Source organism: Phyllostomus hastatus, unplaced genomic scaffold (genome assembly GCF_019186645.2).
Source record: "Phyllostomus hastatus isolate PE091 unplaced genomic scaffold, TTU_PhHast_1.1 phas_scaffold_501, whole genome shotgun sequence".
Classification (NCBI taxonomy): Eukaryota; Metazoa; Chordata; class Mammalia; order Chiroptera; family Phyllostomidae; genus Phyllostomus; species Phyllostomus hastatus.
In genome coordinates this window covers 13,289,550-13,361,638 of record NW_025334033.1, presented here as the reverse complement: position 1 = coordinate 13,361,638, position 72,089 = coordinate 13,289,550, and positions in this window count along the sequence as shown.

Sequence of the window (72,089 nt, the reverse complement as noted above, 5' to 3'; positions counted from 1 at the left end):
CAAAATTTTTATTTTCTTGAAGTGTGTGTGAGATTTGTTAAAATCTGCTGCTCTACTCTTTAATTCATATGCCTTTTATTGTTTAAACAACCCAAATAGACAAGTTTCCATTGATATTCAGAAAAACGTCCTTCCATGTAAATTACATAGATGAATGTACTAAGGTTCATTTTATTCTTAGATTTGATGAGAAACCTATAATAGTTTTCTTCAGGCTAATTTTCATCTAAGCCTTTTATATTTTTTAATAAAATAGAAAGCAAGAATTGGAAATTAATGTGAAAAAAGATACTATAGCTATTGTTCCCCTTCTGTCTATGTCCCTTTATCTAAGCCAAACTAAAATGTAGAAATAAAAATAAATATAACATTAAGAAATAAGCTTAATAATAGATAAAATTACAAGAATATAAAGAGTTTATCTTTATAATTTAATTCAGCATTTGTTCAAGGAGGCAGGAATTTGTCAATAAGCAAGTTGTCACAAACAGTAAGTTTCTAGAGAAGGATAAAGAGCTGTCTGAAACAAATAAAGCAATAATAATACAACTGGGAAAAGGTAAATAGGATGCTGGAGCAAACAGTAGTAGGAAGGAATAAGATAGGGAAGAATAAATAATAGAAACACAAAGAAAGCAATGTTTGGGGATTGAATGTAACAACGAGGAAATTAAATTCAGAAAGAGAAAGGATGTGAGAAAGAATAAGCACAGTTTTTCTCTCTCCTGCTTCTCCATCCAAGAGTAATAACTGTCAACTATAGGTCATAAAGCTTTATAGACTGCTGACCTTTGACCTCTGACCCTGTGATTTATTTGCTCTGAGCAGAGGTATGCCCCTCCTCCTTCTGAGGAAAATGAGACAACATGACTGGGTAACTTCTCCCATCCATCAGATCAAATGTGTCAGGGTCTCAATTTTCCATCAGTGCTCTTGCTCCAGGCCAACTCAGGACTGTTGTACAGACCAATATAGAGTCCACAGACACATTTTACTTTTAAAACTTATGTGTGCATATATATATTTATATATATAGAACTATATATATGAGTATAATCAACTTTTAAATCTTTTCTCCTGAACCACAGAAAGCAAGCAGTTCCCAAATTAATTAACAAATTGCTGACAGTCAGCAGAACCAGTTCATAACTGCCAGAGCTGATCTCCCCAATTGCAAAAAAAAAAAAAAAAATTCACTCACTGCAAAGGAAGAAGAGCTCTCTCATTTGCATTGGCCTCTTCTACTTGGCAAATAGAAGTGTCCGTTTGTGAATGGGCACATTTCCATATACAGGCCATTAAATAGGTATTTCCAGAAGAGCACTGATAATTAGAGTACACACATACCCTCTCTGAAGTCATTCGAAGTAGCAAAGAGACTGATTGGAGTCAGTGAGGGGACCTGGGGTAAATTGTTCTTTTGTGAAGCCAAGACTTTGGTAGCCAGTGTTGGCTCTGGCTATCGGGAACAAAGGAGAGTGAGTCATCTCCCTTCAGACAGCTGATTTGTTGAAAGGGTACAAGAAGTTCCCAGGGATTTCATGCTGCTTTAAAGCAACCTGCATTTCAAATGGATGGGAAAGGGAATGGAGGAAGTGAGTTTTGTTGCTAGGTCTCCCAAAGACCTGCCAAAATTTCCCCTGTTTCTTTGTGAACCTGGTAACTGCCCCAGCTGGGCTTCCCATTACTCTAAACAGGAAAAGGATGAATATGCCCAGTCTTTTTCAGTTTGAAAATGTGCCTTGGTGAGGGCAAACATGACCATGTTTGTTCTCCCTGGGGAACAAGTCAGGCATGAAGCCTCTTTTGTTCAAGCCAAGAAAAACCTCCCCTCGTTCCCAAGTCCCAGAGGAAAGCCGACTTAATCTGGAACTGTGAACATGAATCCTACCTGGGAAAGGCTATGCCTTCTGAAATTGCCCAGAAGTTGGGATCTGTCTGAAGCCTTGGGAGACATAGAGATGCAGATGATTCCCAGGACAGGCCTTCGTTATTGTGTGTACAACTCATTACAGGGAACCTGATATGCAGGAGAGCACAGGGCTGACCCAGCAGTGTCTCTAGTCTTAATTAGTTTACACAAGGGCTTTGAGCTGAAGGAGTGAGACATGTCTTACATGCCATGGGAATGTAAAAGTCTAGCCATGATTAGTGTATCATTGTATGTTTCCTGATGAATATTTGTAAAGAAGAAAGCAGAGTGATGGATACCTTGTGCATTCTGGAGAGAGAGAGAGAGAGAGAGATGATAGACAAATAGGTAAATGATAGATTTGTAGCTATGTATGATGGGAGCTACAGTTGGTGTTGAAGTGGGTTTATAACAAAAATAAGTAAGCCATTATCCCTATCTCCAATCATTTTACAGGAAGAAAAAAAAAGAGTGTTAAAGTTGTATGATTATAATAAAGGGCAAGTAATGATAGGGTACTGAATCACATCATATGAGAGAAATAAAGAACATTGGTGGTTTAAAAATGGGAGAGATCATATTTCACCATATGAAATCAGGGAAAGCTTTATGGTGGAGGCAACCTTTATGATTAAATTTGATGCATAGTGAGGCTTCCAACATGGAAAAAAAGAAAAAGTGATAGAAAGAAGGGCATTCTACTCATGAAGAAGGTGGTGAACAGAGGTGCCCAGGTAGAAGAGTACAGGATTTGCTGGTGGAATAGTATGGTTTGACTAAAGCATCACATTCCTAGAAGAAAATATTGAGAAATAGGGATAAATAGCCAAATTGGGGTCATGTTAGCAAAGGCCTTAAATGTTAGGCTAAATATTTGTATTTTAATTAAGTAGAGAATAAGGATCTGAAGGTTTTGAACAAGAAAGTGATATAATTGGATGTATACAGAAATTAATCTAATAATCGGATATATTGGAAAGGAGATGGAAGACAGAAACCCATGAGACTATCTATTTTACTCATGTAGTCAAAATGTAATAAATCCTTTACATTAGGATGGTGGAAGTAGAAACAGTAAGAGGGAGGTATTGGAGAAACTTTGAAGAAGTAGAATCTACAGGCTCGACAACTCACTGATGTGGCCAGCAAGGGAGAGAGAAGAGTCAGAGACGATGCCAGGGTTTGGAGCCCTAGGGATTGGAATAATAGTGTTGCTATGGAGAGGAAAGGAAGTCTGCAGTTTGGGAAGAAGAGGAACTCAGTTTGGGGTGTATTGAAGTGAAGGAATTAGCTAAAAATGGGTTTTAAAAATGCTCAGTAGGCAGCAAAATTATAGGAAATAGGCCAGGGCTAACACATAGAATTAGGAATCATTGATTTAGCAAATTGTTATGGAAACATCTACTATATTCCAGGCACCATGTGAGGTACTGGGGCTACAGAGATAAACAAGGTCAATGCTTCTGATATCACAGAGAGTTTAGGATCCCTTGAGGAATGCAGACAAGTAAACTCACGAGACCCCTGCCAGGTAACAATTGCTGTGAAGAAAAGGAGGCAGGCACAGGGTTTTATGCCTAGACTTTGGGGCTTAGGGCAAGATCCTAGCAGAAAGTGATTTCTAAGTGACGGGAGACCATAGGGGCAGGTAATCAAGACAACCATTTCCAGGCAGTGTGAAGTCCAGCTTTGAGTCAGAGCAAGGTACACTGGAGCAGAAAACACACAATGGAGAATAATAAGAAAGGAGACTGGAAAGAAGGTTAATCATTCTGAGCTTTGATGGTCACATTAAAGAGTTTGGACTCTATTCAAGAATCATAGGAAGCAGCTGATGGTTTTTAAACTGAGGAACTATCAGACTTTAATTTTACAGAAATCACTCAAGAGGGCAGCAGAGTGGAAATAGAGAAGAGAGGGAAAACAGGGCAGTGAGATTCAGAGGACCTGTTCCTCAGTAACATGCATGTGGACTGAGAAATGCAAATGCCCTCAAAGGTGTAGGCAGAAGATCCAGTGATCACTTTGATGGGGTGGAGGAGTGGGAGAGCAGAGTCAAGAGAAATATCTAGTTTCTTCTTGGCCACCAGGTAGTTGATGTTACTGTTTATTTTTTCGCTAAGAACAAATAAATAAATAAAGGAAGAGATCTAGTCTTGTGATGTTAAATTTGAGATTATATCTAAAGGATAATGCCTAGTAGGCAGTTAAATATGTTTAATGTGTACAAGACAGTGTCAGTCTAGAGATATAAATTTGAAAGCCATTACCATATAAATGATAACTAGAAACTCAGAAGAGCACAAGCTCACTACACACACTCCCAGAAAAGAAAAGAACAGGAAAAAGACCTAAAATAAATCCCTGAATAATAACAATATTTAAGGGGTAGGTGAAGGAAAACAAGATAATAATGAATACTGGGAAACTGTTACCAGAGAACCAGAAGTATTCTGTGTTTTGAAATACAAGGGTGGAGGGGGTTGACTATATTAAAGACTAAACCAAACGCTTCCAAGATATCAACTGAGATGTCATGATTATGGATGGATATCATGGAAAGGGATCACTGGTGTCTCATGCAAGAGCAGTTCCACTGGAAAGGGGGAACAGAGGTCAAAATTCAGTGGGTAGTTGACAACAATTATAAAAGGTCAGAGAGCAGACTAAACAAGGCAGTGTGATTGGTCTGTTGGCTGTGTTGGAGAGTTGTGTGGTGGGAACAGAAGTCAGACATCAAGGGCTGAGGAAGGAGCAAGTTGGTGGGGTGAGGAAGAGATGGAGGAAAGAGGTGAGAACACTCATTCTAAAATATGTTAAGGATAACAAAGACAAAAATAGCCAAAGCATCAACTGGACATGGTTGCAGGCAAAGAAGGGGTTGATAGAGGTGATAAAATTGGAAGAACATTTACTTTTCACATAAATAACAACAGCCTTAGTGAAAGAAATTCTCTTGGTGTCTTAGTCTGTTTGGGCTGCTATAACAGAATGCCATGGCCTGGATGAATTATGAAAAACAGGAATGTGTTTCTCACAGTTCAGAAGTCTGGAAAGTTGAGATCAAGGTGCCAGTGTGGTCAGGTTCTAGTGAGGGCCCTCTTCCAGTTTGCCAAGGCCATCTTCTCTCTGTACCCTCATGTGGTGGAGAGCAGAGAGCGGAAGCCAAGCTCATGAGTGACTCCTTGTAAAGGTATTCATCCCATTCACGAAGGCTTCCCACTCTCATGACCTCATTTAATCTTAATCATCTTCCAAAGGCACCATCACTGTGGAACAGAGGGTTACAAATTAAAAATTTGGGGAGGACACAAACATTCAGTGCATAATACTTGCTCATGGTTATGAGAAGAGGAGCCATGGGAGAGGGAAGCAGGGTTTAAGAGAAGCTGGGGAAGAGTGAGAAGGGAAGGAGTAAGATAAGGCAGTTCACATCAGCCTCTCACCCAGGTAAACAGCCCTTGCCTTCTCTGCCTTAAGCTCCTCCTTCATTCTGGTTTCGGTTTCCATTGTTCACTGACAAGCACTAAGTCAATAGAAATAATAACTGTTTACAAGATGTTTTAAACAGCCTAATAGCAGAAGTAGCTCAGCAGCCAGGACCATAAACAGGATCTGTGTCCTGAGATTCAGACCATCTCCCCAGAGTAGACAGGACAATACACATAGTTTACGCACATCATGGCAGACAACCAGGAAGACACAAAGCCCCAACCTGGGCTCACAGGGTTAGTGGGGAACTTCAGTGTGGATATTTTAGTGGATAAGGAGGTGAAATACTTTGATTTATTTTTTTTTCTGAAAAGAGGGCACACAGTTTTTCTTCCTTTAAATATAAATAAATATCTAATTAGTTCTAATGGTTTCTTTTCCTCTCATGATTAGCTCCAGAGAAAAGAAGCAAGGCAACTTAGTTTTCAGAACGTTTCACATTTTGAATGCTCAGTAAATACTAGAAAGCAATCCAATATGTGAAAATAAAAAGCCAGAATAAATCTGCCTCTTTTCCTAAATGCTGAACCTTTAAGCACTCAGCAGGGAAGAACTGTTTTTGCCTGATACAGAGATAGAGAGTTGTTTGTTACAAAAAGGGGAGAAGTCCAATTAGGAAGTGCAGTTTGTGAGGCCCCTGCCTTGGCACGAACCACTTAGCAGTTGATACATCAGCTCTAATGCCAAAGGTATGGATGCCTAATATTGGAGATTATAAACCAGTTTCTAGTCTGTTGGCTTTCTCATCACAGAAGATAGTTTAATATTCTGATTTCAGTGATAAATGGTACTGAATAACATTCAGTAGTAAGGACCAAACTTCTTGTGCCTTAAATGTTTATGCAATAATATCTAAACCTTGCCAAAGTGTTCAACTAAAAATTAAAACATTATATCATACTGGTTGTTTCATAGCATGCAGAACATAAAGCTCATTTGACTGAATGATCTACCTACATCTAAAACACAATTACTAGGTCCAGTAAGACCATTTCCAGTGATATTTATGTCACTCGTTAAGGAAGATGAAATAATGTAATGAGTGCTTCTAGAGCAGGCACCATCACTGCTCTGCCCACTGTCCTCTGAAGCCTTTGCTACTCTAATGTACGTCTGCCACCAGAGTGCTCACACTCCCAACAGCCAGCACCTGCCTTTCCTTTATGAGAGCTGCCTTAAGGCTGCCTGATCCAGCTCTGCCTGTAGGCATTGAGAGCCATAGGTATCCTACTAATAATACAAAATGTTTCTCGAGTGCTTACTATACACTGGGCCCTGTATTAAGTACTTTAACTGAATTATCCCATTAAATTCACACAAAAACTCTGCATGGTATAAATGAAACTATTGACTTGATAATCATTTCCCTTCTATGAAGTTGTCATACCAGCATTAATATAAATATGTACTATGATGCTATCCTGTATTTGCAAAGATATTTACTGTAAATACATTTTTAAAAAAAAAACACTGAAAAACTATATTTGTATCAGTGAGAGTTGGGTCAAATAAACACTGGTACATCCCTACAGTGGAGTCCTTTGCAGCCAGGTGGAAGAATGAGGCAGCTCTATGCACCCTTTAACGGGACAGTTGCTAAGATATTTTGTTATGTAAAAAACAAGGTGCTACCCTGGCCAGTGGGGCTCAGCTGGTTGGAGTGTGGTCCTGCACACCAAAAGGTTGAGGGTTTGACCTCCAGTTGGGGCACATACAGGAGGCAACCAATGATGCCTCTCTCTCTGCCCCCTACTTCCTTTCTCTCTAAGAGCAATGAAAAAATGTCCTTGGGTGAGGAAAAAACAAAACAAAACAAGGTGCTGAACAGTCATATATACGCAGGTGTGTGTGACTGTGCATTGATTGTTTCTGTAAAGAGAATAAGAAGTTAGATGAATTTAGTGGGAAGATGTAACTCTGGGAGGGGAATGGGGGCTTGGGGTGGAAGGAGGCTTATTTTTGTTTTATACTCTTGTTTAGCTGTCTGCTTATAATAGTCCTTTCAATATGAAAATAAATAAATGCAAAACTAAGTGCAGAATGAATAACAAAATGAATTAATCTGCAAAGACAGCACTCTGTAAGGTATAGTGTGTGACTATGATATCTGCAAGGGATGTGGAGATTTCTAATGGTTTCTTAGGGTCATGTAAAGGTTTGGGAACTCAAAAATACTTTTAGAAGACCAAAAACTTGCTAGAAATATCAGTAAGTCTTAAGTACATCTCAGGTTTCAGCATTATTTTTTAGTTAGAGGAAAATTAATCTTGGTCAATGATTTCTTCCCCATAGAATCAGCTTGCAATTCCTTGCTAATAAGTCATTTGTTTTAAGAGGCAAATGTTACATGTACTTATGTATATTTTGGACCATAGTGGCCTTTCACACTACGTTCCTTTCACGGACAGGAGGTTTCCAGTTAAGGTATTTGATTAGTCTCTAAGGACAATAATATGTACAGAGAGGCATAATTAGAGGAGACAGCATTAAGCTGACAGTACTGAAGGATAACTCCCTAGTCACACAGTCATGTTTCTAGAAGTTGTTCTGCTAACTAGGGCTCACTGATCTCCTTACTAATGGAATTCTAACTTCTGTATTTATAAAATACCTAAAGGGAACAGAGCTGAAGACTCTTAATTGGAAAAAGCACTTGTTCATGATTACTGGGCATGCCAGTTTAAACACAATTAAATTTGCACTATGTTTGCCAAACCTCCCCCAACAATCTAAGAAGCCTAGGGAGCCCCCCATATCCTGTGATTGCAAAGAACCCACAAGACTCCCCTGGCTTTAAAAAATTGTTACATACTTCAGCCTGTTGTTCTTAAAATCTCTACTATTTAAATTACTGCATTGGATGAATCACTGTCCCCCAAGAAAAGTATTGGGAATGAAAGCAGAGTTTTAAATGCCTATTTAAAGACAGAAAATAAATAAAGGAAGACTGGGGGAAAATATGAGTTAAAAATTCATGTTTTGAATCTAGAGAAAAAGGACAAAAGCGTAAACACCAAGAAAACAGATAACAAAAAATTACTGATAGAAAAGCAAAAAATAATGGGAAATAAAGGTTGGCAAGACATCATCACCAAAATGTAAAGGAAAATGATAAGCTGAAAATATATTTGAAATTTATATCACAATGAGCCTATTGGCAATCAGCAAAGTGCAAATTAAAAGGAAAACAAATTACCACTTTATATTTTTCATACTGACAAAATTAAACATCCTGGTAATAACAAGTTTTGGTGAGGATGTGGGATGATACGAAATTTCACCACAAGTTAAATTGTAGAAACAAAGTAGAAAGCAATTTGGTGATCTAATGAAGTCAAAGATGACCTTTCTAGAAACTCAACCATTCTGCCTCCAGTTAAGTTTCATAGCATACTCCTTGGATATGTGCTCAAGTGGACATGCACTTAACTGGCTAAAAGAACAACAGATTTAAAAATAAAAATATCAATTTGAGAATGGACAAAAATAATGGACATTATTTTTACAGTGATTCCTATGTAGCAGTTAATGAATTTATTAGTCATTCATATAAATATGTATTATATAAGTAAATCTCAAAAACATAATTTTAAGCAAAGAAAAATAAATATGGAATGACAGTAAGATATTATTTCTGTAATGCATAAAACATGCATGTAATGTGTTATATGTTAAACATGATACAATACTTAAAGTATAAAATCATAAATGGGAAGAATACAAGACTTCAGGACAGTGATACAAAAGCTTCAACTAAAAATGTAGCATTATTTTTTTTAAGTTAATATGGCCAAATGGTAGATTAAACTAAATCTGGCAGTAGTTATAGGGCATTGGTTTTATTTTTCTCTAGACATTTTGTGAGTTTTAAATAGATTATAATAAAATTAACAAAAAGTAAATAAAATAAAGTGCATTCTTTACAGTTTCTTCTTAAGTAATTTTCATTGGAAATCTTTCCTTATGACTTTGAAAAAACTTGAGAGAATTTTACCTCATGCTGTCATGAATTTCTATGTATTGTTAAATCACTATTTTTAAAACAAAGTGTTTGATGTTACAACCAACCGAATTTTTTGTTATTCATTGCTTTATTTTTATTTACTTATTTATTTTATTGTTGTTCAAGTACAGTTGTCTCCATTTTCTACCCCACCACTCCCCCCACCCAAGGCACCCCCACCTCCCATCCTCGGTCCTACCTCCCTTTGGCTTTGTCCATGAGTCCTTCACTCACGTTCCTTGATGACCCCTCCCCCTTCCCCTCTGGTCATACAAATGCTCATACACATATTTATTCACATGCACATACATACTTCTAATTTCCCATAGTAATATGGATTACTATATAAGATTTTAATAAGATTGAATAACTAAAATGCTTTTGTTTTTTAATTGATATACACTCATCTGAGTTTCCTTGTATTTATGCTGTAGAATCATGGTGTAAGACAGAGGCGCCATAAGATATGTCTCTGGTGTTGCTGGATCATGCACTCACAGGTAAGCACCACTGACTTATTTTACAATTCTATATTTGCTTGTATAATTTATATTGACTCTGAAACCTGTTGGATCTGAGTTTTAGAGGTCATTTAAACAGTCACTGTTCCAATAAGTGTTTTGTTCTCTAACAGTTGAATTTCTTCTTTTTAGTCAGTTGTATAATCTACACTAACTACTCATTTGAGCATTAATGTACAGTTTCTTTTAAGAGTGGAGGTAAATAAACTACCCCAATCATTTATGACTTAGAAATTTGCATATACTGCATGAGAATCAGTTTTAATAACAATCTTCATGACACTATTCCATTTATAGTTCCTATAAAATATGGCAACAGTTCTATTTCTGCATGTAAGCACAATCTGAAATTTAGCAGAAAATTAAAGTTTTGGGAAATGAGCTTTATTCTATTTTGTAAATGGCCATCTAATAAAATCCATTTGTTGCACTGATATTGTCTCTAGTGATTAAGTTAAGTTTCAGTGTTGCCTGGAGTGTTTCTCTTCTGGCACATGATTGAAAAAATAATTACAATGGGGCTCTGCCTTTGACAGAGTCCATAAGCACTGGAATGGCAGCACCTGATTAAATTTATGTTTAGATTGTGGAAATCATTGCTGCTTAAGAAGAGAACAAGCTTATTGATCTTCAAGAGTGAAGTAAGGCAAAATGAAAGGAATAATTAAATCTGGCGGTATTGGTGTTTTCATCCACAGAACCACAATTATACAAATTACATGTTTCCTCACCTTGCCCCTCCTTCTCCTCTTTAGGTTTAAATCCAAGCCCTCCTGAGAAAATGTTGTGGAAAGAGTTCTGTTTTCCTTTGCCTTGCCAAATCAGCCTGATTCAATAGAGAAAAGCTCTGGACTGGCTTCAGAACAAGGGAGGGCAAAACAATGGGGGCTATGACACCTGGAGATGAAAAAGGAAATCCTTATGGGCTCAAACCAAGCCTTGTTTGACATGAAAAACTCAGCATTCCTTTTCTAGCAGCTCTCATCTATTGGATTTTCCCTAAAATGTCTAGAAGTAACTGAGAATGTATAAGGAGTTCTGAGCTAACTACTTAATTTCCTAAAATTCCTTTTGATTGGAAAAATGTCTAAATTGGGAGGGAAACATTGCTTCCTAGAGAATATGAGTCCATGTCTGAACACCAGCATCTCCCCTGTAAGACTCTACTTGGTATGCTCTTCAGGCCTTTTCTCTGGCATTGTTCACTCCCTTCTATTTGCTGATGTGCTGCAATTTCATTTTTTTCTGCCTGTGCCTCACGGTGATCCATGGAATAATAATCCAAAGACTATTTGTCTGCTTCTGCATATATAGGCCAATACACTAAGGTGTGATGTTTGCATGATTCTAATATTCACAACAGCCACACAGGTTTCATGTCTGCTCAAATCTCGTATTATGATGGCATTTTTCCTCACACTTCTCTTTCATCTGGTGATATCTCCATTAGCCTCCTCCATAAATAAGTGTTTCCCAAAATGTATTTCATGTATTGTAATCCTTTACCATGCCCCATGAAAAGTCAGCCATGGAAAAGCAAGTTTGAAAAATACTGCCTGGGCTAGCCCTGCTTTGCCAGATGTCGTGGCCACTCATTGCACATGGCTGTTGAGCTCTCGAGATGTGGGTGATCCAAGCTGAGATGTGCCTCAAGTTGGCAATACACACTGGATTTCAAACACCATGAGGGGAAGTGTTATGGGGGGAAATGTAAAATACCTCGTTAATAGTTTCTTATTGATTACAAGTTAAAATTATAACATTTTGATTACACTGGATTAAGAAAATACAGGATTAAAATTAACCTGAGCACTTTAATTTATAATGCGCCTTCTGGAAAATTTTTAAAAACACGTGGCTCACATTTTATTTCTACCAGAGCATACTGCTCTAATCCCTCTTAGAAATCTATGATTGTTAGTACATAGTAACATTTCTGAGAAGTCTTACAATAAGGAATACTGCTTACCATTGTTAAAACTAGCTAATGGGTACATGAAAAGTTGCTCAATGTCACTAATCATCAGGGAAATTCTAATTAAAACCACAAGGAGATATTAGCTCAAACCCGTTAGAATAACTATTATCAAAAAAAATAGATAAATATTGGAAGGATGTGGAGAAAAGGAAACCCTTGTACACTGTTGGTAGGAATATAAATTGGCATAGCCATTATGGAAAGCAATATGAAGATTCCTCAAAAAATTAAAAAGAAAACCACCATTTGAGTCAGCAACCCTACATCAGGGTACCTCTCTGAAGAAAATGAAATCACTGTCACAAAGAGATAGCTGCACCATCACCCCCAATGCAGCATTATTCACAATAGCCAAGACATGGAAACAACCTAAGTGTCCCTAGACAAATAAATGGAAAAAGAATATGTGATATATACACACACACAATGGAATATTATTTAGTCATTAGAAAAGCAAATTTTGCTGTTTGCAACAACATGAATGGGACTTGAGTGATAAAGTGAAATAAGTCAGACAAAGAAAAGCAAATACTATATTATCTCTCTTATATGTGGAACCTAAAAAAGACAGAAACAGAGAGTACATGGGTGTTGCCAAAGACTGAATTGTGGAGGGGGGAAAATGGGCAGGTATTAATGAAAGGGTACAAAATTACAGTTATAAGATGCATAAGTTCTAGGGATTGAATTTACAGCTTGGTCACTAGAACTAGTAATACTATGTTGTATACTTGAAAGTTGCTAAGAGTAGATCCTAAATGTTGTCAACACACAAACATACACACACACACAAAGGTCATGTGGGGTGCTGGCTATGTTAACTAACTGTATTGTGGTAACAGTCATTTCACAATATATACGTGTATCAAGTTATCACATCATACACCATGAACTTACACAACATTATATGTTAATTATGTCTTAATAAGGCTGGAATAAAATCTCTTTGACTTGGAAACACATTTTCACATAAAAATTATTCAGAATATCCAACTAGTAATTTTCAAAACCCACTTGGGAAAATAGTCTATGAAGTGCCATGTACACTGCATGAGAAATTTTGATCCTCTTTTTCTACATGGCATTCTTTCTGATTTTCAGTAAGAAACAGAAGGTATGGATTAAATGGAACAAATGTCTGTCTGTTTAGACCAGATTTCACAAACTTATCTGGTATCCCTGACATTAATATAAATGAATTACTTGCATTTACAGTGATTATTTTTGTCAATAAAGCTAAGTGGAATTCAAGTTCATAAATTTGCAAATGGTTGTTTTCTGTCATGGACATTAACCTTCATTCAGAATTTGGCAGTTTTAAATATATACATAAATATAATGATTTGATGGCATTCGAGAATGAATTTTCTATTATCTCCATAATCATAAACATGAATGTAAAACTTCGTCTGACAAGTGCTGGTGAGGCTGTGAAGAAAAAAGAACCCTGATGCACTGTTGGTGGGAATGCAGACTGGTGCAGCCTCTGTGAAAAACAGTATGGAATGCCCTCAGAAAACTGAAAATGGAACTGCCTTTTGACCCAACAATTCCACTGCTGGGATTATACCTTAAGAATCCTGAAACAACAATTCAAAAGAACTTATGCACCCCTATATTCATAGAAGTACTGTTTATAATAGCCAAGTGCTGGAAACAGCCTAAATGCCCATCAGTAAATGAGTGGATCGAAAAACTGGTACATTTACACAATGGAATACTATGCAGCAGAAAGAAAGAAGGAGCTCCTACACTTCTCGACAGCCTGGATGTAACTGGAGAGCATTATGTTAAGTGAAATAAGCCAGGCAGTGAAAGACAAATACCATATGATCTCACCTAAAACTGGAACCTGGTCAACAAAACAAACAAGCAAGCAAATTATAACCAGAGACATTGACAGTAACCAGAAGGGAAGGAGGTGGGGGATAACGGGAGAAAAAAGGGTAAGGTTCATTGAGGAACATGTATAAAAGACACATGGACAAAGCCAAAGGGGGGTAAGATTGAAGGTGGGAGGTGGGGATGGATGGTACAGGGGGGAGTGGTGGGGGAAAAATGAAGACAACTGTACTTGAACAACAACAAAAAAGGTGAAAAGAAAAACTTGGTCTGAGCCATCCTGAATCATGGGAAAGCAGTGAGATAATCAAGATCATGGTAAAGAGGACTGAAAAGAGAACCAAACTGAGCTCACCATCTTATTATGCTTATCTAAACTCTGATATTTGGAGGGTATCATATAAGTATGTCAAGCAGTAATAATGAAATGATAGCTAATTTTGGAGAATTTTATTTTTTATACCCCTGGACCTTGCTGAACACTTTACTATCCTCATCTCACTTAATCCTCACAATAACTTTGTTAATCACAGACTATTCTCTCCATTTTACACACAAGAAAATTGAAGTTTAGAAAGGTTAAGTAACTTCCTCAGAGTTCATAGCCAAATACTTAAGGACTTCTGAACCCAGATCTTACATTATTAACCAACTGTGGCATAATGTAAGGTGGTATACGCATGCATAAACCTCTTTCCAGCACAAATCCCCAAGGACTGAAAAGAGTCTCCACCCTAAAGTCTATCACACTTTTTGTGAAATATAGTAAAAAGTTCTATTATTGGTCATTTGTCACCTGCATCTAAGCCCTGTTTGATGTTTAGGAAAACTTTCATCTTGTAAGACATTGGAAATTAGAGCTCATTTCTCTGGCATGCAGAAGATCAGCTGTGCTCATAGTATCTTTGGAACATTTGGATGTTCCTGTAGCAAGTCTCCCTAAAAAGAAAATTTTAGAGAAGTTCTACAGGGTTTGAAAATAAAGTAACACCTATTTGGGAAAATTATTAGACTCTTTTTTAGAGTCAGCTTTTACTCTTATAATTAAATGCCTGATTAATTGGTGACAATATGATCAGAGTAATTCACTATAAACTGGGTTTTATCTAATACACTAGCCATAAAGTCAGGCAGACCCTTAACCACCCCTTGTCAGGTGGAAGTGGTACACAGAAGTTCTGGTTTAAGCAAGTCCTGGAAGCACAATTTTTTTACACGAGCATGAATCTTTCACTCCAGTGCAGCTAATCTTACCACATAGCCAAACCTCCTTCAACTGCTCCCTATGGATCAATCAATTCCTAGATTAGTTGACTGAGAAGGAAAACATTCTAGCCTGATTTACACCTGGTATCACAGGTTAGGTTCCCCATAAACAGAGACAGAGATGGAGTTTGAAATGCAGAACATTTATTAGGAACCAACCTCTGAGAAATGAAGGGAAGAAAAGCAGGATTGAGTAGACAAGGAAGTCAAGAGGTGATAGAGAACCAACAAAACATGGACAACTTCATGGGGAACTCTACAGCACCTTCATCCGCTATGTCCCATGTTGAGCCGAAATGGCCATGCCTTTATATTGCCATTTCTATCCGTCATTGGATTGTGATGCCTTGGAAAGTTATGCCCTTGGGCAAAGTGGCCTTTAAAACTAAACCAAACCTTGAAGGAGCTGACAGCTGGAGCCTGTCTGATGACACATGAGGCAACTAGTCCTTCCTTAAAGGATTACAAAAAAATCCAAGTAGTGAGGCAGAAAGTGGGACATCTGATTGTTCATGTTTCCTTGAAGAATAAATGACCTTAGTGAGGGCTCTTCATTCTGAGATAACAAAATTGAAAAATTGGTGTCAAGGAATTTTGATGAAGCATAGTTGAAACTCCTATAATGGACTCAAAATGGGAGAAGTTTGGTTCCAGAGTACATGTTCATCAGAAGTCCTCCTTGATGGAGAAGGCTTTCACTTATCATGTAGGCAAGATTGTCTCATGGTTAAGGTAAATCAGCCTTTTTCCATAGTCATTCCAACTTCTGCTAAAAAGGCTCCTAAACAAAGTGGCCTTGGTGTCAATGATAAAGTTTATGCAGAAGCTCAACATTATGGGCCTCACCTCCTCAAGGCTGACCTATTTGCTGCCACTAATGACTGATCAGTCATTTAGCAGCAGGAATCAACTTTGAGTGACTCCTTTTCCCAGTATGGGGTACTTTCTCAGAGGAGCCAGCCATCAATTACACTGAATTCTTGCCATCATAGAAGGGACAACAATTGATATTTTTGTCTGATGATTATTTGGCTTTCACTGCTCATCAAGCATCACCATCTGAGGAATCAGAATGCCTTATTTAACATCACAGTACACAACAAATTGCTTCTAAGGAATACTCACTTTACAGAAAAAGGCAAAGACAATAATAGACTTAAAACTGCATTCTCTAAGAGCAGTTGGACATGTAAAACAATGAAATAGCCTATTAAAGACTAGGGCACTGCACCATTAGCAAAATCTCTGACATGTTACCCAAGATATAAAGCTACTTTTCCCATCACCAGAATATATGGGTCTTAGAACCAAAAGTTGAAAGTGGGGGAGTCTCTGTTTTGTATTAGATATAGTGTACTAATGATCCACTTGAAAAATTTTGCTTCCTTTCCCCTATAAATTTAAATTAGAGTTCTCAATCCCTAATGAAGACATATTTCCATCAGCCCATGGAGCTTTTATTTGAGCTGACTATTATTACAGCATCCAGCATAAGTAAGGCATGCTTGAGTGTGATTGGTAGGGTATGTGAATGTCTCTCTCACACGAGATGGACAGCAATTTGAATATTTCACCTAAAATGTCATACAGTATGCTTGAGTGTGATATTGTTATGTTACAGAATTACATGCTAATGATTTTGTAATAAAAGACTTTGTAACAAAAAAAGATGTATTATTTGCACCAGACCCTGTAGATGTGCAACTGCAAAATGGGAAAGAGGGGAGAACAGATAAAGACTAACCAATTTGCCAAAGTTCTCTTTCCAGTGGTAAAATTTAATGGAAGATAATAGCGAATCTGTACAGAAGTACCACAAAGCACTCAGATCCTTCAGTGATAACAGCTTGGTCAGGGAATAAGAACCAAGAGAAGTGGTGGCTGAAAGCAAAGGGCACACAGAATTGTTAATAAAAGAGGAAAATCAAGATAAATTATGGGGGGGGGGGCTCTGCCCACATGGCTCCCCACCCCCCAGCTGCCATGGATGAGAATAAGCCTACCAAGACATGATCTGCTTGGGGAGGAAAGGTGGCTGATCTCTCAAAGGAGAAGGGCCAAGAGCCTTTTCCTCAATGGGCTTTCATTGGGTTCATTTGCACAAGAATACAGGTAAAGCTCATTAATCATTGTCAGGCAATAAGGATCGAACAATAGATAACAAAGAATGCTGAGAGCCTATTTTGAGTCAGGGTCAGATAGCTAAAGAACTATAAAACTTTGAGGAACAAACTCACTTCTCCTTGGACCCTTTATCATTTAATTGAGAGCATTCTAAACTAAGCAGGTTTCACAGGATTTTACATATTCTTTCTTAGGCCTGATTCCCCGGGGAACCGGCCTTTTCCAGCACAGGGCTGCACCACCCTCTGTCATTGTTTCAGGCTTAAGTCAGGCAGGGGAAGTAAGGCAGCCAAGAGATTAGGAGACTTCTTGCAGACAGAAAGAGGACTCAGGCTTTGTCAAAGCCAAGGGGCGAGGGTCCATCACCCCCTTTTGCTGTAGCTCCCCAAGTCCTTCCTTGGGGGCCTCCCACGTGATCGTGCCTGGCTTAGGTTGTCCCCCGCTTTGGGGAATCTTACCCATCATTGGCTAACTGACCAAGCATTGGGGGCCAGTTATGGATGAAGTAAAAGGAGCAGAAGCAGTACTCCTGCCAGGGAGGTACGCTTTGTCTCCTCAGTGGCTTATGGTCCCAAAGTCACTCACCCAGCCTTAGTCATGGGGGGCAGGAGGGTTACAGCTTCTGAAACCAGGCAGGGTGGTTCCCAACAAATTATTGCCTCTAAACAAGCTTCAGAGATGAAAACTCTGGCATTTTTCCATATTTTTTTTTGCTTTTTGTTGTATATAATTATAAATTTTAACTTATTTTCTTATTTTCTCTCCCTTTCCCTGTAACTTTGTATACATGTTCTGGTAGTAGTGAACTTTCCAATGTAGTTAGACCTGTGGCAGAACTAAATGAGAATGAATGTCACCCAGAGATCTTGGCTTGCTGCTTGCCAAGAAAATAATGGTGAATTTTACTCCTCTTAGGAAAAGGGTATGAGTGTCCATGCTTGTATGCAAAATTTTTGTATCATGTTAAGGAAAGTACTTTTTAAAGGTCAAGTGTTTCTACTGTAACAGATCTACATGTTCCTGGAAACCTCATGTCCTGCAAACTCATTTACAAATAATTATAGGGCTTAACAGGAAAAAAATAGATAGGGGCAAATTCTCAAAACCTGTGCAATGTTATAACCAGACCAGTAACAATTACAAAACTATTCTAGCCCAGTTTTTAAAAAGATGTTATAATTGTTAATAAACATTGTTATTAACACAGAATATCTTAAAATTCACTTCTTTTTAAGTGGGTCATAAATTTAAAAAAAAAGTTTGAGGCTGCTGATCTTTGAAGGTAAGAACCAAATGCACAAAGACTGGGCTGAATCACACAGGGAGCACTTGTGGAGCAGAGCACATGCCCAAAATAAAACCGCAGGGAGAGCATGAATGGGCACCACGCGCAGTGCCCTGCTCCGCCACAGCTTGCTGCATTTAGCCATATGAACATTTGCTAGTTGTACCTGAGATGATACAAAACATTTGTGTGATGAGAAAAAGCCATAAGTGCAATCATGCAATTTCTGTGTTATATTGACATCACTCCCTCATCAACAAAACATGTAAGCTCATTTTTTTATGGATGCACACATTATCAAAACAGGCTGTGTAAATTAGGAAAAAAGGGTATACATTTACCCGGGCCCTATAGGGAACATTTGTCACTGTGCTTGTCCTGTATGCTAATAATGTTCTTCAGTTTGGAGAATCCCACTACAGCCACTGAAAACATCAGACATGTGGTTGCCTGGCTTTCCGGGCACATAGCCTGGGCTCCGCAGTTGACAGACCTATAGGAGATTTTAAACCAAGATTAATAATGCAAAGAAGCAGAGACTGCGAGAAACTCTTTGAGGTGATGAAGACAGCAGTTTCAGTAAGCCCAGGTCACTTGGGGCAGTCAGCAGGGCAGAGTAAAAGTGGCAGCCTCAAGTGTCTGAAACCAGATGTGCTTCCAGGCCAAGTATAGGGCCCAGTGCTTGTGCCTGATGGGGAGATGCGCTCAGTACTTCCATGGTCATTCGGAACATTGTTTCTGGCTGTTCAGACTTGCTTTCTGGGTGATTCTTTCAGCTACTTCATACGCTTTAACAAAATTCTTTTCAGACTTAATTAAGACAGTATATATCATCTGTACTCTCAACTAAGAACCCTGACTCCCACAGTCCACTAGTCTGTGAAGGACTGGAGAGGAAGCACTGTGCCTCTTATCACTGAATGCAGAGTGTCTGACCTTGCACCTGGAAGGCAGGAAGTGCCCAACAAACATTTGTTGTGTGAATAATTGAAGAGATGATATGACTGTGAGAAATTAATTTGTGCCTAAAGCAATGAGGTCCAAATAATTCAAGCAACCAACACATTAAAAGTAGAATATCACTAAGATACTAATATGATCCTAATAGTAAATATTGTAATAAACATTAATAATTGTTCTTAATATTTCAACATAATAGTAATCCTTGCACAAATGACAGGGAGTACTATCATTTTATCTTAAATAACCGTTTCATGGTAGAGTTGTATCAAGAAAAGAAAACTTGGTTTCTGTTTGTTTTTATTTTCTCTCCACCTTGTGCTAGATGTTTGTCATAGATACCTGCCTTATGCTCTCTGCTCCCTGACATTTCCTGCTGCCAACCTTGGTAATTTTTGCTAATTATTCAGACTCTAACCCCCATCATTTAAAGAGCAGGGACTCACTCCAGATTGTATAGCATTCTGTGCAAAACTTGGCTGTAATCTAAAACCTTGAATGCTTCGTTCGACCTTGCTTCTGATATTTTCAGAGAGGTAAACAACTAAAAAAGGGGGGTTGTGCAGTGGGGGAAAGTCATGATGTTACAGATAAGGGGAAGGAAGTAGAGAGATTATTTATAGTTACTGAGAGTTGATATTTACATGCATGATTTCCTTGTTGGTGGCTTTTTTTTAGGTTTAATGATTGATAACTAAGCAGATTTAATTCAAGATATACAATGGCTCCAGCGCCTTCATTCAATAATCCATCCAGAAAACTTAAGAAGCTCACCTCTCAGATCTCTGGATCTGAAAAGGTAAAGGTTAGGAAAAAATATAAATGGAGTTGAGCTACAGGATCTGTGCCAATCTGCTCTTCGGCATTGTAGCCAGTAACAAGTGCCCAGATGCCCCTCGATTGGTGTTCAGTTTCACAAAAAGGAAGTTGTTACTGTTTTAATCTTGACAGCAGGCAAAAGGTAAGATTATGTATATATGCAACACACTTTTCTCCAAGCTTTTTTCTTTTCCTTAATAAAAGGTGAAGTGATATGAAAAAGGAAATACATGTATAAATACAATGTATTCTTTTGGTATTTGGATTTAAAAAGAAAAATCAACAGGCATCACTTTGCTCCTACCAGCCTGGGCTGAAATGTGCTTCAGTTAAGCACTTTCCCAGGTCTTGTTCTAGATGTAAATGCCTTAGATTGCTACCCATCTATGAAAAATAGAGAAATGAATGAGGGAAAAGGCCTACTGTCTCTCCCCACAGAACTGGCAGTCAATCTTCTTCTATACTTTTCGTTTTTAAAACCTTCTCATTGAGCCAGTTTCCGATGCATTAACTTGGGAGAGCTGTTAAATTTGATTGGGTTCCATGTTGGCAAATGGCATTTTGGAGTCACCAAGGGTCCCTTGATGCTTTGCCATCAGCTCACTAAATTAGCCTCCATTTCTCTTGTTTTACATTTGATTGATGGATGCATTACCTCACACTCCTGAACCCTAGGAGTTGTCACAGACTCTGAGAAATTGCATAGGGTTCACATTAGAAGTTCAATGGGCCCCAAAGCCCACTTAAGCAAATATTCATACTGTAAGGATCTTCCCTGAACTTTGGTTGGTTGCTGAGATATAAACGAATCTCAAGGATGTGATCTACATCCAAGATTACTTGGGAAAAATATGCTTTCATTCTATGTGCAAAGTAGTAGGCTAGGCCCTGAAGAACACCCCAAAGGAGCACAGGTTCATCATCTGAGAGGCAGACAAATAACTCCCAGAGAATTTGAGAGTAAGCAAGCCAGTCTGGCCCGGCAGGGTAGCAATGCTCCCTTATTCTAGAACCTACAGTTCCTCCATCCAGATCCCATAGAATCTTTTCTGCCTGTTCCATGCACCGGACCCCCAACTTCCTTTGCTTCTAATTGTTTCCATCTGTAGCTGTCTTCAGAGGACTGGCCCTAGGCTACTCGACAGCTTTGCCTGCAAGTGCCGTGAATCACAAGCGCCTTGTAGTTTATACTGCCCACACCTCCCTCCTGGGAGAAGCCAACAGCCAGTGATTGACCAGTGCTGGAGTGTGTCCTTCCACGGAGGCAGGACACTTGAGATACAATAAGTACTCCAGACCTCCCCCTAGGATCAATCTGAGGCTTGAACCCTTGTTTGGCCATTTTCTCTTCACCATCTTTGCCATTGTTTCCTGAGAATACTTCTTAGTAAATCACTTACACAGGAATTCTTATCACAAGGCTTGCTTTTGAAGAATCTGACCTAACACACCCTGTTGAGGGGTTAGGACATGCTTCTGCCTGAAGGAGAGATAGTATTGGATTTGGAAGAGAGAGAAACGCTCTGTCCCTAAGAAGGCAGAATGAACAACATGAGAAGACAACTGGGCTAGAGTCAGGAATTAGCATGGTGTATTGGAGTATAGCACAGGAAAATTATGGCTGGATTGAAAAATATATATGGAAGAAGGTGAAAGATCCCTTCTCCTCAGTCCATCTTGAGGCTCCCTGTCAGAGTGAGCTTCTCAAACACAAAAGCCCTTCTTAAAACTCGTGGTTTAGTATGTTTATTTCATCCTAGAAACCTGGGAAATAAAATTATAAGTACTCATTTTAGGTTTAAAGATGTGAAAAATTAATTCTATTAAGAGACCAAGATAAGAAAATATCTCTTTGGCTTTTTTTGCTGTATGGACAAGAGATTGCCCTGAAGTCAAAAGATGTTAGCCAATTAAAACTTTCTAGATTTTTGTCATCCACATACCTAATAGTGAATGTTAAAATGAAAAGAAATTTTAATTTAAAAAAAGGAAACCAAAACCTCAATTAGTGTTTAATCCTCAACATGGCATGGAAGAACCTTCACAACTGACCCAGGGCTATATTTCAAGACTTCTTTTCTGCTATTTTCCTCTATGTACATAATTGGTTGGTCTTTATTGAGCTCCTTGCCATTATTTGAACATGCTATACTATTTCAGACTCTCATGTTTGCTCTGTTGATCCTTGAAATGTTGTTCATTACCCATCTCTGACTGATAAACTTCTCATATTTCAATACCCAGCTCAAGTTTCATATTCTGTGTTACCTTATCCTACCTTTTCAGGCAATTTATCATTTTTATCTCTGTTTTTATCCTACTTGAAATATACTTTCAATATAGCACTTAGAATATCACTTTTAAAAGCAAACAACAGGTTAGTAGCACCCTGGAGAACTGTGTTTATTTCATCTTCGTTTCTCACCCCCATTGCAGTGCCTGACACATGTCTAGCTATCCATGAAAACATTCATGGACTTTGAAAGGGATTGAATAAATTTGGACTAATAAGGTGGAACCAAAATGCAAAAACCCTTGGATGGTAAACTAACTTTAAGTATAACCTAACTGTAGGGTGAAACATTTGGAACTCTTTAAGGAAATACAAAAAAATGTGTTAAGTGTCTGGTGAGATAATAAAACCATCACTCTTTCCTCCCTTCCTCCAGCCTTTTCTAACATCCACCAGATTGTACAGTAATGTTTCCAGCGGCGTTAGCCAAGGGAGCAGATGCCCAAACTGGTCAATACAGCTGTGATTAGTCTGGGCATTTCTTATTTCATATAGTCATCCACAGATTTGAGAAGCAGTTTTCTAAAAGCATAATGATTAAAAACCATTTTACATCTAGAGATTTAGATTGAAATACTGGTGCTGCCAATTATAATTGTATTACTTTTGGCAAGTTATTTTTCATTAGTGAAATAAAGATAAAGGCACTGACCTCACACAGTTGTTGTAAAGAATAGTGCTCTTCCTTGAATATTAGGTATTATAACAGTCATATTATGGAGGTTTTCTCTGAATTCTTTCTTCTTTTATAAGGGAGAATTTTCCCAAGACACCCCATTCAAAATGTGCCAGTATTAAGTTACTCCACAAGTGATTAAGTGAAGAAGGAATTCCAGCTTGAGGGACCACCATGTGGAGGCATTGAAGCCAGTGAGCTGTTCAGGTAGTGAAGACCATGACTCTCCTGTTCCCTCACACCTCTTCTCATAGGCTGCAGCCATGGCTAACCTAGGTCTGAACTTAAACCTCAAGGCTCCCTTGAAGTATGATGGGCTTTCTGGGCCTGGTTTAGCTGAGAATATCCTCACATCACTGACTGGTTTTTAACTCCTGCTCTGTTCTTCTGCTTGAACCTAGCCATGGGTCCTCTGGTTCCCTATGGCAGCAACTCCCCTGCCACTTCCCTTCATGCCTGGGCATTTGTGACTACCATGGGATCATATGTATTTGTTTTCAAAAGGCTGTACTTCGAGAACATGGAGTCATTGTCTACAGAGACAGATACTACAAAGCACAGCCAGAATTTTAAATGTGAGGGAATCTCCTGATTTAAATAACATTCTGGTAAAGTGACAAAGAACCAGGTTTGCCCCAGATATTTGTCTGTTTCTCACATTAGAAAAGAAGTTCTGGCAAACTTTTAGATTCATCTTTCCTTCTTTTCATATATTTTCTATTAATTGAAGACCAAAACCCTTAGCTGTAGAGAAAAAAAGTCTTTTGTTGTTTTTTTTTCTGGTTCCTAAGGCTCTCGTTTCTGTAAAGAAATACTTTCCTTGAAGGCCCAGAGACAGAGTAGTTCTTTCGCCTATTTCTGCCCATAGAGTTCACATGTGATCATGGAGGTCCACGCCCTCAATCTTTCCAACAAGCCCATCCTGCCCTGCCAGGCTTGTGCTCATCATTGCCTCAGAGGCCTGCACCACCTCCTAGACTCCCCACCTAGCAGGATTTCCAGCTTCCCTGTGAACCACATGAACAGCGACACCCACTCTCCTCAGTAAATCCCCCCTCTCTGGACACTTCTTATTCATTCTCTCTCTCTCTCTCTTTCTCTCTCTCTCTCACTCTCACACACACACACACACACACACACACACACACACACACACACACACAATCAACCACATATGACTGAATGGCCCCCATAGCATATTTTTCCCATCCTATCATAATCATAGAGCAAGATTCATAATATTTATTTATTCATACCCCAAAACCTATACCATTTGGAGTAATGAAAAACACACATTCAAAATCCAAAGAGGCTATGAGGCTATATACAGAATACATGCATTATAACATATATGTATTTCACCCCAAATGAATCACTAGATGTGTCTGTGTCCATCCTCAAGGTCCCTCACCTGCCAGTCACTACCAGTACCACTTCTGTTGCCTTACAATAGCTTCCATAGCTTCCAAAGCTTCCCTGACCAAAGTCCTGTGCATCTTCTTTCCTTCCTTCCCTCTCTAAAGCACTTTACCCTTTCTCACTACTTTTCTCCAAAATGCACCCACAAGCCCTCTTTTTAATAAAGTCTTTAATTTGTAAAAGATCCTCTAGTTACTAGCATCCACCTGCCTTAGAAAACAGATGAGGGATTATAAATAGCACATTATTTTGCATTAGAATTATGGTTTCCCAAGGACACGAAGGCAGATAAATGAGATTGCAGTGCACGTGCAGATAAACCAGCGGGTGAGGCATCAGCACTTCAGGGAGAGAGTGTCAGTGAGCCAGTAAGGTGTTTTGTTTTTCCTCAATTTCTCCAATTTTCTCCAGATTTCCCCAATTGATTTGGCCATTTTCACATAGAAGTAGCTTTATAACACTGAATAGCAATATGCCTAGAACTGAGTTTACCCTCTTCATGAGCTCTGTTCTCCTGGTCTGCTCCCATCCACACTTTCATTTTCCTTAGTCATTCAGGCTTGAAAGCTAGAAACAATCTTTGGCTCTCCTCTATTATTTCCTTATCCAATCTACACCGGTTAATTCTTCTCCCTAAATGTCTTTCAATAGCATGTCTTTCTTTCATTTTTCGCTGTTCGAAATCCTTGACAACTTCTGCCTGAGAATCATAAACCCTGCTACCTAGTCTACTGCCCTTCAATTCTACTTCCTGCCTATCATTGACACGTCAGTCTTCCTGAAAGATTACTTTCCTGGTGTCATTTTTCTGTTCAAAAATCTCCAGTGGTCCCCCAATGCCTGCTTGTTGAATCAATAAGAACAATTATTGCTCAACTATCATTAATTGCTCTCCTACAATTCCAATTCAAACAAGCAAGGAATAGGAGTGGCAGTGGGTATGGCCCACATAGGCACCTTGTGGTGTCAGTATGTTGCTCACATAATTAACTATCTTCAAGAAGTACTTGATCAAACAAACAAAAAAAAAAAACAGTATGGAAGCAGAAAAAACAGAAGGAGGAAGAGAAGCTAAGAAAGGGGCGGAGGTGGATGGGAAGAAAAAGGGAACAAAGGGAATGGATGAGAGGAAGAGCACATAATTGCTTCTTTCCATATTTCTTTCATTCCACATCTGGATGCCCCTTTTCATGTAAGGCTAATTTTAATTTTTAAAAAAAGTGGGTTTTAATTTTTAAAAAGTAAAATTCATGAAACTAAGGACAAAACACATGATTTGCCTTGATTTTTATGCTGTCCTGGAAAATATTAGATGAAGATAGCTCTCTCTATTTCAATTTTCCAATTTAGAAAGGGGAAATAGATAAACAGTTTTGTAGCTTTCTCAAATAAAAGTCAGTGAGTCTCTCTCACATAAAAATCCTGTATATTTGAAATCTACATAGCTCAAATGTGGTACTTAGCATTTTTCTCTATTCTTTTAAGATTTTTTTCTGTCACCTTTGCTTATGTGTTGATTAGTATGTCAAAGAGAATACTGAGACTGAGAAATAATAGTGTGCACTTAAGGTGCTTTATTGGCATGATATAGAAAGTAAACAACTTTAAAACTGGCAAGCAAGCTTTCTCAATTAACCTATGTTTTATGAGTGAATGCAGAGGCGTAATGAGAGAAATAAATTAATAATCAAAGTAAAAATAATTTGTCTTAAAGAAGAAGAAATAACAACTAATAGCTGCTGCTAATTTCAATATTGAGCTTGGTTCTTTAAGTCACCTCGTAGAAAAATCCATTGAGAAGTAGACCCAATGTGAAGAGAAGAGTTAAGATATTTTAATTAAATTTAAAGATTTTCTTGACCCAGGGGAAAGGGCATAATTAGCTATTTTCTAACGCATTTGACCTGAAGATGCTTGAATCAGCAGATAATTGAATGTATTAAAAGAAGCAGTAAGTTCTAATTATGAGACTTTGTTGTTGGAGTAAAGAAGAAGTTATTTGCTATTTATTCAAGAGAATTTACACAAATATAGAAGAGAGGAGAGGAATAGGCAATTACCAACCATCTCAGGCTGGAGACTGTGTGTGCATATTAACGTGGTGACTCTTAGGAGGAGAATGGGGCTACTTAAGACTTGAATCTACTTTATTATTCTCATGCAAGATCTCAGTCCAAATCCCAAATAAATCACTACTAAAAATAGAATGAAATACAGCAGCATAATGTACCAGCTGGAAGGATGCCTGCATCACTGACTAACTCCAATATATTGGACGTTGGCATGTTGCTGTGTTGTTTGGGAGGACACATACATCCAAACCTACCGGCTAACAAGCTGTGCTGAGATGGAGTTTACTGAATAAGCACTCAGGTCATATGGTGCTTACACCATAAATTTGAGTGAGGCATCTCCTTTTAAAGGAAAACGCATCTAGTGAACTCTAAGTCTGAAATTATCTTATTATGTTACTTAAATATTAACATATATGAATGATATATTTATATATTCTTATCTTTATTAATTATTATATAATTTAAAAAACAAAAGTTTATGAAATAAATAGAACAAGCCAATGAAATTCAAATTAACAAAACTCAATATGATAGATGACATTGTTTTGCTGAAAGTGAATCTCCACTGAAAACCTAACTATGGTATTACTGTTATGACACAGATTCTGTTGACTTTGTCATGCCTAATATTGTGTACCTTGTGGTGATTCAATTTCCCATCACTCTTCTTCATTTGGACTACTGGAAAACTGACCTTCCTATTAGCCATGAAGACATTTAGCTTTCATTTGCTTTGATACATCATTTAAGTGTTAAGTCAAATTTTTTTTCTCACTTAATGATCCTGAATTATTAGTGTAGTAATATCAAGCTGAATAAAACTAAAACAAAGATAAACTCAGATGTTGAGTATACCATGTAGTATATTTTATTATTTTGTTCTCTAAGCAGACATAAAAAATATTGTTCTACTTCTTCTCATTCATTCACATATTCATTCATTTAAGAACAGTTGCTATGTATTAGATCCTGCAAGTGGTGATGATAAAATGATGATGATAATGATGAGTACTGTATAATCCTTCATCAAAAAAACAAAAATAAAAAAATAACTTAAAATTAAGTGTCTATCAGTGAATGCAAAGAGCTACATCTTTAGATTATGTTAAAGCCATTAGAAAAATACATAGGTTGGGCTAAGAAAGTTTGAAAGTAGCAGAACACATATCATTGAAATGACAAATAAGGCTCAAAATTTAAAATAATTACCATGGTGATAACGATGATCATGATTATATTTATATATACTGTTGAGTATATATCAGGTGTCAGTCCTAGTGAGTTGTTATTTAAACTTCACAGCAACTTATCATTTTATACTTAAGGCAATTGATACTCAAAAGTACACAGCTAGTAGTGATGGAGCTAGGATTTTAAGTTACTCAATAATTAAAAAATGTGGGTACTTAACTATATTTCTACATAAAGGAGTTGGTATTTGAATGGGACATTGTTTAAAATTAATAAATATAAATTGAACACATGTAATATATTGGGTAGTCTTGGATGCCAAGTAGTTCATATATATTATGTAATATAATGTTTAATAAATTATACCCCATATGCATGTATATATTATAAAACACCATTAATAATATGTAGTTATATACTTAATAATAGTATGATGGTTAATTGTATGTGTCAAATTCATGAGGCCAAAGGGTGCACAGATACTTGATGAAACATTCTAAATGTTTCTGTGAGTTGGAAAACAAACTAAAACCTTAAAAGGCATCCAGTTTACCTGCAAATATGTTTGTTGAATCCAGTGCTGAGTGGAAGTCTGGTTGGCTGGACCAAATTTTCTAAAGGAAAGAGTGAAATCTGCTGCAATTCCCCAGTTCTTTGCTTTCCTGAAAAACCTCATTGGAAGAAAAGAAATTCACTATATTTGAAGGCTTATTGGACAGGAAGCCTAAAAGCTTGACTGAGAATCTCTGAAGAGCAACCACATTCTTGAAGATTTTCTGGACTGAAAACACATATATTTGAAAGACTAGTAAGACATATTTCATGGTGGACATACCTAGAGAAGGGGATGAACAAGAGTTAGACTGGGTTGTTCTAAACCTACAAGCACACTCTGACCCAGGTGGGTTTCTTGTTGAATTGAGATGATCCACTCCTCATCCTATCTGCTCAACATAAGAAATGGGAAGCCCACTGGTGGAATACAACATCACCAGTGTTCTCTGAGGCTCTGTAGTACACAATGCCCAGCATATAATTTTTAATGATTAGAAATAAGAAGAGACAAGGAAATATCACAGAAAAAGAATGGAAACAACATTAATAAAAATATAGGCAGACCTACATGTGATGTATATACTGGAGTTAACACACAATGGCTTTGAAAGAGCTGTGAGTCATATGTTCAAAAAAAGAGGATAGGGTACACAAAGTAAATGAAACAATCCTAAGTTTGGCACCTCTAAAAATCAAATGGATATTCTGTAACTCAAAAGTTAGATATGTGTTATATTTTATATGTGCCATATTAGATGGGTTTAAAGCAGATAGGTTGCAAACATGCGATTAGTAATACAGGAAGCACTGGACAAGTGAAACAGGTACATGGGAACACCTGAAAGCTCATGTAGTTGGAGTTCCAGAAGGAGAGAAGAGAGGGGATGAAGCAGAAAAAAATACTTGAAGAGACGTTGACAGAATAGTTTCTAAAATGGATAAAAGATATCAACCCAAAGAATTCCAATGAGGAAGAACTCAATTCATAGGGAGAAAAACAAAAAGAAAACTACATCTAGGCATATCATAGAATGACAGGGATAAAAATTATATTACTTTTAAAGTAGTAACTATAAGACTGGCAGCTGAATTCTCAACAGAACTGATGTAAGCAAGAAACAAAAGAATAACATTTCTAACTGTTAAAAATAATAATTAACTGCCAACTTAAAATTTTATATGCAATACAAATTTCTTTCAAAAATAAAGGTAAAATAAAGCCACTTTCAGGTAAAATTTTGAGAGGATATTTTACTAGATCTACTAAAAGAAAATCTAAAGGGAAGTCAAGCAAATTGAAATTCATCCCAGTTGAAAATTTGACAAGACAGAAGAGGAATAAAAATCTTATTTGGTCATTTTAAGAAATATTGACCATACAAAATTATATTTAAGGTCTTTTTTCATTTACAACACATGTAAAACTAAAATACCAAATAAAAATTACTAAAAGGTAAAAAGGGAATAAATAGAGCTTAAAGGTCCTAAGATGCAAGTAATATTATGTATGGAATAAAAGCAATAATTTGTATTCAAACTTAATAAGTAAAGAATGAATAATTACATTTTGGTTATCTAGTAAGATGAAAACTAATTTTTCAATAGAAGTGAAAATAACAGCCCTGGCTGTCACAGCTCAGTGGATTGAGCGCGAGCTGTGAACCAAAGTATCACAGGTTTGATTCCCAGCCAGGGCACATGCCAGGGTTGCAGCCCACGGCCCCAAGCAACTGCACATTCATGTTTCTCTCTCTCTCTCTTTCTCCCTCCCTTCCCTCTCTAAAAATAAATAAATAAAACTTAAAAATAAAATAAGAAGTGAAAATACTGTTACCAGTCACTTTATAATTTTGATAAAATTGAGAGAATATAAACCACAATTGGTATACCAAGTCTCAATTAGATACTTATTGTACCTCAGCTTATCAATTATATGTTCACTTGTACCTAAAAAGAATAAAATTTAAAAGGACAAGGAAGTCTGAGAAAAGATCATTAGAAATTATAGCTAAAATGTAAGATGTAATGAGATTTTATAATGTATTTAATACTCTGGGAACAAAATCACATCTTATTCTTTCAACATAAAAGTCACCCTTCAGTACTGAACTTTCCCATGCATATGTAAGTGTTCAAAAAGGAGAGAACTGCTGGTAGTCAGTGCCCCCAATACACAATGACAGTAATAAGAAGTATTACATTTCAGAAAGGATAGTGTGCCATGCTAAAGTTATCAAGGAGTACTTCAAGAAATGGGTGGAACGTGAAGTAGGCCCTGAAATATGACTTGAAAACACATTTCCTTTCTTGATAAAAATGTACTAAAAAGAAGAGAAAGAAATGTACCTTCCTATAATCTTTGGCTAGAAATAGGAAATGAAATCTAATACTAATATTAAAGATATCAATTTAGACTCTTAGCTACCTCACTCACAGCAATATTCTTTTTAAAGTATAATTTATTTAATCAATGATAAATGTTACATTTGAACTGTGCTAATATTTTTAATTTATTTTTATTTAAGTATGGTTGGTATACAATCTTATAGTGGTTATATTGTTTCAGTTATCCAATGTATAATGTAGTGATTCGACATTTTTATACCTTACATACAATATGATCACCCCTCTAATTGTAGTAGTCATCTATCACCATGCAAACTTATCACAGTATTATAGACTGTATTTCCCTTACCCTTTTCATTTATTCCCCTACCTTAAGTCCCATAAAACCCCTATGGGATTTATTCCCTTAATCGCAGAATCATGGGATCTTAGAGGTGGAAAAATATTATGTAAGACCCTATGCGTTCAGAGGCACCAGCATAGTTACTTTGCTTTTCAAAAAGGGAGATGGGAAATTCTGTGACCTTTAAGTACAATCCAGCAAGCAACCTTCAAGAACGTAGATTCCAATGAACTTTATGCAGATACTATAATAAGAAGTAGTAAAAAAAGCCGTTAAAGATTATTAAAAGAAGCATCAAAGATAATCGCCATGGAGTTGATGACAGCAGCAACAAGAGTACAATTAAATGCTTCTACAAGAATTAGCCACTTTTAAAACTTAATTAGTAGGGAAAATTCCTCCATAAATAATTTTAGTGTGCCTTTTTTTCATGGGTTTATCACCAGAACATAGGTGCCAGTGAAAACCTTTGCTAAATGTAAGCCAAAATGGGGAAAGAAAAGATTCATATTAACATCTACATCATCGAGTGTGTAGACTCAGGCAAGTCCACCACTGCTGGCCATCTTACCTACTACACACAAGGTGGGACTGACGAAGGGACCACTAAAAACTTGAAGAAAGAAGCTGCTGCAATGAGAGTGGGCTCCTTCAAATATGCCTGGGTCTTGCATAAACTAAAAGCTGAACATGTGCAAGCTGTGACTTAAAACAGATTTCCCTGAGCAACCCTTCAACCAGAAAAAGAATGAGGAAATCACTAAGTCAACACCTATATAAGAAAATTGACTACAGTAGCATTTGTGCCAATTTCTACATGGAATGGTGAAAACATGTTAAAGCCAAATACAAACATGCTTTGGCCGTGCATGGAAAGTCACCTGTAAAGATGGCAACAGCATTGGACCCATGGTACTTGAAGCTCTGTATTTCAGCCTGTGACCAGTTTATCTAACTGACAGCCCCTTAGGTTTGCTCTTCTAGGATGTCTACAAAATTAGTGGTATTGGGACTGTCCCTGAGGGTCTAGTGGAGACTTCTACTCTCAAACATTGTATGGTCTGTTGAAATACACCATGAAGCTTTGAAGGAAGCTTTTCCTGGGGATAGCATGAGCTTTAGTGTCATGAAAGTGTCTGTCAAAAATATTCATCCTCCCTGGCTGGCGTAGCTCAGTGGATTGAGCGCGGGCTGGGAACCAAAGTGTCCCAGGTTCAATTCCCAGCCAGGGTACATGCCTGGGTTGCAGGCCATAACCCCCAGCAACCGCACATTGATGTTTCTCTCTCTCTCTCTATCTCCCTCCCTTCCCTCTCTAAAAATAAATAAATAAAATCTAAAAAAAAAAAATTCATCCTAAAAATGGCCCACCAATGGAAACAACTGGCTTCACTGCTCAGGTGATTACCCTGAAGCACCCAGACCAAATTAGTGCTGCCTTCAAACCTGTGCTGGATGGTTAAACATGTTACATTGCTTATAGCACAGGTGGCAAACACAAGGCCCATGGGCGAAACCAGCCCTCCACCTTGTTTTATCTGGACCAGCACCTTGTTTCTACCCAGCAGCAGCACCAAGCTTTTGCTTAACTGTTAAGGAGTAGTTACATTTATACAGGCCTAAAATTACATTCGGCCCTTTGAAGGCAAATGTGAGGCTGATGTGGCCCCTGGTGAAAATGAGTTTGACACCCCTGGTTACAGGTTTGCTAAACTGAAGGAGAAAATTGGTCACCATTCTGGTAAGAAGCTGGAAAATGGCCTCAAATTCTTGATATCTGGTGATGCTGCCATGGTTGAAATGGCTCTTTAAAGCCTGTGTGTTGAGAGCTGCTCTGACTACCTTCCTCTGGGTCATCTGGCTGTTTGTAACAGAGACAGACTGTAGCTGTGGTATCATCAAGTCAGCGGACAAGAAGGCTGCAGGGATTGGCAAGGTCACCAGTCTGCCCATACAACTCATTAGGTTATATGAGTATCACCCTTAATGCCTGCCCCCTCCCCAGTCTTAATCAGTGGTGGAAGAAGGTCTCTGAACCATTTGTCTCAGTGGGCCATTTAAGTTTAATAGTAAATGTCTGATCAATTATAACAATGAAATGTAAAATCTGCAGAAGGAAAAGAGGATGTTTTTGTGGATCATTTTTTTCTTTCACAGTTTTAAGTTACTAGTTTTTAAAATCAGTATTTTTTTTAATAGAAGCAATTTGACCAAAAATCTGTCACAGGATTTTGAGACCCATTCAAACAATACTTAATGAGAAAAAAATTCAATGTAAAAAACAAAATGCAAAACTATGCCTATGAGATCATTCCAAAATATAAATATAATAGGGAAGATATGTGGATACATGGGTAAACATAAACCTATAGAAATATAGAAAATGACTGAAGGTAAAAAATTGATAGCAGTAATTATTTCTTAATAGTTATAGGTGGTTTTTGTTTCTTATTTTCTAAAATTCTGGTTTCCCATTTTTTAAACAATGTATCTCTAACTTGAAATCAAGCTACTTTCATTTTAAATTTGCAAATCCATAATATTAATCATTAGTCATTTTGTATTCCTTAGCCTGATTACTCTTACAGTATTTAATTTTATAACTCACCTAAGACCCTAAACAACAAACAAAATGAAAGCACACTTCACACCAAAAATTAGCAACATCAAACAAATATCTGGCCCTCAAAGAAAAATGCAAAAAGATGTATAGAAAATCATGGAAATGTCAGAAGGGTGAGCTGATTCAGGGTTTGAAAGGCTAGACCTAAAACAGAAAGTCCGAGGAAGTGTCTGCCCAACCCTGATTTGGTCAAGGTAAAGGGTAAATAAAAATCACAAGGATCACAGTGAAGCTGATCAACACTACCTCAGTCAGTTGATCAAGATCAATATCAGTGGTGGTATGTCACACTGATAGCATGTACTCTTGATATAATGTGTTGACTTTACCTCTTTGTTCTTCCTTCCCAAAACCCAAAATCTCAGTCTAATCATGAGGAAAACATCATACAAATCCCAGCCGAGGAACATTCTTCAAAATACCTGACTAGTACCCCTCCAAACTGTCAAGGTTACCGAAAACAAGGAATGTCTGAGAAACTGTCACAACCAAGAGGAACCTAATGAAATGTGGTGGCAAATATAATGTGGTATCTAAGACATTAATAATAGGGAAAATTGGGTGTGGGATATATCTCACATGACTTTTCCATAAATCTACATCTGTTCTAAAATTGTAAGTTGATTTAGAATTGTACACATATGGATACAGGAACCTGGTATGCAGATTCTATGTCACCACTGCTGAGACTATTGACACCCCTCTTCAACTATATACTCTTACAACAAGACTATTGTTTTGTTCATCTTGATCTTTCCTGTAACTTCTTATATCATGCTTTTTACACAATTACTACAAGATGAATGTGCATAGAATTGAACAAGAAAATGATCCAATGGCACTTATACAATAAGAAAACAGAAGTTACTGGTAAGATGCATTTTTTTCCATTCATAGCAATCATTCATAATTTAATCTTACTTTGGAAGAAAAACCCATAATGGTGGACTGAAATTTTAAAAAAGAAAATAAAAAATGAACACAGGGATACAGTAACATATAGGAATCTCATAGAATCTATAGATATCTTAATTTGCCAAATTACTTTAAAGGTCATTGCTTACAGCTTGAAAGGCAAACAGGGAAAACATATGGAAGAAGATAACACATCAGATCTGCATTCCGAAGACTGTTCTGAGGATTAAATGAGGAAAATGTATGTGAACATCCCTTGAAAATCACTACATAGTCAAAGAGCAGTTCTTAAATGTCCTCAGGTGTGGCGCATCTGAAAGTCAGCGCTCCTTGGAGATCATAATAAATACTGTTCTACTGAATCGTATTAGAGGAACTATTTTAATGGCAGAAAACATAAGAATGTGATGCAAAATGAGATCACACTATAAGAACACAACACAAACAAATATACCACTAAGCTGTTAAGCTCAGCCCTATTTTTCCTTGATGATTTTCACCATTATTATTCACTTGATGTTTTGTTTTCTTCTACTTCCTGTATCTGCTTCTTAATTGTATGTCTTCCCCACTGAAGTATAAGAAAGCATACATGTCTTAATTTGTATATCTTTAGAATGTAATAGTTTGGCACATAATGTACATTTATTTATTTAACAAATATTTCTGGAGCATTTACTAGAAGTCATGAAATATAGTAAAAGACCAAGATTCCTGTTAATATGGTACTGACATTCTAATTCGAATGGGTTAGAATGCTAGCAGGTAATAGATGTCATGGAAAAAGGAATATCAGGGTAAAAGGAAATGGGAGTTGGAAAGGGAAACCAGTTGCAGTATTAAGCAGGTAGTTGCATGGAGAAGGTGAGATTTAAAAAAGAACTTGAAAGAAGTACAGGCAAAACGTGATACTCAAACATCTTGGTTCTCAAACAGTTTGGTTTTCAACAAAGTTGTTCATGGAAAAATGTCTCAGTTGTCTAACAAAACTTCAGGTCTTGATTCTTGACCCAACAACCCTTTCCTCCTGATACCTGCATCATCAGTCACTCACCTCTGAAGTGACAAACAAAGTAGATTCTGTTTTTGAACAAATCATTTCTCAAACAGTTTTATGGAACTAATTGAGTTCAAGAACCGAGGTTTCCATGTAATGACTTCAGGCAAGCAGATACCTTGGGGGCAAAGCATTCCAGGCAGAAAAACAGGGCAATGGACCTAACATGCAAGTTTGCCTGACCTGTTCAAAGAGCAACCAGGAGGCCAATGTGCCTGGAACGGTGTGAATAAAAAGAAGAGGGTGTGGGCAAAGTCAGGGTGGCCCAGCCGTGTAGGGCCTCATAGGACATTTTAAAGACTTGTGCTTTCCTCTGTAGTGAAATGGGAGACCCTGCTGAGCTCTGAGCAGGAGTTACATCATCTGACCTACATTGTCAAAGGCTTGCTCTAGCTGCTGAGTAAAGGACAGAGTATGTAGTAGCAAAAGACCTGTTAGGAGGTGATTGCCATATTCTTTGATGGCTCAGGTCAAAGTAGTAGGTGTGTCTATGATGACAATGAGTTGGATTCTGGATATATCAAAATAGAGTCCACAGGATTCTATGATGAATTCGACAAATACTTTAAATGGATAAATATTGGCCAACATTCATCATTAAGCAAACAACATCAGTGCCAAAGACTTGATAAACGTTTATGGGCAAAGAAGCTTAAAATAAAACAAAAAACATATCTGCTACATTAACATTATGACTATTACATTTCTATTTTGTTGATAATGACTAATTGTTGGGCTTCAACCTTCGATCATTGACACCCAGCTTGTAGACTCCCAGGGTTTTTACAGGACAGAGTTTGAGAACTATTAGACCATACAAATGTTAGAACTGACAATGGTGATATTGAAATTGCTTTTTCACCAGTACTGGAAGGGGCATCTCCGTGTTAAAAGGAACATTGTTGTCAGGTTTCAGTCTGACATTGGGCAGTGGTCTAGGAGCCATGCAGGTGTAAGGCTCACAGTGCTGAATTCTTGCTGTGACTCTGCTTTCCAATCGACACCTCTTTCTAGTTCTCACTATTTTGATAAAGATATTAGCAAAGCAGCAGTAAAAATTAAAGTGCCCCATAATCCTCAGTACCCACTATTAACTTCTGAAATATTATTGCATGTTAGCTTTTGCTGTTACTTTACAAAAGCACTTACTTACTAAAAGGCAGAGAAGCCAAAAAACAAAATCTGCTGCTGGTAGTAAGGAAGAGGATGATTGCCTCTTTGCAGATTGTGGCGTCCCCTTTCCCAAAGCAACAGGGGCACAGAGGTCTTTTGAGTCTCCTTTTTGCTGAGTTGGCAAGAAATAAAAGATTCCTTCCAGGGCATGTGGGGGAAAAAATATGTCCTTCCAAGAAGTGGGTGATCTAGGCCTTCTATGTTCTATGTTCCTTCCTCATTCTTACATCCTTCTTTCTTTTTTTTTTTTTTTGCTTTCACTGGCCTCCTAGGGATCCAGGCCTACTCATAGGACATTAACTGAGATTATTTATATACTTTGCATGTTCCTTCTATTCGGGGTATACACATTATAGGCTTAAGTTGTACAGTACTGGACTTTTTCCACCTCCTATCCATCAGGTGGGATGTTGTTTTATTTACTCAGGGGATATAGGGACTGTAGCATATTTCCTCAGGGGAAAGGGGGAGAATTTTGGTATTTGGAGCATGTCGAAGTTCCCTAAATCAGCTTTCTAGCAGCCCCAACCGTTTCTAAAATTTTATGCCTAATTTCCAGATCATGCTGAGAATGTGAAGCCCCAATTTTTCTCTTTACAAAATTGTATCACTTTATATACACTCTGCCTCACAGGGCCTTTCTGAAGACAAATGAAATAATGCCATCTGTTCAATCCAAGTCTGTCCCCCCACAACTCAATGAAAGATGCTATGTATTATGACCAAGCTTTCTCTTCAGCTGAATTTAGAAGCCACAGCTTACAGTGCTTCCTATGTTTATTCACAGTGGTATCTAATCTTGCATAAGACAGTAGAGGCCTGGGCATTTGCATTTCTTCTAGTGGTCCCACTCTCCCAGCCAAGAAACACATGAAGAAGGGTCTTCACTGGCCCAGAGCTCCTCATAGTATTCCATTCATGCCTGCCACTCACTGACAGAGAAAGCCCCCCACAAGCAGGCTCGGCTCTCATAAAGAGCTCTGCCAGATTCAGGAAGACGTGGCTTTTTGTTCAGCACCATAGGACCCTGTGTGACATGCCACGGCCTGGGCTAGGGGCTGTCACAGCCGCCTTTCACAATTCAAAGAGAAAAGGAAAATAGCCTGCCTTTGAGCGTCAGAGATGTGGGAGAGGCAGGAATCAAATCGTGAATAAATAAATAAAAATACCAACAGCTGTGATATTTAAAACAGACAATTACTATAACAACAAATGACAACCCTGCAGCCTGAAGAATCTGCTAATAAACTGTCTGCTGTGACTTATTAAAGATAAACTTATGAGCCATGATTATTCAACCATTAAACCTAAGTGGAAATCAAAGGAAGAGTGTTGTCAGATGATGAATTTGGTGCCGTGTGGCCTAGGAAAATTACTCATCAAGTTTGAATCCTGATGTTTCCATCCTCTAAGGATTGGTCCCTTGAGATTTTGGCATTATTTATGCAAAAGCTTTCTTCTCTTTTTCCTTTAATTATAACTTTAGTTTGCTAATGTGTGGCTTTTTTGTTTTCCATAAATTGCTGTGATAAGCACATCACATGTCATCTCATTATCCGTAGAATAATGGAAGTGCCATTCAGTTTAGCAAGGGCCCAGTGACTGGAAGGCAGAATGTGAAGACGTTCCTCAGAGCCACCTGCTGAGGGGGCAGTGCAGCTTCAATCCTGAGACTGATGTCGAAAAAGCTACGGAGAAGTCTGGATTATGGGTAGCTTGGTCGATGTATTAGCTAATTTAACCTAACAAGCATCCAGTTCCAATTCAGAGGTCAGCCAATTTGCATTTCACTTGGATCTCAATCACTGCCATTGCCATTGTCATTGGTGACATGGTTAATAGCAACTGTAGCCTATTGAGACAGAAACAACATTGTAGAATAAGATTATTGTGTGAGCATGCCATCTGAAGACATTAAAGAATGACCCAGATTGAAAACAATCTTCAGTTAATGTCCTATGTTATTATAACTATGTACAGGATGCAACGGAGCATACATAACAGTAGAGTCTGAGCTTTTCAATCTGGTAGAGTTTTCAAAGGTTGCCTTTCAAATGCCTGCTTGATATTGACATTACCTAAGAGCTTTGAATTAGGAATTTGTAGTAATCCCCATTAATCAGAGTAATATTCTATACTTTTTAAAATAAAAAACACAACACTAACTTAAATTTGGACAACTTAGAGTGGTGCAAAACTATGTGACAGATTAAAGGGGATAAAGAGTCAGTGAACTTTCATTTTTCTATCATGCAATTTTTTTTTATTTTGCCCCTTTCCACCTCAGCCACTTTAATATCTCCATTGGATGCTCCCTTCCCCAGAGAGATTTGCTGTGGTAGGGTCCTTCCTTTGTGCTCTCGTGTCTGTAATAAATGTACCTGTAGAGCACATATTATATACTCAACAGATTTTTGAAAGAATAAATTAACAGATGGCCTAAGCACTTAGATATAGGCCTAATTCTCAAATTAGGGCATAAATGAGGGAAATAAACACAGTGCTTTTAGCACATATGAACTAGAGGTCAAGAAGCCAAGCTTCAGCTGCATACAAGTACCATGAATAAGAAATAAGTCCACATAAAGTCTGGAACAGGGAATCAAAAGTTGGTGCTGAAACTACAGGGTGACAATCGTATAAGTCGCACTTACCCTGAATTCACTGAGGCCTTCTAGAAATTGTAATACAGTAATTCTCATGCATGGCTAGATGTTAGAATGACCTGCAAAGGTTTTCTTTTCTTTTTCAATTGAAATTCCCAAGTAATGTGCCCAAGCAGATAAATAAAAATATCCAAACAGGGCACCCATAAATCTGTGTCTTTATATTTGAAAACGAGTACTGAACAGGCAATTTAGCCTCCACTTGACCTTTACCTACTGTGTGAACAACTTTGTGAGAAGATGCAGCCCCTTAAAGTAGCCATTTTTTCAGCAAAACCAAGGTTAACTTAAAACATCTATCTACTAACACAACTGAAGTAATGTGCAGAATAATAGAACTCAATTACATGTTCAATCCCTGAATACCACAAAATGAAAATGAAGCTGAAAAAACCTCTTTAGATTCAATAGATAAATGCTACAGTGTGATCTAGGCAATAACCAAGAGCTTTTCTTTTACACATTAGGTATCTTTATAATGAATGTTTACTTGGGAGGTGTAAAGTCACACACTGCATCTAAAGAGACCCTCTGCTCCCAGGTCCCAGCAGGAATCTGAAATGCTGTTTTCATTTCATGACATAAGAGCAGAATGCACCTTGTTCTGGTAACGGATGTGTTCTTTGCAAGTTGTGCAAACTTGGAATTTTTAAAGTAGTTGAAATGATGAGTTCGCTACTTTAAAAAAAAACATGAAATGAAATTCTTTTGCATTAAAAAATGTTTACAGTTTCTAAAACCACTTCTGAATGTGTCTGTTTCATCTGTGGTCTATAGTGTAGAATTGTACAGTAACTAGCTTATTATTACAAGGGCTTGGCTATTATGCTGTCCTCTGAAACAGAAAACCACATATAACAAAAGTCTGCTGTAAGTTAGAAATTATTAGAAAACTGGTTAAACTGAAATTTTGGGAAAGACACATATGCTTTATGAGAAAACCTAGTTACTGAAAATGTAATTCAACAACTGCTATTATATGCTAAAGTCAGAAGTTTTTTTTTAAATTTTATTTATTACAATGATTAAAATAAAATTAAAAAAAGAAAAAAGATTTTATTTATTTATTTAGAGAAGGAAGGGAGGGAGATAGAGAGAGAGAAACATCAATGTGTGGTTGCTGGGGGTCATGGCCTGCAACCCAGGCATGTGCCCTGACTGGGAATCGAACCTGGGACACTTTGGTCAGCAGCCCGCGCTCAATCCACTGAGCTATGCCAGCCAGGGCTTCTGAAGTCAGAAGTTTTTAATATGGCGATTGTCATTTTGAAAATAAAAAAATATGGTGTGTTATACTTCACACCGAATTTTCAGAGGTACATGTTCCTTAAAGTGAGGCACACCATTGAAACTTGCATTTATATGAAGCTTTTATTTCCCAACTTTTATTCACATAAGGCATTTAATTGTATCCTTCTCATTAGTGAGAGAAACTTTAAAAATTATGTATGGGAAACTAAGCAATGAAGCAAATATCCACTAATATTGTTATTCCCATTTTACAGAGGAAGAAAATAGGTTCAAGAAAATTAAGAGTTCTGTCCAAGTTCACACATGGAGTCGATGATAGGAATGGAAATTCAATTCATACTTTTTGGCTCCCAAGTCATTTTCATCAGACCGTGACTATAAAGACACAGCTTGCAAATGTTAATGTCCAATTCCCTTTGGATTCATATTAAAGTAGAGCCAAAACTGTCATTTTTGTAGAGCCTAGAAATGAATTATTGGCCCGAAACACATAGAATTGTCATCAATTTTCATCCAAAATTTATATTTAGACCAAAAAAATACCAATAATGGTCTTTTTGCCCACAATGGTTTTAAAAAAAAAGGATAAGATTTCCTAACAGAGCTATTCTTTGTTTGAGTGAGTTCATGAGTCAATCGGTCTTTGGGTGAAAATGAAAAATTCATCACTGTGATGACTGACTATATGCAAGGCCTCATGACGAAGAGCAGTTATAGTGTGTATGTGATAAACCTCATCTTAAAGCTGTAAGTAAACAAGCTGAGCATCAGATTCTCCTCATTGACTAACAGGAAAGCAGAGTGAGGAGGTGGGCAGGAAAGGATTAAGACCTGAACTTGCACCTGGAACTTTGCCAGACATTTTTGGTACATGGTTTTAGGGAAAATGCTTATTTTCCACTTTTTTTTTACTTTACTATTTGTTTGCTTTGCACAGAGATGACCATGAGTTAGCATTACAATCCCAACCTCCCTGCATCCCCTCATTCACTCCATCCTCATTAGTGAGTCCAGAGGAGAAATCGGGGCCTTCCTCTTCTCTCTGTGTTCTGAGTCAGCCCGTCCACACAGAGCACGGGCTCCCACCTGTGCTCTGCCCTGGGGAAGCCTTGCTGCTGAGAGGGCCTGTCTCCTTCTTGGAGATATTTCAGGTGGATTCTCTGAGAAGCAGACGCTGTAAACAGCAATGAGCCTGCAGAATTTGAATTGGGGTCCTCTTTCCTAATTTGGTAACAAGGCCAAATTTTTATGTCAATATTTTCTGTTAACTTGGAAGGCCATCAAAAACGCATACAAGAAATTAAGTCATCCATGTTTCCATAAACATCCACTTGGAAAATAGCGTATTTAAAACTTTATAAGAGAATTTACTAGAAGCCAAGTATGTACTCAAACATATATGCTAGGTAACACATTTGTATCTGTGGTGCCAAGACAATTCAATGAGAAAAGAATATTCAACAAATGGTGCTGGGTAAACTAGATATCAACATGTAAAAGAATAAAGCTATACCCTACCTCCATATATAAAACAATATATAAAACAAGTAAAAGTGGATGGTGGATCTAAGTATAAGAACTAAAACTGTAAAACTCTCAAAAGAAAACATAGGAGTAAATCTTTGTTACTTTAGGTTAGACAATGATTTCCTAGATATGATACCAAATTTCCAAAGTTTTCAAAAAAAAAGGTAAATTTGATTTCATCAAAATGTAAAACTCTTGTATGTCAAAGGACAACATACAGGAAATTAAAATATAATCCACAGAATTGGGAGAAATATTTACAAATCATATATCAGATAAGAGATATATTCAGAACATACAAAGAACTTATACAACATAAAAATAAAAGACAACTCTTACCTTTTGTGACAGCATGGATGGACCTTGAGGGCATTATGCTAAGTCAAATAAGTCAGACAGAGAAAGACAAATACCATATGATTTCACTTACACATGGAATCTAAAGAGCAAAATAAACAAAATAGAAACAGACTTATAGATACAGAGAACAGAGTGATATTTGGCATAAAGGAGAGGGGTCAGGGGATTGGGTAGGAAAGATGAAGGGATTAAGAAGCATAAATTGGTAGTTACAGAATAGTCATAGAGACATAAAGTACAATGTAGGGACTATAGTCAATAATATTGTAATAACTATGTATGGGCCAGGTAAGTACTTGAAAACTTGAAATACCCCCACAGTGAGGGGGCACTTTGTAAAGTACATGATTGTCAAACATTATGCTGTATATCTGCAACTAATGTAGAATAATATTAAATGTAAACTGTAATTGAAAAATAAAACAAAATAAATAAATGTCATCCCCCACACAAAAAGACAAATAACCCAATTTTTTAAATGAGCAAGTAATTTGAAAAGACGTTTCTGAGAGAATATACAAATGGCAAAAATAAGCATGTCAGACAATACTCAGGATCATCAGTCATTGGAGAAATGCAAACCAACTACAACAAGGCACCACTTTACACACACTAGGATGGCTAAAACAAAAAACAACCAAGGATGACAAGTGTTGGTAAAGGTGTGAAGAAAAACCCTCAGCTATTATGCATTGTTGAGGGGACTATATATAGTGCAGCCACTTTCGAAAACAATGGAAAATTCCTCAATATGTTAAAGATAGCATTACCATGACACAGCAATTCCTAGATATATACCCAAGGGAAATGAAATATATCCAAACATGAATGTGTGCATGAATAGTCTCAACAATATCATTCATGAACAAGCCAAAAGTGAAAACAGCCCACATGTCCATCACCTGAGGAATGGATAACCAAAATGTGGTGTATGTAGTCAATGAAATATTATCCTACATAAAAAGAAATGAAGTACGCCCTGGCTGGCGTAGCTCGGTGGATTGAGCACGGGCTGTGAAACAAAAGTGTCGCAAGTTCGATTCCCAGTCAGGGTGCATGCCTGGATTGCAGGCCATGACCCCCAGCAACCGCACATCGATGTTTCTCTCTCTCTCTCTCTCTCTCTCCCCCTTCCTTCCCACTCTAAAAATAAATAAATAAAATCTTAAAAAAAAAAGAAATGAAGTACTAATAAATGCTATGGCATAGATGAAGCTTAAAAACATTATGTTAAGTGAAGAAGGCAGACACAAAATTAACTGTGATGGTTGATTTTATGTGCCAACTTGAATGACCTACTGGATGTCTAGATAGCTGGTAAAACTTTATTTCTCTGTGTGTCTGTGAGGGTGTTCATGGAAGAGATTACTATTTGATTCAGTAGACTGAATGAAGAGATCTGCCCTCCCCAGTGTGGGTGGGCTTCATCCAGTCCTTTGGGGACTCTAATAGAACAAAAAAGCAGAGGGCGAAGTCTCTCTCTTTTTGAGCAGTGATGTTCATATTCTCCTGCCCTTAGGCTTTGGTGCTCCTGGTTCTTGGGCATTCAAACTCTGGGAATAACCCCTTGGGCTCCCCTGGATCTCAGCCTTTCAGACTTGGACTGAATTATGACACTGGCTTTTCTGGTTCTCCACCTTGCAGATGGCAGATTGTAGGACTTCTCAGCTTCTGTAACTGTGTGAGTCAATTTCAAAAATAAATATTCTCTTACATATAACTATATGTATTTCCCATTGGTTGTTTCTCCAGAGAACCCAGACCAATACAGCCACATGTTGTATAACTCTTTATATGAAATGTCAGAATTGACAAAACCACTGAGACAGAATGTAGATTAGTGATTTTCATGGGCTGAGGGTAGAAAGAATGGGGAAACAATAGCTAATACGTATGGGGTTTATTTGGGGGGTTGATAAAAGTGTTCTAAAATTAGACAGTGGTGGTGGTAGTGTACTTATGTAATTGTACTAAGAACCACTAACTTGTACAATTTAAAAGGGTAGGTTTTATGGTTTGTGAATTATATTTCACTAAGTCTGTTATAAAAAATTTGCATTCATAAACAGTTGTAAAGCATGTCACTGGGCAACATCAATCATCAAAAAAAGAAATAATTTGCTCACATGCATTCAAGAAGACTAAGTACTCAAGGAATCTGGCCAGGCAGATCCCCAAGCATTTTGCTTAAGGCTCAGAATCCAGGCCATTTTTCTCAAAAGTGACTTGGAGATAGCCTCAGCTTTAGGGTGGGTTGCATGGCAAAAGAAGCATGTTTTGCATGAAAGGTGTACAAATGGCCTTACAGCATTCAGTGCCTTATGTCAGTCTAACGCAAGCTTATCTGCCAGTCCCTATTCAGTATCCTTTGTTTAGAACTGCATTGCTCAGCATTTTCCCAAAATCCATCTCTTTCTTTACCACTTGCTTGTACTTTTACAGTCCCTAAAACACCCCATGACCTTACCTCTTTATAGGTTGATTCTATCTAGTTTTCAAAGCACTTCTTCAATACCATCTTCTCTATGGAGCCAGTGTTCATTTTCTCCAATTAAACAAAACTCTCCCCCTGCCTTGCTTCCTACTTCATTCTGGTTTCTGTTAGTTATGTATGAGTTTATATTATTTTCTCTCAGTGCACTAAGTCAGTGAGAGCAGAGACAATAAATCACTCCCTCCATGGCCTTTGTAACATTTAAACGTGCTAGTGGTTGGGAATCAAATATTTGCTGATTGGATTGGCCTACCTGCATATTTCACAGGTTTTCAACTTCATTTGCATGTGCAGAGATAAAACATCACATTTGATTACTTGTAAAAATCATAAGTTTAATCTATTAAACTGCCCCTTTATATTGAATGTTCTAACACAGGAACATCACATATATTTACATTTATATTGTGACTTTAACTTAAAAGCAAAATGAAAGATGAAATGTTTCCAAGTATAATAACATTCAATTAATTCAGCATTGTTATGAAAGAATTTTCCAATTGATAAAAGATTACCTCTTCAAGTCCCAGAATTTTAAATGATTTTTATATATTCAGGAATGGAAAGTTTGCTAAGTTAACCTGTATATATTAGTATATGGCAAGAGGATTACTTAACTGGAATTTTTTGACCTTCAACTGCACTTTTTTTGAGGAGTCATCCTCAAAATCATGATGTTATATTAAGCATGGAGCCTCAATTAGTACCTATCACCCAAGCTGGCCAGCAAACTATTATGTTTCTTTGAATTGAAACTGAGGCAACTTCAGGGAGCAGCATGCTCATAACCTACGTGTCCTTCTATCCCATTTGCCATATATATTTCCTTCATAGAAAGTCATGTCTCTGAGAATAGGAGCTGTGTCTTCCACTTCTCTGTGTCAATGTTAATTTTCCATGCCTATGGAATACCATATATTGCTGACTCCCACTTTATAGAAAGAAATAGATTACCCATTAAAAAGGAAACCCTACTTTTCAAAAGGTTGAATAACAGTAGTTTAAAAAAAAACCTTAAATAAAAATTCAGCTGGTTAAACTAAAGCCATTGAAGAGAAATTTAATTGAGGAATATTTTTGGCTCTGAGCACACTATCTTTTCATTTGATTGTAAATTAGATACAATTTTATTCACTTCAAGCTCTTGTCGTGCAGTATTTTATTCCACTGGGACCAGTAAATAAGTGTTAACTGCCTTGTCAAGCTCAGTTACACAACTTTCTTCACTGAAATTACCCATTTTTGTTGTATTATTGCCAGTGAGCCTTTTGCTTGTTGGCATTTTTATTGAATGATTGTGCAAGAAATGTTGATGTCTTCATATATTGTTTTGACCCTTCAGTAATCCTCTCTATATGTCATTTCTTTCTTCTGAAATATCTTCTTCTTTCCCCTGAAATATCTTCTTCTTTCCCCATGCTTTTATTGTCCATCTATCAAAGCATGTTCCTCCTTTAAAATAATGCCAACTTGTGTCCTTCAGAAACCTTTCCAAAGGATGCCAGCTCTTATGTTTAAAAGTAATATAAGCCAAGAGGACACTGAGTTTCCATGATGAGGAGTTTTATGTTCTGTCTTCACCACAGTGTTGTGCTGTTTTTTAGAGGAAGAGGAAGAAAAAATTGGTGAGGTGTGGAAATGCTCAAAAGCAATGAAGAACAGACTGTTCAAAAAATTGCCTTTTCTAATGCCTGTATGATGATTTGTGCTTTGTTAATATACACCACTACTAGATAAAGCAGCTCTCAAGTAATGTCAACAATTTCTACATGGTTCTCATGCCTACATTCTTTTATCTACAATTCCCAATACATTTTTACCCAAGTTGATGACCCCAAATTCAACTTCTTCATTGCTCTTATCTATCTAGGCTTTATTCATATGAGGTAGTCATATACTGATATGCTTGGGCATGTCCTAAGTGGCAAACAATGTGGAGGTGCATGATGAACATGCTGGAGATAATATTCAGTAGGTTGAATAAAAAGGAAGCACAGCACAAGAGTGGGTCAGGGTGGAGACAGGATACTTCTAGACCTCTTGAGATTGAGTTTTCTTTTGGATATTCAAAAAAAATGCAGCTGGGTATACAAAATTGGTTCACAATAAAGAGATCTTAGTAGACATACAATAATAACTAACTTTTATTGAGTGTACGCTTTACAACTATATGATGCATTTCTATCTCTAGATAAAAAATATAAGCACATAGATGGTAATTGACATCACTGCACTGGATACGATCACTGAAATAGTAAAAAAAGAGATGTTGCTAGAAGAAAATGTTTATGTTTTTCTAATTTATTTTATTAATGATCAGAGAATGGGATACCCTAGTTCATCATAGATTCAAGACAGAAACCGGGAGAATACCCACCCAGCCTACTAATTCTTCCCTGTAGTTTTGGGGACTCACCTTCTATTCCAGCAGTTCCCAGTGTGTATGTCTGTACTCCTGCACTGACCACCTTGGCAGCTTCTCCTTATCCTAACTACCTTACAAATAAATCCAGGAACTATATCTCCAAATCTGCCTTCTGAGAACATGAATGGATCTGAAATTTCACTTTGAATCTCCCTCTTAAAAAAAAAAAAACTTCCGGTCATAAGCTTTTAAGACTCTACCAATTATTACAAAAATTTCTCTCCCACCACTTTCTGTGATTATACTTCTCCCTAGCCACACTAACACAATTAATATGGCCAAGCTTCACATCTGTTTTGAAACTACCTAATTTTCTGAGATGCTTCCCCCTACATTTATGCCCCTATGCAGAAAATATTTCTTTTCTCTACTGCAAAATACACTCATCTTCTTCAGATAGCCTTTTCATATAAATGCCCACTTAACCCACTTCCATCTCACCCCCATTATAAATCACCATGATTGCTCAGTGTGCATAAGCAATTCTATACAGATGTTGCTAGAAGCAAATGTTTATCCATTTCTATAATTTTGTTTATTAATGATCAGAGAATGGGATACTCTAGATTCTAGTTCATCACAGGTTCAAGTTACTAGTGGTGTATAATATACACTGTGCATGAATAGCCAATTGTCTAGTATTAAAATTCAATAATAGCCTCAAACCTAAACAATAATGAAAATACCTTAATCTTTCTTTAATGATTCTTAAAGCACTTTAGGGTTTTGCAGAGTCTCAAGGTTATCATTTTCATTGTCCTATATATGTAGGGAAGTAATAAAACTTTCCAGTCCATAGGTTATCAGATTGATCAGCTTTTATTGCATTTCTTTAGGTTTGTCTCGCATCCTCATTATATTGTAAGATTAAGAGCCAGAATCATATCTTCTATTTATTTTGCATTTCACAGAGTTCATTACATAAATGGGTTGAATTTCATATTTTTTATTGTCTGGATTAGAGATTAGAGTGCACAGAAAAATCCTAACTTTAATGATTCTTATATTTTTCTTTTACCATACAGGGTGGGGCAAAAGTAGCTTTACAGTTATGAGCACATGAAACACAAGAGTTTATTCTTGTATTATTATTTATTTATTGTATTATTTTTTGTATGTGTCAGGACCTACCATCTTATTTTTCCATTCCACAAATAGAGGAAAACACAAGCAGTGAAGGAAAACACTTTTCCCTTTGTTACTAACTAGTGACTGAGTCCTCAGACTAAACCTCTACCATACAGCACACTGTAGGAGCCAGCACTTTTCAGAATGCTTTTCTCTGATGCTCTAATCTCTAGCTCTCTCTTCCTCTGTCAAGGTGATCCTGAAATTACCTGTTGATGTGGGGTTGTCACAAGATTAAAGCAGCTGGAACAATGATCCAATGCAGGGAGGATACTTGCCTTCTGGAGGCACTCAGGCCATAGCAGGCAATGCATGAACAAAATGAAAGTGGATGGCACACAGCTACATAGATTTGTGGATTGTAGTTTCAGTGCTGCATGTCTTAGCAGAACCTGATATAGTCCTTGCTTTATAAACATCCTATTATGTACATATTTCCATAAACAGTACATTCCTTGAGGGCAGGGACCATGCCTGAATCATTTATTTACCCTCAGTATTTTGTCAATATAGTTTTTAGTAGACTGCCAAATAGTATTTGTAGAATGAATAAATAAAAAGTAAATAATCTTTATTTCCATAAAAATATGATACCACTCTTCACTTGACCATTCCTTTTACTCCCATCTTTTAATTTTAAGAGTTTAGCCTGAGGAACTTGCAATCCTCCTACACTTCTGTCTGCCTGAAGTTTCTGAAAGCTGGCAGGTAATCATAAGCGGTCCTTAGATAAGAGCTTTGCCAAACAGGAAGTGTTTCCTCAGTCCCACCTTTGCTCCCCTTGTATCCCTTTCTTCTTTTCCTCTCAAGTTAGTTTTCTTCTGCCTTTCAAAGCTGTTGTTTGTAATATTGTTTAGGTTACTTCCCTCCCAAATTAGCTTCGCAAGAGATCATTTTCTCAGCTCCCTCTACCATCTTGATCCATTAAACAAGCCTACTGGACTATCTGTCTCGTGGGAAAAGTTATTCACTAACTCTGTGTAGAAATAGACTGGGAGTGATTGATTTAACTCATGTGGTGAATTTACAGATATCCCTGAGGTTTCCAAAGCTCTCATGTAGGCTAGTTTATACTTCTTAATTTTCTTAGTAAATGGTTCAAGGAACACTTCCTGGATGCTTCTAGCTCTCATACAAGCAGTTTAAACTGGAATCCAAGGGACATCTGAGATGATCCTTGTCCACCTCCTACCTTGCTAGGAGCACATGGTTTTAGGAAGCAACCAGGCCAAGGTCAATGCATTGACCCAACAATAACTGATCCAAGATATATAACCAATGAATAATTCTCTTTCACCTCAACAAGACAGAAGTTCTTGGAAAATTAGGCAATATTTAATCATTATAAGAAAGGTAATATCATGTATTAAAAATAATATGGGCTTGAGAGTCTGACATGTCTAGATTTAGATTTCAAATCTACTACATTATTGCTATGTGAGACAGTGAAAAATTACCTTATATAGTTAAGAATATTTCTTCTTGGAATTGTTTGCTTTATACACACACACATGAAAAAAACATATAATTTCAGCTGAACATGTATATGTATATGATATCAATGTATTTCAATATTTGTATTGTTTCTCAGCATGCTTTCATAGTTCTTATTGTATTTTGTTAAATTTATTCCCAAGTATTTCAGGGTTTTGATGCTACTATAAATGTTATTTCAAAATTTCTATTGTTAAACTAAATATCTCAGTCCAAAGGCAAATATAGTCAGACCAACTCAAAAGCAAAAGCAACTATACTCTGTCTGCAGGAAATACAAAAACACAACACTTTGAAAATAAAAGGAGGAAAAAAAGTGTGGAGTCAGGATAAGACTACTGAGGTAAGAACATTAATATGAGATAAAATAAAAAGAGGAGATCTTTTTAATAAACAGTGTTGAAGCAATTGGATATATTTATGGGGGGAAAACATCAATCCTTACCTCATACCATAAGCAAAAATTATATAAAAATAGAATCAAATATAAAACTAAAACTAATGATTCTAAAAGAAATTATTATGGAAAATCTGTGAGTTCATAATAAGCAGATTTAGACAAAACCCAAAACATCATGAGCCATAAACTTGATACATTTAACCTTATCAAAATTAAAAGTTTTTGCTTTTGACCATCACAGTGAAGAAACTGAAAGGCAAACCAAAGAATGAAAAAATAAATCAATACACATATTGATTTATGTATATAAAATAATTATATATAAAACAATACATATTTATATACATATACACATTTATTTTATATACATTCATAAATGTATATAAGTATGTAGTTATATAAATATTAATATATAACAATAGACTGGTATCAATAATATATGAATTTTTTTAATTCAATAAGAAAATTTTAAAACTGAAAATGGATAAAAATATTTGAACAGACACTTCACAAGATATTCAAGTAACCAATAATCACAGAAAAATGCTGAATCTTATTAGTGATAAGAGAAATAGAAATCAAAACCATAAGGAAAGACCACTGTCAACTTTTAAAATAGATAAAACTAAAAAGAGTGATAATACTGTACTGGTAACAAGAGAGATCAACTAGAATACATACAATTTTGGTAGGAATGTAAAATAATAAAGCATTTTTTTAAGTTTGGCAATTTTTTATGAAGTTAAATGCCCACTTACTATATGACCCAGAAAACCTACTCCTAGGTGTTTACTGAAGAGAAGTGAAAACATGTCTGTACAAAGACAGGTACAAGAATATTTCTAGCAACTTTTTTATAATAGCCAAAACCTAAAAACTATATAAATGTCCATAAACTCAGGGATAGATAAATAAGATATAAATATATCTTAATATATCTGTCAGAACTGAGGATAAAAATAAAGTAGCTACTCTCATTATTCCTGGTACTAAGCCAGCCAAATATTTTCACCCAAAACTCACCACTTTGTGTCTGCAAGTCCAGAGGACTCAGTTTCCAAGGGAAGAATGCTTCTACCAGAGGATGCAGCATGGATTTATGAGAACTGGAAGTTGATACTGCCACCAGGCCAGTCTGGGCTCCTCTGGCCAATGAATTCACAGGCAAAAAAAGAGAGTTACCTTTCACCTGGAATGACTGATCTTAACTTCCAATGGGCAAAATGGGTTGCTATTACACAATGGGAATATGCATAGTATGTTTGGAATACAGGCAATACCCAGAAGAACATCTTAATAATTCCATGTCCTCTGATAAAAGGCAATGTTAAACTATAATCCAATAAACGTTGAACTACTAGTGGCTCATACCATGCTGGAATTAAGTCTTGGGTCATTGTATCAGGAAAGGAACCACTACCAGCTGAGGTGCCTGCTGAGAACAAAGGGAAATCAAGAAAGGATAGTGGAAGAAGGTAGTTTTAAATACCAGCTATGACCATGTGACCAGTAATAGAAACAAGAACTACAATCATTATTGATGTCTTCCTTATTTTGATATGAACAAATGTGTGGATATATATTCATTATCTTCCCTTTTTTCCATTTCTCTTAAGATACCTTAAAAGTAATTAACCTTCTATCTCAGTAATTAAATGCAAGCATGCACAACTAGAGGAGGAATGAACACCCCCCAAATATAGATGGAGGGATTTTATATGTGATTTTATGTTATACAAGGACTAGGAAGGAAGGTAGGCACGGCATGTGGATGCCACGCTGACAAGGAATAGACTGTGGTGCTTTGTGCTGCACCTGTGTAGCTGAGCCAGAGGTCCCAGACTTTTCTTCCTCATATATTTCTGGGTTAGGATTGGCCACTTACCTTGCATAAAAAATTTACATAAGGATTGGCCTTTTACCTTGTATTATCTATGAAGGACTTGGAAAGCAGAAGTAAAAAAACTGATTTTTATGTTCTGAAGGCTAGTGCAGAACAGTATGGCCACACGTGCATTTTTATTTATCTGCTGGCTCAGTTGTTAATGTGGGCAGCATACAAACCCAAAACACCTTAATATCCTCTAGATCTTCTCCTTTAGCTTTTCCAAGTCCTGGTCCAAACCTGCTATTGATCATGTAAAATTTTAACTAATTTAATTGTATAGTAAATATACTTCTTATAGCCAGGAGGAGATACCAGAGATGCCAGACTTTTCTTTCTGATGTCATATATCATTTGAAAAATTACCATGCATTTTATATATTATAATATAACCTTTGGATAAAGAACACATTTTTAGGTAAATACTAGAGAAGGATAGAGAGAATGTGGGAGAGTACTTGATATCATGCTCTTAGGATGGGAGACAAGGGACAAGTGACAAGTGACAAGTGTCACTAGGGAGGAATGGCCATACTGATATACGTGAAACACAAACAAATCAGATCACTAGGTGCTTTATGGTACTGAGTTTGTTGTGTTTGTATAGCTAATGGTATTTGCCAATCCATGACTCAATGACCTCCTGAGAAGATGCACTCCAGAAATACAGGTGTAATTCAGACCGAAGTCCAAGGAAAAAAATGTTTTTCCTCAGAAACTGATATAATGTATTTCCTTAAGAATCAAAAGTATACAATCAAACATATCTTCAATTATTTTGCTCTATCCGCTTGGGAGCTCTAAGTCATATTTTAAAAATTAATTTTAGGAACATTTTTCTCCCTGTTCTAAGTGTTTTTGATCTTTTAATGGACAATGAATTGTGTTTTTCCAAATAATAATGTATAGTCTTATACACCACCAGAAATATTTATTTTAAAAATTGAAAAGGCAAGAAATTAATACATGAAAAAATGAGTAAAAAACAGATTTAATATTCCAATATAAATGACTGAATTTATAGTTATTAATACTAAATATATACCTGCTCACTTCATATAATATTAGTAAAGGATCTTAGTCATTTGAGACCATTTTATCTAATCTATTTCATTTAGAACAGTACATTCTAAATGATAAAAATTAGATTTGGTGGTATGTATGTATTTAACATGTATCCTTTTCTATGTCAACCATCTATGTTTCTTTCCATAGAAATATAATAAAATTATTTTAACTAATAAATCATCTTCATGAAGGACAATTATAAGCACTGATAATTTATGGCACTGTAACTTTTACCTAATTTGCAGCAAATTTAATATATTCCCATTTTTAGAAGTTAAATTTTGCTTACTACATAATATGGTTTAAGATAGTTTCTGAAATTGAGGAAAAAATTAACATATAGTTACGTCTTGTAGTTAATAGTATCTGCCTATTCCACTGTGGAATATTCTCCTGTTTTTCCTGTGTTACTTTAGCACATAAGATCTAAAATAAGAGATATCCTAGCCACTCCTGACTCCACATGTCCTACAGCCATTAGCATTCATGCTAAGTGAATGCCATTTAACAATAAGAAGTCCATTTTCTCTGTCCATTTACTGCCCCTATAAGTGCTTATTTTCCTTCCTAAACTTGCTGCAAGGCATGTGGGCAACCAGCAAATTGAGGACTTAAAAAGACTTTTACTTCGCACGCCTAGGACAGAATTGTTCTTTGTTGGCGCTCTAACAGTAGATGGCCTCTGCGGCTCTGCCATACACTTCCTGCTCTTTCCTCACATCTTCCTAACGTCCACACGGTCCCCACCAAAGTGGCTTACTCAGTAATCGAATAATTTGAGTATCAACCTTGCCATCCAATTTATTTTTTTATGGATTACTTGAATTTATTTTTTGGAAAAAAAAATGTGAAAGGAAACCATGGCACCTTATTAGTTTTGTATTTTTGTAGATGTTCTATTTAAGTCTTTGAATGCCTTTTATATTTAGATGATTGAAGTTCACAATGAGAAAGCACAAATTCTAAGAAATTATGTGGCTGTTGAAATGGAGCTGCCATCTTCTAAAGTATAACATTCATTTCTTGTGTGAATTTTTATTCAAGATGCTGAGCTGCAAACCACAGAGAATGAGATATTGGCAAAGGCGATGCTATAGAAAGAACAACAACAAAAAAATCCCGATGGATTCCTTAATCATATGAGTCACTGGTGAACAATCAAGTGCTGTGAAGATTGCTTTAGAAATTAGGTCTTGACCTGACTTTTTGAAAAATACCACAAAGTAAATTGAAACCATAAATGGATATGTGTTTCTGAGAGAGGTTGCATATCAGTATAATGAAAATGAAGGGTATTTGTTTTATCAAAGACAAACATTAAAATTAATGATGCTGATTCTAAAAAGGATGAATTATTTAATTTAGAGTATACAGCACATATTCATATCATAGGTATGTAATATAAAGAGTGTGTACCTCCTCACACCGTGACCAAGCAGAGGAAAATCAAGCCAGAAAAACCTACTGTCCATTCAGAAAGTGCATGTCATTGTCCTGCCAATTGGAGGGCACAACGGAGAGGTGGTATGTCCATGACAGCTGGCAGACATAGCAATACAATCCTCTTGGGCCCACCACCCATTTATTTGTTAATAAATAAACAAATTGTTCGTTATTCTCCCTGGAGATTTTGCCTTCCTCTAGCTTCTTCACCTCATTCCGTTTTCTTTCCTTGATGCTGGCCTTCCCCTTTCTGGCCCTTTTCTCAACATGTCTGGCTCCAGATTTATGGACATTTTCTTCCAGCGCCAGCCTGAGGCCGCTGAGCTGGCACAATGCATACCTCCGGGGCACGACTCCCAGGCCTTCAATCTCAGTCCTTAAGATTCAGCACTGCTTACCACAAGGGTCAACTAGTGCATCATTCATTATTGTTCTGACCATGTTTGTGCTTACTCTTTTTTAAAGTTTCAGAAGCCAAACTGAAAACAACCTCCTGCCCCCTCGGGTGTTCCCATCACCAGGTGCTGGTAGGATCCTGGTGCTTCGGTAGCAAAAATAGAGCAGCCTGGAGACTACAGTATTTGCATGAACTAGATTCACAAGGAAAACACAATTTAAAGAGAACACTTGCAGCCAACAAACAAAAGCTAGACAATTTACAAACCAGTAATGTTCTGATCCACATGAAAACAATTTAACCTTAAAATATTGAGTTATAAAAATCACAAAATTGTCTGGTACACATGACACTTACAAAGTTTACACCATTTAAAAAGTTTGGATGATTCAGTATTGTGCAAAGTGCACAGTTTTGGTTTTTTAGCTGGCTTGTTGGTCTTAATCCTAGCAGTCTCAGAATAGTGAGTCTTCCTGAGGACTCTGCCCCTTAACCTGGGTTAAGCACTTACACATCCTCAGCTACAGTTTCTATATCTCAAACTAAAATAATATCTACCTTGCAGAATAGCTTGACGTATTTAAAATAACAGTAAGCTAGCATATACTAGACAGTAATATATTCACTATTATAAAACTAAATATGTATGTATGCATATAAGTAACACTCTTAAAATCACTCTGATTATATATGTATACATAATATAAATACTATAATATGTAGTACTAAAGAAATATTTCAAATATAACAATGGACTTTCCCCAGTAAGCCAGTCTCTGACATTCTGGCACTCGACCTTATTTTCTCTGTCTCCTCTCAGTTCCTAATAAGTTCCTCTGCATTCCCTTTGCTAAGGACGCCAAACGCCTGTCCGGTCTCTCAATTTCTGTGAAGGAAGAGAGGGTCGTAGGGAAATCTCCACACTCTTTACTGCATCCTGTGAAGAATAAATAAGTTTCAGAATGTATGCTATCCTTTCCAGCCTGTTTTTATTCAACATAAAGTGGTATTAATTTAGAAAGATCAGAGAGAAGTATCTTTTCACTTAAAACCAGCTTCCACCCCTGGATTTCACCACATCCTCACTTGAAATGTTACTGTCCCTTTCTAGTTGTGTTTAGAACTTCTCTCTCTGCCTTTATAGCTTTAGGCAGATTGTGCTGCCCCGTGGACAGCTGCGCTCAAGCCAACTGGCGCCCCATTGGCTGAATCCCTTTGATGACATAGCCCAATCGTGAGAATGGAATGGTCAGGTAAAAGTTATCCTACTGATGGAAGTGCTGATGGCACAGGCCTATAGTTAACTGCCACCCTCTCTATATATTCCATAAGAAGTCCCTTGTCCCCTGAGGTTCTCTACACACGCTGGGATTTCCTGCTCAACTAACATCACTTCCAAGCTGTTTTTAGTTGAAGACTTAATGTTTTTAACTTATGTTAGATACTTAATGTAGTGGCTATCAGGATATTTGCATAGTTTAAAGTTATTCCATATACCAATGGACCACATAATAATAAAAAGATGTTTATTATGTAAATTGACTTGTTTTCAAGATGATCTGTCTAGGATCACTTTAGCATTCATCAAAGAGAGGTGTAGGTTTGCATATAAAAAAGACTTTTAAATCCAGATAGAATTTTTTAAAAAGCTAGAAAATGTGACTATATCAAATGAGAGTTTCATCTTCAGGAGCCGCAGCTGTGTGGCGGGTGAGGTGGGCATGTAGCTCTCACACCCCTGTGTTCTATAAACCTTAACATGGCGGAGGCCTCTCTACTTCCTCCCCCACCCCTCAAATACTGAATCAGAGCCTCAATGTTTTTAATATAAAAAGCCTCAGAACTTTATATCCTATGAGATGGGTTGTATTAGCCTTATTTGAGAGTTATGGAAAAAAGCCTCAAAAAGTTAAGTACTTTGCCTCAGGTCAAATCATTACTACATTCCACAGCTGGGATTGGAAGTGAGGTCCATCTAGGGCCATAAAGTAATTCCATAAAATAGTGTTTCTCCAAGAAACATCACAGAGACATTGATTATTTTCTAGAGAAGACAAAAGTGGGAAAGGGGCTTTGAAGAGAGTGTAATCCTGACATCCACAAATGGAGAACAAAGACATTAAAAAAACAAAGAACACAAGCACGGAAACAACTGTAGAAATGTTTCGGACATAAATGAAGACTAGCAAACGATTAAGTGTGGTTACTTTGTCTAACATGACAGAGGCTGGGGACGACCTAGAGGCCTTGGATGCCAAGATGAGGAGTTTGAGTTTCATTCATGGGCCATGGCGAACTAGTGGAGGCACTGGAAAAGAGGGCTGTATTTCAAGAAAAGCAATGTGAAAACCATTTTCGAGGAAGAGATATGGGGAAGGAGACTGGAGTTATGAAGTCCAGTTACCCAGCAATCAGAATGGTCCAGGAGTGGTAGTAAAGGCTTCAGCGGGGTTGAGTCCATAGGAAAGAAGGGAGGAAACAGCTGTAATGTTAGAAGAAGATTAAACATGAAGTGGGGGGTGGTATTTCAAAGGGGGGTGGTATTCTAAAGGACATGTTTTTCTCAGTAGCTTATGATTTGTGCAAGACCTGTCAATCTCCAGCAGTTGTTAAATGCATTTAACAGTTGTTAAATGTTTCACATTGCATAAATTTGGATCAGGAAGCATTATATATGTTTGGGCCAATACAGTGCCCAAATTCTAACTCAAAGCCATTGGCACTAAAAATAAATATTATTATTCCAGAAAAAGGGGTAGATATAAGAAAAAAATGAAGTTGGCTGGTGAATCTATGTAATTAGCTTGACTGACATTTTATGTTAACATTTAATTATTGGAAAGAAATAACACACAGCAGAAAACTTAAAGGACTATTTAGTGAGATATTTAGGACAAAGGGAACCCAATCATTCTGTCCCTGCATTAGGTTAGGGACTGTACCCCAGCTGGTCACCTAATCTAGACACTTCCTTTCTTTTTTTTAAGTACATTTTATTAATTATGCTATGACAGTTGTCCCATTTTTTCTCCCCTTTACCCCCCTCTACCCTGCATCCCCTCTCCCTCCAGCATTCTCCCCTTTAGTTCATGTCCATGGGTCATACATATAAGTTCTTTGGCTTCTCCATTTCCTATACCATTCTTAACTTCCCCCTGTCTATTTTGTACCTACCAATTATGCTTCTTATTACCTGTACTTTTTCCCCCATTTTCCCCACTCCTCATCCCCACTGATAACCTTCCATGTGATCTCCATTTCTGTGATTCTGTTCCTGTTCTGGTTGTTTGCTTTGTTTTTGTTTTGTTTTTTCAGGTTCAGTTGTTGATAGTTGTGAGTTTGTTGTCATTTTGCTGTTCATAGTTTTGATTTTCTTCTTTTTCTTAGGTAAATCCCTTTAACATTTCATATAATAAGGGCTTGGTGATGATGAATTTCTCTTGCCATTAAAGAAAAACAAGGTGTAAATAAAATTGAAAACACATGTGTAAAGCAAATACATACAATTTAGATAAAAGGAGATAACTAATATAAAATAAACAAGATGAAGTGGCAAATTAAATATTCAAAACTAGATAAGATACAATAAAAAGATAAGATAATGAAACAAAATGATTAGAGAAGTTTAAATATGAAAATATTGACTAAAAGTATACTAAAAATACAGACTACTTAAGGTTGAAGAAATCAGCCGAAAGAACATTTTTCAAGAGAATAGAAAAAGAAAGAAGTCCTGCAGAGCTCAGATTAACCCTTGGAGCAAATGAAATGATCAATTCCCAGCAGGCATTCTGCCATACATCTTCCTTCTGAGGCTGGCCTTCGTTCTGGAGGCCCCACCACCAAGCAAAGGCACTCAGACAAGGAAATCCTGGGAGATTTGTCCTTTAGGATGAAAGCTTTCTTTTCTAACACCTGGGTATCTTCTTTACATATCTGACAAATAGTTCCAATGGCACAACTCCAGCCAATATTTCTCCGTAGTTCCTGCAAGTTAGCAAAGTCTCTCCTACACAAAATAAGGAAGTAAATTGAGGATATCCAGCTGCTAATCGAGTGTAGACAAACAAAGGAATGGAAGAAAAAAGAAGGTTCCAATGTTACAAGTTTCCATCCAGTTCTTTAGTAGGAAGAAATGTGAGATATGCTCCCTTCTTATGTGTGAAGCAATTAGTAGTGAAAGAGAACAGCTCACAGATAAATCACAGGGAGATGGGTCAACAAGAACCAGTATTACAGAAACATTTGTGTCTACTTAAATTTGATTATTAGAAAGAATCACAGTTTTGATCAATTTTAGTAATAAATCTCTTAACATTACTGATGAGCCAATGACTCAAAAATTCTGGTTAATTATCAACCCCCCCCCCCCCCACAATAAGGCTGGAGTTCACATATTGGCCAAACAAAAACCAAACGCAATCAGATTGGTGGTACGCAACCAGGTTAGCTGTGGTAATCTCTGAGTTGAAGGTGTATCTCTGGAGCCAGCCTGCCAGGCTTGGCCACTGAATATGCCATTTCTTAGATATTCTCTGGCAAAATATTTCAAACTTCATGAACTTCAAATCCTTTATCTGCTAAATGTGGGAAATGCTATAGGGTTGTTATGAAAAGTGAAAGCATTAATCTATGTAAAGCTCTTAGGTCATCTGCCTGGTGCATAAAATGTGCTCAGTGAATATTTGCTGTTATTATTATTCTAATCGCAAGGACTGGATATTTGGAAAAGATGCTAGCCAGCATATCTTGAATTCTTAAAAGAAACCTCAAAATGCAGTGCAGCATCTGGAGAGCAGCTATAAAACTAGGACAAGCGAAAAAAAAATCTCAATCTTCAGACAAAATTTCTAATACCTAACCTTTCTTAAGGAAATTTTGACAAAATGTCAGTCAAAGATAAAGGGCACAGAAATAATAAAATCTGACATTTATTCAGTTCCTAGGAATCAGGCACTGTTCTAAGCATTTAGCATTTATTATATCATCTACTCCTAACAATGAGGTAAGTACTAGTTTAACCAACCCAGTTTACTGGTACTAAGTAGAGTGATGAACTTGTCCAAGGTTGTACAGCAGGTTTGTTGAGGACCCAGGATCCAAACACAGGCAAGAGGCTGCAGAGAGCCTGTTTGTGTAACAATTATGCATCACTCTAAGACAATGCTATTCTTCTAATGAAGTAAAATTAAATTTCCTCCTCTTCCCAGAAGACCACATTTATTGGGTGGACGGTCTTTTCTATAACTATTTTCTTTCGGGATTCTTTAGTTGAAACTTCTGTGTCTAGGACATTTGCTGGTGTGACCCTCGGTTTCTTTCCTCATCTCCTGTTCTCTCTTCCTGGGCTATGTGTGATTCATCGCTAGAGTGAGGGACCGAAGAGAGAGGGCAGGCTAAATCTGGATTAAAATCTGCATACCAAAAGAGTTACCATCTTTATTTCAAAGCCTATTAGGTTGAAATATATATGTACATATTAAATATTATATATACTCAACAAAATATACATATTATAATTCAATATACAGGGCCCAGCAGAAGTAAGTGTGTGAGTGTGGTTAGTTGGGTAATAATATGGATGTAATAATTTATAGTTTTAATTTGAACATTTTACCTAAAATGTCATATGGTATGCTTGAGTGTGATATTGTTATGTTACAGAAATGCCTGCTTATGATTTTGTAATAATAAGGAGCATTATTTGTGCCAGATCCTATATATGTACAGACTACTCACTGTTGAAAAAAATTATTCTGAAATCAACACCATTCTGTTTATAGTATATATTATCTTTTCAATGTTGTTCAGAAACAAATTCTGGGTAGTCAGTCAAAGACTTCACTTGGCATTTATTTCCCTCTTTTTAATTCACATTTCTAATAGTTCAACCCACCTTGCCTTTTAGCCATCACACGCCTGCTCCTGCCATCTCATTTTGTAGCCATAAAACTATATAATAAAACCCTCTGGCATAAAACACAGGAGGGATAATAGCCTCGGGTTGAGCAAACAACTATGAGCAGTATGCCTTTGAGAGATGCAAAGAAAAAAACAGATGAGCAGAAAATATGCCAATTTGGAAGGAGATAAAATGGTGACTACATCACACAAAGGGGCTATAGCACAGAAATAGTAACAGAATATTGTAATAACCAACCCAGCTCATTGATTTATGGAGCCAGGGCTCTGGGGGCCCCCACAGAGCCAGCATCCCAAAGGCATAATGCAGCACTACCCAATCAATTCAGGGGCGACCCCACCACATCAGTCAATGGAGGTTAGTGGTCATTTTCAATCCACTGTAAGAGAAGAGCTTTTAAGGAAGCCCTTAATCAAATGGAATTAGTCTGGAGGGCGATGGAGGATCCATTTAGCCATGGCTATGAAGTAATATAAAGAAAACCTAAGCAAGGTTGGCCTTAGGGCACCTTATTTACCATATTAAATTTAGTTTGATTTTATGCTTTGTGTGAAATGGCATGTCAGCAATTTCTTTCCTTTTGCTTACCAATCCCGATCCCGGCCCTTGCAATGTCGAAGAGGTCCCTGTGGTTTGTCTATTCACACTCTACCTTCTAGTTACAAATAGAAGCACAATTATTCTCACTCACAACAAGTATTTTCTTTTTGACTCATTGTTTGTGATGAAAATAAATCTGAAAAATATATAGAATCACACAGAGAAAAAAATCAACACTCAGCAATAACTACTGTTAATATTTTGATATATAGTCCTTCCATTATTTTTTCCTTGCCCTTATGCCCTTTGATAATATCTTGAGCTTTCCTTTTCAGTGCTTTTTCTTCAACTGTGGGCCTTTCCAAAGTCAGAGAAAACCGCTGTAGGAGGATTGGGGTTCTTACAGCTGGAAGACAAAGAAATGGTAAAGTAGCGAACTTTAGTCTGCTTGACCTATAAAGCAGGCAGCTAGGATGAAAGCAGAAGACCCTGGCAGGAGCCAGGCATTGAGTTTATGACATGATAATAGCCGGGAGAGAGGGTGGGAGGCCTGAGCTGTCCACCACTTGGGGGACTAAAGATGACTGGAAAACAGGGCCGACATGAGTTGGGACAAGTTGTGGGGGACGTGGGGTGGTGAGCAGATGACGAAACTGGAGGGATCATGTGCAAGAAAGCCCTGTCAGGCTGGAGGGACTGCTGAGAGGCAGTGCTGCCCCAGCACCTCTGAGAAACTGAGCCAGGTCTGCAGGCCTCCTGAGCCACCCATGCCATGGAGACCTGTTAGCCAGTCTTGTAACTTAAGAGAAACCCTTCCAGTCATAGTAAAAATAGGAAGAAGGCGAGCTAGCCAACAGCATCCCCAAAAGGAAACATTGAGAAGCCTGCATTTTCAATTCCCAGAAAAAGATTAATAACTTGTATTTTCATATTTGTATATAGTTTTTGTTAGTCTATCTCAATGTCCTTATTGTGGCTGTGAGAAGACTTTAATCTCTTTTCAGTTCCTCAGAAAAAAAGAAGTCCTAAGAAGTCCCTTTATGTCTGACATACTTTGAAATAAATGTATATCCCTCATTTGAACTGAAGATCACTAGATTATGACTTGAATCAACATGAGAAAAGTGACTCAGAACTTCACAGCTTTTTGCCACCACAATCATACTGTACTCAAGCATATTATTCTGAAAGCTGCAAAGAAGAGTTGGAATGCGCTTGACATAAAGTAACAAACACTGGCTAGCAGACCTATGATAACAGATATGTATGGATGCTATGGACAGAGTCAATGGCATTATGTGTTCAGCCCAGCCTCCCCGGGGGACCTGTCAGTTTAGGTCTCCTTCCCGCTCAGGCACATTGGTGCTTCTGTGTGAAGGAAGAGGAGCTTCCTCCACCCTGATCCGTGTCGCTGCGGCAGTTGCATCCAGCAGTCAGCTCCCACACGAGTGCCGCCAGGATGCCCGTGTGGAGGGGCCTGGCCTGTTGCCACCGTGCTGCTTCCCAGAGGGCTGGGCTGGCAACAGTTGCTACCTAATGTGAGAGAGCTTACCTCTGGGGAAGTGAGCACACTTATCCCAGCTTGAAAAGGAGACAGCCAGATTTCATTCTTCTGGATTGTACTAGGAAACAAATGCTATTATTCCTACTTTATTAATCATAGAGTAATAGCATGAGACTTGTCTGTGGCCTACAGAGCATTAAAGTGGGCTCAGGAATTCCCAAAGTCTGACTTCCAGTGGACATCCTGTGGCCTTCTGCTAGTTGGGTCCATGGTCACCATTCTTTATTTCCTTCTTTCACCTTCAAATCTTCTTTGTCACCCTTTTAGCATGGCAGCTGTCTTAGGAATTTCCTTTGACTACATAATAAAGTGTGGCCCTGGACACACCACTGTCTCTCAGGGACTTATTTCTCATCAGTAATGGAGGGGTTGGACTGGATAATTTCTAAGTTATCTTCAAGCTCCAAATTCTTCTTAGGATATGCCATTTGCCTTTTACTTATACCACTTGTTTTTCTGCCCAAGCTGCTAGCTTCCTTGAAGCAGTGAAGGGGGTACTCTTAAATGGTTCACGAGCCCCTGACCCTGGGAAGCCATACATCCAAAGGAAGACTTTGCCAACGGAAGGAGAGCAGAGCAGAACACGGACATCGAAGAGCAAACTATGACAGGGTCGGACGGGGCAGAGCAGAGGAGAACGGCTCTGGGTCACAGGAGCAGTCCGGTCACAGAGGAGTGCTGTGGTCAGCGCTGCACCTGCAAGGCTCACTCTGGCTCGCACAAAACAGCCATTTCCCTGGGCACTCATTTGTTGCGCGTGGGTCACCGGCCAACAGTGACCACAGAACGCTGCGGATGGCTCGACGATAAGCACACGAGAAAAAATGACATGCACAGAGACAGACTAGTTTCTGTGGGGAAGTAGGGACGAAATGGCCACCTCCCCTAGTGGGGAGCGCGCTGATTTACCGTCCATATCTGCTTTTATTGGGCTCATCCTGCATAATAATTCAGGTAAAGTACAGTACTCATTAGGGAAAAGTAAGGAACCATAGAAAACAAAGAACTCTGCCGGTCTATTGAGTCGGGGTCAAAGAGCTGTAAGACTGAGGAACAAAATAACTTCCTCCTAAGACCCTTCTCATTCAACTGAGAGCATTCTAAACAAAGAAGTTTTCACAGTAATTTACATGTTCTTTCTTAGGCCTGATCACCCCGGGGAATCTGCACTTCTCAGTACAGAGCTGCACCACCCTGTCATTGTTTCAGGCTTAGGTGGAGCAAGGGAACTAAGGCAACTGGGAGACAAGGAGGTTTTTTTCCCCAGACGCTGAGAACTCAGGCTATGTCAAAGCTGAGGAGCGAGGGTCCATCACCCCCTTTTGCTGCAGCCCCCCAAGTCCTTCTTTTGGGGGGCCTCCCAAAGTGATCATGCCTGTCTTAGGTCGTTCCCCCCGTGGGGAATCTTACCTGTCTTTGGCTAACCGACCAAGCTTTTGGGGGTTCAGTCATGAATAAAGCAGCAGAAGCAGCATTCCTGCCAGGAAGATAAGCTTTTGTCTCCTTGCTGGCTTACAGTTCCAAGGGCATTCCCTTAGCCTTAGCCTAGGCGGGGGTTTCAGCTTCTGATACCAGTCAGGGTGGTTCCCAACACTCATTCGCTATTGTCCAAGTCATTTTCTGACACAAATTTCACTCCCCAACACCAAGAAAGGGTTAGGCTGCTCTAGTCAATAGAAAGGCATATTTTATGTTCTCTCTTAATTGACATTCTGAATTAACACCGTGGCAGGCTGAATAATGGCCCCCAAAGATATCTGGCCCCTATCCATGGAATGTTACCTTGTATGGAAAAAAAGTGGTTTTGCCACTTTTAGATGTGACGAAGCTAGGGATGTGAAGATGGGGAGATTATTCTTCATTGCCCAGGTGAGACCCAACTGTAGTCACAAGTGGACTTACAGGAGGGAGGCAATGTGATAACAGAAACAAGAGGCTACGCTGCTGGCTTCAAAGATGGAAGCAGAGACGATGAATGCCAGCAGCAGCCTCTGGGAACTGGAGTTGATGAGGAAAGGAGCCCTGCCAAAACCTTGACTCTGGCCCAGTGAAACTGACTTTGGACTTCTGCTCTTCAGAACTGTACGAGAGTACATTTGTGTTGTTTTAGCCCACTGAATATGTGGTCATTTGTTATAACAGCAATGAGAAACTAATACAAACATAAACTCCTTTGTCTTAGTAGTATGAATGATTCCTTGTCTAAGAGTTTAATTATTGGTAACAAGCCTAAAAATTAAAAATTCAGTTTCTGAACATGCACATACTGGACCATACATAAAAAAACCTTCTAAGATACCCCTGCTCATCTTTTGCAGTGCCTTCAACTTGGATCACGTCCTCTTTCAGACTGCAATAGAACAGTTTCCCCTACTATTGTGCCTCTGAAAAAGATACTGGTTCGTTGGTTTTGAATGTGACCATAAATAATCTAATAGGCTTTCACAAAAATAAGCCAATAGAAAGTAGCAGGTACACCTATTCTCATTCAAATGCAGCTAATCTCTCTGGCTTTCTTATTACAGAATACTCTTATTAATCTTTTGTAGACATCAATGCCACCCAGCCATATCTGGATTTGCTACAACACTGGTACTTCTCAAACTTTAATATGCATAGGAATCACCTGAGGATCTTATTAAAATTAAAATTCTGATTCTGTAGGTCTGAGGTGGGGCCTGAAATTCTACATTCTAATAATCCCCCAAGAGAGGACAATGCTGCTGGTTTGCAGACCACACTTTGAGTAAAGAGGTGCTAAAGAACCTTCTGCACACCTGTGCCTAAGGTAGATTCTAACTGGCACTGCCAATAACAAGATCTAGGGGAATGCTGAAAGCCTCCTAGAACTTACTTTGAGCTACCTTTTGTAGAAATGGTCCTCTAGTTCATCCTCCCTAGTCCTGGCCTATATATTAAGTACTTCCTGTATGCCTCTATGTACATAGCACCCCCAGGGCTGTCCTAACCGTCTAAAGGTCCTCTCCTTATAGCACTGACCTTGCAGAGATCTCTTGTGCCCTTCCTAAATGTTAGGACTTCTCCAGTTCCCTGGAATCATATCCTAAAATTTTTGTCTCTATTCTGTTCACATGCAACCCTAGGTTAAGACTTGGTCAGCTCTTATCTAAAGGCATTTTCTTTTGATTTGAGTTTGTAAGTGCCTGGTCTCACTGGGGCCTTGGCTCTCACAAGCAGTGATGGGTCCACCATCACTCCACAGCTGGCTTGCCTTTGTCAGCTCCCAGCAGTATCTCAGGGCCTGTTTTCATCTCTTCCGGTTTTAAAACTGCCACACCCTATTGCATCCTCTATTGATTTCATTTCCTGGCCTGAATAATGAATCTTGCCTTTGGTCAATTTATGAAGCGCATACTGGCATATCCTGCACCCCCTAAAGGACCAAACACTTACTCATCCTCCACCTGCTTCAGGTTCTCCCACTCAGCTGGCTTCCTTTGGCCTGTAGCAAAGGGCTTCCCAGCTCTCTGCTGCCCTCTCCTGGCATCCTTTAACACCGCTCTCACATCACCCTTGGAGCATTGAAACCAATTGCAGATTATCCTAGACCCTGAGTGATTTAAGGACCCCAGGAAGCAGGTCAAACTAGTATGTATGATGAACTGAGCTTCTACTGCCTGTATTGGTATTTTTTTTAAATAAGGATCTCAACAGATAATTAAGGAGAACATCCAAACCATTAGAATTTCATCACTAACAGAATGAAAATCATGAGAAGAACAGAGGAGGAAAAATTTGGAGCATATTTAAAGAAAAGAGAATCCCAGTTTGGCTAAACCAGTGACTCCCAGTCCTTGCTGGAAAAATATTAATAAATATTGCTCCTTGAGCCCTATTCCAGTCCATGTAAGCAAAGAATCTCTGCGGGTGGTCCTGCTTCTTTACACTTTTAATAACCTTCCCTTGGTGACTTCAACGAATATTAAGAGGTCCTTGATTAGACAGTAAAGCACAAAAGTGTTGGGAACTAAAACCTCAGTCACATTATGAAAAATATTAAATGACATATCTCTAAACTGTAGATAATTTTTGAATTTTCTAAGGAGCTGTCCCCAGTAACCCTAGCACAGAAATTTACACTTCTATTTTTCAGAGCATTTCCTGAACCTCAGCACAGGTCTTTGTCCTCAGTCCTGACCCCTGTCTCTGTGTGTGCTTGGAACCTTTGCCTCATCGGGTATTTTACCCTCTGTCTTCAGTGGTAGCCTGCGGAGAGGATAAATGGCTCCTCCTCACTAGGCATTGCCCCTCTGTTCCAGGCTGTAGTCTCAGACCAACTCAGGGAAGTCCCTTCCAGCTTCATGCTCTCCAAGCAGCACACACACCTCTGACCCTCAGCTGGTGCCCTGTGCTCTGGAGGCAGACCCGGATGGTGAAGGCTTGGGTGGGGCAGACAAGTGGTGTTCAGCCCACAAATGACACAGTGGAGCTCTCTGATATTGTTGTCTCCACAAATGCTGCCCCTATATTGTTTTGACTCTGTAAAAGCAATTTTCTCTCACCTCAGCCATGATGTTCCCTGTCATTCATTTCTATCCTACTCAATATAAACACCCCCCTTTTCCAAAAGGTGTTTCTGAGCATGCTACATCTCGTTCACAGTCCCCCAGCACTTCTCTCATGTACCATTGTTTTGCACTTAATGTGCTCTAATTTTCTTTTCTTCAAAGTGTGTAAGTTTTCTATCTTAACTTTTTGCGTGTTTGTTACATGGCAAGGTTGCTTCATCTTCTGTATTCTTTTTTACCATGAAATACATAGCATGACACCTTGCACATATTGAGTGTTGAGTTAGGATTCTCTGATTGCATTTCCTCCAAGCATCACTGAGTCAGTGCATGGGAACACAACCTAAACTCTGCTAAGCATCCTTCTGCAAGACTTGCTTCCCCCCAATTCACCAGGGCTTACCCAGTCTCCCCTTATTCTTTGGAGGCCAGACTCCATGTTTCTTACCTCCTTCAGCAAACAGGACCATTTCAATTATCTAAGCAACTTCAAGCAGCCTTTTCTCCTTTCCTGTGATTACTCTGCTTAGCTAGATGATCATTGGCAAATTTGAATTTGCATTTTTAATTAGGCATTGCATCAGATTTTTACTCTATTATTCTGAGTTCCTCTTGCATTTAAGATACTGCTGGGTGTGTGGATGGCAGCATAAACATAAATAAGAAAGTAATTTGCTTTGCTTCATCTTTTTAAAAAATCTCAAAGCCTTAGAAGCAGCACCACTTTTTTTTTCCATGCATGGACATTTTGCCAGTTATTTTTAAGGTTAAAAACAAAGACTCTCTGAGGGCAAAACCCAACTCCTCCAAGCCCTTTCTGGAAACAAGCATTACAGCTGTCCCCCTTTATCTGTGGGGGATACATTCCAAGACCTCCAGTGGATGCCTGAAATTGTGGGTAGTACCAAACCCTATGTATACTGTTTTTTCCTGTATAGACATACATTTTCTCTTAAAGGAAGCAATTTATAGCTTCTCTTTGGCATATTTGAATTGCCAGCATTACTGCTTTTGCACTAGGGGGTTATTATTAAGTAAAACAAGGGTTACTTGAACTCAAGCACCACAGTACCATTACAGTTGATCTTATAACCCAGATGTCTACTAAGCAACTGAAGGGCAGGTAGCATACAGTGTGTGGGTCCCCTGGACACAGGGATGATTCACACCCTGGGCAGGAGAGAGTAGGATGATGTGAGATTTCATTATGCTACTTACTCAGAACAGTGTGCAATTTGTAACTAATGGATTATTCACTTCTGTAATTTTTCACTTAATATTTTCAGACCACGGTTGACTGCAAGTGACTGAAACTATGGAAAGTGAAACTGTGGCTAAGGGGGACTACTATGTTTAAACTCAGTCAGAGCTCTGTCCTGGGTAGTTACAGACACTCTTACAGTATGCAATATATTCTGATATTTTATACTTGATTTCTTTTTAAATCTAGAGTTTAAATGAATATGCTATTATATTTATTTAAATCTGCATGTAGCCCTCTAAGTTGATTTCAGGAGTCGTTAATGGGTTGTCACCCATAGTACGTAAATCCCTTGTGTAGGGCACTGGGGGAACTCTGAGGCGTACTATAGTCATGCTGCCTTTGTTTTGTTTTGTTTTGTTTTGTTTTGTTTTGTTTTGCTTCATAGCTTCACCGTAAGCACCCAACTCTGAAATAATATTGTCTTCTCCTTACTGCCCATGGTTTGGCATTTTTAACTTTCTTTTTTCTTGCTGGCACAATTACAAATGTCCCCTTCCCCTCCCCATCCAGAAGAGATGGTAGCAGGACTCTGTTCCACTCTCTCTCGCGATGGGTCCTCCCTACAAGCCTTGTCCATTGCAGCTTGTCCCTGATGCTGGAATGGGTGTCTGCGTACTCTCTACACAGATGAATCTGATCCCAGCTAAGCTGCCCGACCTCGGCTCCATGACGATGGCCCAAAGCTGTTACAACTTTCTGGTTTCTCCATTGCAGCTTTACTTCCCATGCCACAGGGTCACCCCGCCCCCAGGTGCCTGGCATCCTCTGTCATCTAAGTGAACCACACAAGCAATGAACATCCTCAAATGTTCTCTGCTTCTAGCCTCTTCGTTGTCCTCTTCTGGTGTCCTTGACACCGACACCCTACCCCAAGCACACCGTCCCCATTTACAACAGAGTGGAGTGCTGGGTCGCATGGACTTTGTCTTACTCAAGTCTTCGTTGTTCCCATGGCCTTCAGCCTTAGACATGAAAATAATTACAGGAATTCTGCTTGGGGCTTGAGGTTTTACAAAGAGGGGCCCTCCCATTTTCTCTTTCCTTGACATGAAAGAAGCCTGAACGCTGTACTTTCTTAAAATGGATTTGAGGATTAGGGCTCCCATCTTCTCAGTTGTCATCTTCCTGATCAATAAGCCTTTTCTTACACCAAATTCTGACATCTTGCGTTTCGGCCTGTCCAAGCTCTGGGCCGGTGGACTTTGCACTGGTAACACCTTCTCTCCCTGCTACCCCACTCCCAAGCCTGACAGCCCTGAATAATGTCACATTGAACCTAAGGCTTTGGTCAACTGAAATGGAACGCAAATAATCGCTGCTCTTCAAAGGAAATGAGAATAGAAAGTGACCCCCAAACCCCAAACAGAAAGTCAGTGGGACAGCTAGCGACAGGGGCAGTCAGTGGAGGTGGGCATGGGGCTCCTCTGCAGGGAGCGAGGGTGAAGCTGGAGGCACAGCTCCACCAGCTTGGCCACCTACTCGCAGTGATTCCTTCTACCAAGTCACGTCCCCACTTGCACTCCACTTTTCACATCCATGCAGTGAATATGCTCCCTCTGGGCTATTTTAGTTAGCAAATGACAAAATACCACTCATATCATGCCAGGCACTATACTCAGTGTTATATTTCCTCCTTTAATCCTCATGGCATTTACGGGAGACAGATTGTATCCTAATCCCGTTTTACAGAGGGAAAAGCTGACATAATGGCTGTGAAGTCATGTTTTAATGTTGCGAGGTGTTGTAAGTGACTGAGATATTGACTTAGATTAGAACAATCTAAACTGAAGCCAAGAAAAATAGCCATGTAATGAATGTGTTACAAGAAAGATAGAAGAATACAGCACACAGAGCCAGGGTCAAAAGGTGCTGAGGGGAAGGAAGTTCTAGATATTTGGGGATGAACCGAAACTCGAGAATGTAGTGTTGAAGAACACAGCCACGGGTTCCAGCTTCCTCTATCTAATTTCTTAGGTGCCTTCTGGCCAATTATTAGGTGCCTTCTGGCACTTAATCTTTATAAAATGGAGGCAATAACAAAACCTATCTAATTGGATTATTGAAGATAAAACACTTAATAGAATGCCTGGTATACAGTAAGTTCTCAGTAAGTGCTAGTTCTCATTAACGGCTTAATCACTTATGAATCTACACAATTTTTCTCACAGCAGGGAAGATCAAAGGTCACAGCACCAGCAAGTCATTTAATCTGTAAAACTGGGTCGCAGGGGTATGACATTTTGAAAAATCCTAAGGGTATAGCAATTGGCCACATGCGTAGGTGAGAGTTCAGGAAAGGTAGGATGAGATAGTTTCAGACACGTGCAGGTGGCCCCAAGCATGACTTCAGACTTATAGAAATCCAGGGGAAAGAAAATGGAAAAACTGCTGTTGCCTTTCTTTTCTGGTCCTTGATTACACACACACACACACACACACACACACACACGAGTATGAATTGCACATTCACACTTTCTCCCTCTGTGGCTGAACAGATTTGCTTCCCGCTTCCTCCCCAAGGCTGCCTCACATTCTAGATGGTGTTCTCACCTTCTGCTCTTCCCCCAAGCGTGGCTGTGTCCTTGCCTTGCAACCCTGACAAAGAAGAAGGTCCCAAACAGCTAACAAACAATAGGCAAGGCCAGTTTACAGGTGGGCATGGGGTCAGTAATCACGGGTTGCAAGGGAGCCAAACACAGGATGGGGACCATCTTTCCAGCAGGTGGGGTTTAATGAAACTAATTCTTATAAAGCATGGTATGTACCTGATGGCCCAAAGCTGCCTAGCTCCCTCTGCTTTTCACTTGAGACCAAGGACAAAGACGATAAGATTTCAGTATTTCTTGAAGATTAACTTTGCCAG